The sequence below is a fragment of the Uloborus diversus genome, chromosome 2 (genome assembly GCF_026930045.1).
Source record: "Uloborus diversus isolate 005 chromosome 2, Udiv.v.3.1, whole genome shotgun sequence".
Classification (NCBI taxonomy): Eukaryota; Metazoa; Arthropoda; class Arachnida; order Araneae; family Uloboridae; genus Uloborus; species Uloborus diversus.
Window position 1 is genome coordinate 39,531,690 of NC_072732.1, and position 72,089 is coordinate 39,603,778.

The following is a 72,089-nucleotide window of genomic DNA, read 5'->3' on the forward strand; positions in this document are numbered from 1 at the left end:
CAATTTTAAGTTGAGAGCTTAACCAGTAAACAATCTCTAGGGTTTTTTTTTTTTTTTTTGGCACATTGAAAAAAAAATCAGTGCTGTGCAGGCCTCCGAGGTCCCCAGATCTAACCGCTAGTGATTCTTTTCCTGTGGGATTTTGTTAAAAAACAAGCATTTGTGTCTCGATTTCTCGAAAATAGGGTCTATAAGTCCTGGGGTAACAGACGCAACTCCTTGAAGCAATCAGTAACTGAAGTGCATCAATCTCCAAAAACGCATACTCTATACCGAGTGTGCGAGTGTGGCAGGAACTAGAATACTGCTGTGGGCTGGTAAAGAACAGTAACTGAAAATACTTGTTCTTCTTCTTTTCTTTTGAGCAATCACGATTGCTTAAAGTTTTCATTTGACCGTCCTTGATGTCCGGCTCCTTTTTCAGAATGGACCACGGGCCTCTGCCGTCCACCGGAGGACGGAGCTGCTCCTCTGGTCCTAGCCTCCACTTGCAGCACTGTCCACCGGAATCCCCTCCTCCTACGCGGTGGCGTCCATATCCTGCATACACACACTCCTACATACACACACACACACACAAACACATCCTTACACACATACACACACGTCTACACACAAAAAACGTCCTTACATACACACACGTAACCGCCCAGAAGGAGGGGCAGGCTTAGGAGGACATGAGCCGCTTCTAGAAACAATAGCCCCCAATCAGTAGGGTCCTGTCGCAACTCGTGATTGCGAAAAGCATAATTTGTATTCAAAATGTCAGAATTCAAATTATATATATATATATATATATATATATATATATATATATATATATATATATATATATATATATATATATATATATATATATATATATATATATAAATATATATATATATATATATATATATATATATATATATATATATATATATATATATATATATATATATATATATATATATATATATATATATATATATATATATATATATATATATACAGGTAGTTTTCAAAATAATGGTAACACCTGTGAATAAAAGTGACATTTTTCTTTTTTCTTATTTTTTTTTTTTTAAATTTTTGTCACATATTATATGTTAGTTTTATAGTAAAAGCGTACTTATTTGGCTTCCACTGAAAAACAGCACGAAAAAAATCTATTTCCAGCATTTTCTCCATTGTTAGTATTGAATCCCAAACGCGTTTTTTCAGCTACCTTGAAAACTGCTTTCTGCAGATACTGACGTTTACCTGGTCACGACAGGATACCGCATACATATTTGTCATGTGATCGGTGTGCCGCACATAGAACATCGTGAGAGACTTGAATAACTGTAGTTTCACTGTAAGTTTCATTTATTAGAAAGAAGTAAATACGGTGTTCACATGTGTGCTTTGCTTTTGTTCCCTTCAACATGAAACATCTATTTCTCGCACAGAAATGGGAACCAAAATATTCACGTCAACTAACAAAGATTGCCAAACTTCGAATCATCGGAATCTTTCCGTATGATTTATTACTGAACATAATTTACCAATGTCCACCGCAAAACAGTTTTTTGATAAAATGATCCAAATGCTGTCCCTATAATTAAAATGATGGCATGAAACACTGTTTATGAACTTGATTCTCAACATTGTTTTAATTTGAGTGTTTCAGTTTTTCTCTGGATCATTCACATATAATTGCAATACTATAAAGGAATATTATAGCTTAAGCATTTTCATGCTTGGATAAGTGCTACTTTGCTCTTGTTTGAAACTAAGCAAAAGATTTGTTTAAAATATGATGAAATTCAGCAAATGATGTAGGTATTGTGTGAAACTGCGACACAATGTCAAAGTTTTTAAAAATGGAAAATTCACTCCTACCTTTTTCAAATGGCTTCTCCGTTTTTCAACACCTAAAGTAACTTATTTATGCAAAGCGTTCATAGTAAAGGAAAGGAAGCGGCGTTCTTCATATAGCAGCTTCACAGTAAAAAAATTGTGCAACCTTACTCTATAAAATCGGTGGCAGCTTAGCTGTCTCCACTGATCTAGAGTAACTTAACTGATATAACTGGTGTAAAGTTACACATTGCTTGTGGAAGGTTACACCTTGGTAATGTAACTATAGCGTAACGTCTCACACATTTCTACATAAGGTTACACCAAAATTTCCTGCATGCTTAGAGAAATTGATTTAAGGGTCCATTACCAAAAATTGAGCTTTTATCTGACTTTTTTGAACGATTTTTCCAGTTCATGCTTTTAAACAACCAACATGCACCAACTATTTTAATATATAACATTTATTTATTTTAATATACAAACAAGACATTTTTGTTGCACTAAGATAGGAAATGACCAGAGCCAGGTCCGATCACAAAACCTGAATCTCACAGGACTCGCACAGCAAGCGCTTTTACCTCTCTGCTAACGATTTCGGTTTACGTTCCGCTAATAAGAGTTTACCAGTTCTGCGTCGATTCTGATCTTTGCGCATGCGCTTTGAATTCTACTGAAACCATAGTGCAGCGGTTCTTCCAACAATTTGAGTTTTTAAAAAAAATGATGCTACACACTTCAGAATTCGCGTAACGTTACACCCTAGTAACCTTACACATTTGTTTTACAGTGTTGAAAAAAAATAGTCACAACTCTCAAAAAGGCAACGTTTTCAGAAGACCCTTTTTTAACAGTGTTGCGATTTGTAATTTATTGTTGTTCATTTATAACAATTTCTAATTATTGTCATGACCCTTAAAAAGGGTTAATACTATTATTTGGTTTATTTCATTCAGTTTTTGTGGTAGCCTTTTAGGGTTCCAAGAAATTTTAATCAAATTTAGGTCAAACTAGGTTTTAAACCAAACTTGCCATCTACCGGCAACTTTGTTATCTACGACTTGTGTATTTATTCCATTAAATCTTTTTTTTTAAATATTATCAATTAAAAATATCATTTTCGGTATTTTTTGAGTTGTTTCACTATTCTTTTTAAACGACGGTATGCAGAAAACTTGCAGATTAAGTCACTAGCTCTATGTAGCTGAATGTATTTTTTGTCTGTGAGAAACCAAAAGGAACTTCGATAACTCGGCTGAGGACCTTACACTGAGTTAGTCAAGCCTCAAAGCAGTTAGAAAGTGAAGAGGACTTTCATTCCCACTTTTTTTGTTTTTTCTCCTGGTAAGGATGAGTCTAATGTTTTTTTTAACCACGCTCCCCAGACACCTAAAGAGTTTCTAATGAATCAGGATGAATGACTACTGAAAAACTTTCTGAATTTCTTAGAGCTTGTTACTATTGAAGCTCACCCAAGCGAATAAAATGCATTCTTAAATATAAAAGGCAATTGCACATCACATATCCTCTGGGGCTCCTTGACTTTTGTACGCAAATTTGAATATGCCCAATAGGATTTCCAGTTCATACACTGGTTTCAGCAGTGTCTTGCAATTTTCTATAGCCCGTTGAAAATTGTCATGTGGTTTTTTTTCTGTAGCCCGTTGAAAAACTGTCATGTGGTTTTATATAACCCATTGAAAACTGTCACGGGGTATTCTGTGGTCCGTTAAAAACTGTAATGCGGGTATCTATGGCTCGTTGAAAACTGTCATGCGGTTTTCTATGGCCCGTTGAAAGCTGCATATTGCAGATAATGCAAACATTATTTAGTTACTTCCCTGGAAACCATCGTTGCAATTAAAGAGGAATTAGGAACATCTATCACAGCTAATCTCAAAGTAGGTACTATGTATGCAGCTATCACGTGGATACTGTATTTAAACCTATGGACGGCAACAATTTTCCAAATGAAGATTTTCAAGATTCTCACTACGTTGTTTGATTATATTAAAAACTAATAACTATTTAAAGTCGAGAAAAACTTACGCAATTGATAAGAATGAATTAAAGTTAGGAAGTAAGCTGCACAGTTAAAAAAAAAATGTTTACAACACATTTGTTTGTATCTTTAAGTTTAATTCGAAATCTAGATTTCAACTGAATTACTTCCGCAATTTAAGCATTTTTTGAGGAGTGGTATGAGTTTTTCGATGTCATCTGCAAAGAGGCCAATACCCGATAACCGTTCTAGAGTTGCAGCTTTCTCCTCGTCATCCGATTGGTATCGTCACTTTGAAAGCTCTTCCCTTCATGAGACCAACATACATGAAAGTTCCAAGGTGAAAGGGGGAGAGCCTTAAAAAGAATGATCTCTTACTTCCACTTAAACTTTTTAAGAAATCTGCGCGTTAGGTTTGCTACGTGCTGTCTTATAATCTTACCCCTATTTTATACTTTTTGCCCCATGTGGAAGAAGAACTTACAACACTACGATACTACTGAGATGGCGAAGTGAAAGCTGCAAGGATTACGGAGGTTGTTGTGTTGGAACGAATATTTTGAGTTAAACTTTAAGATGTAAATAAAAAGTTGGTAAAACTTCTGTGATTTATTTTCTGAAAGCAGCAAGTGAAAGTAAAGAAGCAGTGGCATTAACTTTATTGACAGACCCTTGTAAACTAATATAATAAATTTAAAGGTCTAGCATAATTAAACAGATTATAATTATGAACAACAAAAAAGTTGTGACAACTCTTTACTCTCTTCTATAGTGTTGATTTCTTCCAAATAACCATCAAATTAGTCTCAAGCGTTGAATCCTCAAACACTTTTCGGAAACAATAACTCTTATTACCAATTGCAAAACTATATTCGCTCTCCTTTTTTCTATAATAAATACAATAATTTTCTGTTGTTTAACCAATTGTATTTCTTAACAAAAACAATCAGTCACTTCCAGTATGAAACGAAACAATCGTTACAAAACATTACAAATGGCTCAGTCGTTATTCATTACGATGACAAATGGGCTACCTTGGAAATGGAATGCTAGCTATTTACTAATAACACGTCGTTTACAGGATAATATATATTTGAGTTACATGATACATTAACTCGACATTGAACTTACACAAATGAGTCTTTATTACTTGTTAATGGATAGACAAGTTAATAAATCACTGAGTTAAAGCCTAAGAAGATGTGAGAAATTAGTTACTAATAAGGGAAGATACTAGTGTATTTAATAAAATTTGGAATATGTCTTGAATAAACACATTTAGATTTCTTTTCTGAGTAATTTTCATTACCTTTTATATAAATTCTTTCTCGTATACGTACATTCATAACTTTTCTATCCCAGTACTTTCCGAAAGGGTTTGGAAAACTATAAAAATAAGTAAAAGCATAAAATTGTCCTTTACTTCCAGTAAAAGTACCTCTAAAAATTCAAAAATAAATTCAAATATAAAAAAATTAATTAATATTTAAAAACAAAAACTTTGAACATAGTAAATTACATACCTTTGTACGTAAAAGTACAATAAGGAATGTCAACGTTAAATATTACAAATTTCAGATTACTGCAGACATATGTTTCGGCATTACAAGGAACGCCTTTTTCAATGCAAAGGAATTTATGGATGTAAAGACATCCGACATGAGGGAAATACTACAAAGGCTTTTGAAGGATGACTTTTCATCCATAAATTCATTCTTTTGCATTGAAAAAGGCGTTACTTGTTACGCCAAAATACGTGTTTGTAATCTGCAGTTTGTGATATATGACGTTGTTATTTCTTATTTTGCTGCGACGTTAGTATTTCGTGATATGAAAAATGTATACGTCGTTCTGATTGTAATCTCCCCCTTTTCTTGACACAATAGTTTGACTCTCTGTTTTTTTTTTCTTTCAGCAAATTTTACTTTAAAAGAAAAATGCTGTTATAAGACTTTTTTTAATTCGTTCAAAAATGTTTAACATTATTATTAAAGGAATAAATTCAAATGTTTTCTCTAAAAAAGAGATATATATATATATATATATATATATATATATATATATATATATATATATATATTTATATATATATATATATATATATATATATATATATATATATATATATATATATATATATATATATATATATATATATATATATATATATATATATATATCCTTTTACTTAAGAAATCAAATTTTTTTGCCTTAAAAAAATTTGATTTCTTAAGTAAAAGGATATATATATATATATATATATATATATATATATATATATATATATATATATATATATATATATATATATATATATATATATATATATATATATATATATATATATATATATATATATATATATATATATATATATATATATATATATCCTTTTACTTAAGAAATCAAATTTTTTTAAGGCAAAAAAAAATCAAAATCAAAATTTTTTTTTTAAACGTAATCTTAGAAATGTGTTATACAATTTACTTTCAGCTAAGAAAATATTAGCAATGGTTAAAGAGGTTAAAGAAAAGAAAACTTTGCTATTGTTTTTAGCTATTCGTCAAGGTAACACCATTAATTGGAAAATTTTGCTTATGCTATGCATTGTGGTTTTTTTTAAAGTTATATAAATGTAATAGTGTTGAATGGTGACTTAAAAGAGTAATGTTACAATGTAGTAGAGTAGTGTACACCACCTAAAAGCGTAGTGTTACAAAATCTTGTTCAATTCCCTAAAATTGAAGAATGAAAAATCAGCAGAAAATAGATTTGGGTTTACAAAAAAAGTTGTGAACAATAATTTGGAGCATGAGATTCACAGAGCTCAGGGGTAATATTTATTTACCCATTTTTATTTTTACAAAAGAATATATACAACATTATACAGTTAATTTTAAATAACATTAGATACAATTATAATTGCAACAAAGAACTCAGCTAAATGTAACTTTTATAAACTTTTCTTCATTTGAGTGAATGTTGTTGTAATACTTCTATTTTGGAAACACAATAAATTTTTATGATAGTTACCTAACAAAAAAAAAACCAGACTCAGAAAATTGCTTTTTTTTTTCTTTTTTTTTTAAGTCTTTCAATTATCAGAACATTAACAGTATATCCTGGGTGGTGTATAGACTCACACGATGGTGATTTTAGGTCTCTAAATTTTTGTTTCCATGAAACCAAAAAAAAGTATAACACTTTTACACTAAATAGTTATGCAACAACATTAAACGATGGACAAATCTATAAAAGCAGGTGTACTGCAGATCCGCGTTTCGGAGTTAGCTTGGTGAAAGGAAGCCTTTTGCAATGCAATAATGGGTGAATTTATGGAGAGCAGGCTTTAAGCGTGCATAAAAAAGCAAGTTTTGCTTTTTTATGCATGATAGTACCCCTTTAAATATTCTAGTCAGATTTTTCGTTTCACTTTTTTCTGGCATTATTTTAGTTTTTAATCGAATTTCCTTAGATTTCCTGCTTTTTGAAACTAAAGTCCTAAAAAAGCAAATTTAAATTATCTTTGGTAACATCAGAGAGGAGAATGAGCAGGAGAGAATTTCCTCTAGGGAGGGAAAGTTGCCCCTATTTGCCCTCCCCCCCCCTCTGGCTACGCCCATTAGTGTACATAGGTTATAGTAATAATCTTATTGTTTGTTTATTGCATAATTCGTCCCGTGCCTTTTCCTTGATTTTTTTTTTAAATCTGTTTTCTAATTGCTCTTTTCTATTAGAGATTTGACCCACTCCATTTTTACAGATAATTTATTGAAAGCAGTTGGTGTGTCGAACATGCCGCATAATCCGTTTACCCAATTTGCATCGGTGACAAAGCTTGTAGCTCCATAAACATACCACTTGTCTCCCTTCTGACATACAAGTGGTCCTCCGCTATCACCCTATAAGAAGAGCGAAATACATTTAATTTTTAATCTAATTGGCATAATATCAGCACAAAAAAAAAACACTAATGAAGAGAATGTGACACATATGGCACTTTTACGTCTTGTTCAAACTGTACCTCATTTTATTCATTTCTGTCTTGGTATGAACCATGGAACAGAAATAAGTGCAATGAAATGAAATTGCAGAAATTTTAAACAAATATCAACAATAATTGTATTCATAATGTCCTTCCGAAGTCATGTTCTACAGTGTGAGCCGAGAGACGGCTTAACCAACTTATTTATTTGATTCTATAATTTTGTCTTGTTGTTCTTAGGTTTTTTCCTTCCATTTTATGTATCTTACTTGCATATGTTTTTAAACTCTTACACTATTTCGGCATAGAGTTAGGATTATGTCCAAAACGCTGCTGCATTGGAAATAAAACCAATTTCATCGGTAATGGAGTGACGGTATCTGACTTTTTTTAAAGCAGGATTTCTGAAATTGTAAAATCTTTAAGATTAGAAGCCGCGGCCTCCTTGGTAAGGTATCGGACTTGTGACCGGATTATTTTGGGTTCGATCCTAGCCGGTCGAAGATCTACCGTTGCAAGCCTCTGATGTTTTGAAATGCAAAATGTAACATTTTTTTTTACTTTTCATATGGCAGCTTGTGAACAGTTACATTAAAAATATAAAGATCAAAGAACACAGAATGCGACAAAAAGAGTCCATTGATCCAAAATTGTAAAATCTTTAAGATTAGAAGCTGCGGCCTCCTTGGTAAGGTATCGGACTTGTGACCGGATTATTCCGGGTTCGATCCTAGCCGGTCGAAGATCTACCGTTGCAAGCCCCTAATGTTTTGAAATGCAAAATGTAACTTTTTTTTTACTTTTAATATGGCAGCTTGTGAACAGTTACATTAAAAATATAAAGATCAAATAACACAGAATGCGACAAAAAGAGTCCATTGATCCAACGTATCTTATGCCCCCCTGTAATCCTCCACGAGAAAGGCCTTGAGCAGAGCAGGAGAGTGGAGAAGATATGCGGAACCCACCACCTCTCCAGAGCTGCACAGAGTGCATATCGGAAAAGGAACAATTTTAATTCTATAAAGATGCTTTCGTAGGTAGTCATGTTTGGTGGCATTTCACACTGAAAAAATACCCGTACCTACCACTATTTGTGGTTTTACCGTTTGGATGGGACCCTGAAAACATCTCAGTTTTTTTTTTTCTTTTTTTTTTTTTTTTCGCCGAGCAATTCCTGGTACAGCACTTTCAGAGGTATTGTTTCATTTGGTGGACTTTACGACCACGACATATGAAACATGCCCCGGTCACCATTAACAAACACAGAGGATCTTCAACCGACTGGGATCCTTGGTAACGAGTTCGACGCCTTACCGATTTGACCACCACGGCCCATGTCCGGTGGCAAAATAGAATTCAGTATGTAACATTGTAACACGTTTTAAAATGATCAGAGTAACTGTAAAATAGGACTCTCTTAAAAATAGCAGAAAATGTACGATTTAATAGAATAATAGTTTAAAAAACTAAAAAAACACGCGCTTTAGTATAGCAGAATGAGCTAAAAAGTTAAAATACTCTTTGGATGACAAGTATATAAAGTAATTGACCAAACACTTAATTTTACTGCAATAAAAAAAAAGCTTGGGGGGTTGCCTATTTACATTTTTGCATGGATAACAAGAGGAAGAAATTTAAAACAAGTGATAAGAAGCCCCCCACGCTTTTTGTCTATTACAGTTAAATTAAGTGCTTGGTCAATTACTTTATATACTTGTCATCTAAAGATTATATTTAACTTTTTAGTTCATCTTGCTACTAAAGCGTGTTTTTTAGTTTTTTAAACTATTATTTTATTTTTTACTTTTTAGTTCATTTTGTTTATTTCTGAAAAATATTAAATCCTTATTACTGTTTTTTTTTAAATAAGATTTAGATACTAAATATTGCTAACACTTGTAACTCTTAATTGAAATCTTTGTGCGTGTGTTCGATTTTTATAACGGAATGTATCTCTGTATTCTATTGCATTATTTGCAGCAGACATTTTGAATACTTTCTGGTAAATTCATGTCAAACATTGTTACACTCCGCAGCTCTGATTTGTACGTTGTAAGTAATTCTAATAGCCTCTGGCTATTTGTCCAAAGGAAAGTTGGACCCCCAAACATACCCACAAACATAGAAATTAAGCTAATAAAAGCGTGTTAATTAGCATAAACTAATAAGTTATCGTTAATAAATTAAATTGATTATAGAATATTGCATTGTCATCGGGTCTGAGGTTGAATTCCAAATTTCAAAAGAATTCGATCACAAAAAGTGGGCGAAAATTGAGTTGCAAGATTATAAATTTAATTTCGGTGTAGACGGGATTAGAACGTACACCCAATGATTCCCGGAGCGAAGACCCGCGCCTTAAACAGCTCAGCTACGAACGCTCATAAAGTGGTGTACTAACAGTAATAAGTCACTAGCTCTTAGTCCAAAGGAGAGTTACTCACAAACATACAAGTGAAGCTAATAAAAGTGTAACAGGAAATATCCAACGTTGTTTAGCACAAATAAACAGATCTGAAATCTGTTTATTTGTGCTAAACAACGTTGGATATTTCCTGTTATTCCTCGGCACAAAGGTATTTATTTATTGCTTAATAAAAGTGTGTTAAAAATTTAAGATAAGCATATGGTACTTACATGGCATACGCCGGATCTATCCCTCGACGGTCCCGCACAAATCATCGAGGTGTTGAAAAATTCCTGAAATATATTATCGCATGCACGTGCAGTTTGAATTGGATGCAGCGATTGCTTTAAAACATCTGTACTACCGGAGCCTAGAAAATAGTATTTGTGTGGAGCATTAGAATTGTTGAGCACACTCGGAAGCCATCGCAAGAAAAATTCAATTAATCCGACGTTCGATAAGTATACTTACAATCTTTTTTCCCCCTCATTAAAATGCATCTTATTTATTACTAGTGGTACCTACTTCTGCTTTGCCCGTAGTAGAAAATTAAAAGGTCATTCGGCTCGCCTGCATATTTACAATAAATGAATCATGAATTTCTCACCAATATGCTACGTTTATTTGCTCGTCCATGTTATGGTAATTCGCTCGGTGCAAAGGAATTAAATCCACCAACGGTGGTAAAACTAAAATCATAGAAAAAGAACAAAATCGAATTTTTGGAAAATCTCTTCGAGGTGCTCCCCCTTGTGCCACGAACTAATTTTGTGCCAAATTTCATGAAAATCAGCCGAGCGGTTTAGGCTCACATAACAGAAATCCATACATCCAGAGGTCCAGAGAAACAGACTTGCAGCTTTTTAGTAAAGATAAAGATTTCTCTACCATTTTTATCTGTCGGTTATCTAGATGTTCGTTATTCTTTTATCATATTTCGTGATTTACCCCTAATTTTAAAGCTTATCGTGCTAGCTGATGATGAAAAATAGACTAACAGTCTAAAAATGTACCATTTCTCTTAAATTTGAGATTTAAAATCACATAAGAGGTCTTTTAATATTTGAGTCCATTAAAGGATTGCAAATTTCCACTTAGATTGTTAGAAGAGGGAGCCGGGTAGCTCATTCGGTAGAGCATTCAGCTTTTAACGGAATGGTCCTGGGGTTGAGCCTCTGTTCAAGTGGTCTGCTGTCATAGCATTTTTAAAGTATGCATTTTGCCTCTAAGATTTAAGTTGTTAAAATGAATGCAGCAGGAATGCTCTTTGCTTTTTTTACTTCTTGATGCGGCCTTCATTAAGCATACTGCAGTATGATAGATTATGCATTTATAAGTCATTGTCGTAATATAGTTCGTGAGTTATTGAGCCCGTTAATTGTTTACCTAGCGAATATATGGAATTTTACAAAGGGTGTTTTTGCATGATATTTTTACAACGTTGCTATACACTTCTAGCGCGAATGCTTTGCACAGGTAGGCAGTATGTTGTTTCTCCCAAGGGGCTTTTTTATGACAGCGTCATAACTCCTTCAATATTTGCTCATACTTCATAAGTAAAGCATCAGTTTAAAGATTTCTTCCGCCGCTTTCGGCGAAAAATAAACAAAAAACTCACTTTGCTGTCGTTTTTCAAAAAATCGGTTTATGCTGGGTTTTTCTGAAGAATTTCTTTGATGTACTACGCCCGATGAGGCCGTGTGACTCAGGTGATTCGTGCGCTTTGTCGTTTTGAATGATTTTTTTTTTTTGCTTCTAGTTGACATTGATCCAAACTTCCGAGAATATATAATCTGAACTCACTGCAGGATTTCAAACGACAGTCGTATTGTTGCATTAACATCAGAACTGAAAATGTTTATTTTAGCATGGTAAATCGCAGTATCTTTAATAATGTTTCATAAAAGGCTATTTTTTCGCTTTTTTTTTCTTTTTTCTTTGTGCTTCTCTTCATAAAACTTCAGAAGTCATCATGCGATTCTATTTTTCACCGCCATCGATGAAAATACACAAACAATTCCTATTGTACATGAAATACACCGCCAGCTCAGTCAATTCCAGCCGAGGACTGTAGTTTCGTGCTTATTAGCACTCATCAGCCCGGCATAGGAAAGTGACTGAGCTAGAGATGGAAAACCTCTTAAGGAAGCCAAGAATGCCAAACAAACTGGTAGCTAATGTAAAATTAGCGCAAACCAGACGAATGACCGAAGCATGGTTCGGTTCAACTGGAGGATTGGAGGCAAGGCATGGTATATTCAGTAAATTACCGGCCCGATAGCCAAGGGCTAATGCTTCGGTCACTCGTCTGGTCTGCGCCAATTCTACATTAGCTACCAGTTTGTTTGGCACTCTTGGCTTCCTTAAGAGGTTTTCCATCTCCAGCTCAGTGACTTTCCTATGCCGGAATCACGAGTGCTAATAAGCACGAAACTGCAGTCCTCGGCTGGAATTGACTGAGCTGGCCATGTATTTCTGCTTTAGCCCTTGCTATTGGGCGGTCATTTACTGAATATATCATTCCTATTGTGACTGTTTTTAGAAATTTTACCATTGGGGGATTTTTTTTTTTTTTTTTGAATTACCGCTGTCAAATGCCAATGCTTCGCATGGGTGAGCGCTGAGCGGATACTCTTTTATTTTTACTGGTTGCCTAGAAAAACTAAAAAAAAAAATATAACGATTTTTAAAATTAAGAATAAAAATAATGTAATGACTTCATTAAATAATCATGAGAATCAAAAAAATGATTGCACTATTTATTTATTTTTTTAATGATTTTTTTTTTTAAATTGACCCTTGTTAATTTTAAGTCTGAGATGAACTTTACTATGCATTTTTTCATCAATGCCAAATAATAATAATAATAATAATAATAAATACATCAATAAATTTAGGATACAAATTTAAAAATGCACTGCAATTATGATTCATATCAAAAATAAACTCATTGAAAGTCTCATACGAAATGATTATCGATTACCTTCGTTATCGATTAGTCTATGGAAAACTTGAGTTAAATTTGTATTCATAACTTTTGTTTCCTTTAAAAAAAAAACTCACACACACTAATAACATTTTTGCTTCAGTAAAAAAAAGCTTCATTTTACTGAATTTTCATACAAAAACGTTTTGCATTTCTTTGAAAGGCGCAAATGTTAAATAGTTATAAATGTTTCAAAAGATACCGTAAAAATAATTAAATCGAAAAATCTGCTATTGTTACATTTGCACGAAAAAAAGCCCTTTCCGATTTTGTTCATTCAAAGCAAACTCGTTTGTTAAATCAAGATTTATTTAGGAACCGAATTTCCCACATCACTTTAGGCAAAGCTCAGCTATTCGAAAATGAAGAAAAAGAATATTCCAATTAGAAAATGAAACATTCTAACAAGGTGCCTTTGCCAAGAGCTCTCGAAGAAAAAGTGTTGTACTTCAGTCAAATTATTCCCTCAAACGTTATTGGAGAGAGATGGATGAACGCACAAACCAGCAAACATATATTTCGCCATCTTAAAATTCTACTTTCAAATGATTTGAGCGCAAGTGTTGCATTAATATTGTTCCAATATTAATGTAGTTTTTAGTGATGTTTTAACAAAACGTTATGCCTCCTTTCTCGCATTTTCCAATACTTTTAATAATTTGTTTATCTATATATTTTTATCTCTCTTCATTTGCTTCTATAAATTTTAATTTTAACTGATTTGCATTTGATTTTTCGAATTTGCTTATTAATTGATTTAATTACATTTTTATTGATTTATTTTCGTAAAGAAGGTAGACTAAAAATTAAGTCATTCAGTAGGTGACTGTAAAAATTAAGTTTACTTTCAACGGAATTTTTTCAGTGAGATTTACTACCGACTTACAAACTGAAATAATGTCATAAACGATAGAGGTCACTTGGACATAGATTGCAATGTTTTCAACCAAGGTGAGCCATCAAATTTGAAGTCAGTTTGGCGGAATTAGTGATTTTTAGCAATATTCCCATAGAACATACGCTATAATTGTCGATATTTGCAAAATGAGTCTATTAACCCCTTCAGTCGGAATTATGAAATACTTGACCAAAAATGTTAATGGTAAAGGGTATCTTATAGACAAATTTTCATGCTTGTAGGATAAAAATTAAAAGAGTTATGGCACGTCCAATATTCCAGATCGGTATTTTTGAAATTAATATTTCATATAAAAAAACGGTAAAATACCAAACAAACTTCATTACAAAATCTTCTTCAAACAATAAAAAAACATAATATAAGCGTTTGAAACGATTAATTAAAGGTTATATATTTTTAAAAAATCAGGAATAAAACCTCACTTTTCAGACGAGAAACCATGGTTGGAAAAATTGAGCCACTCTCTATCTTCTAATTCTTACATGTCAGTGTTGACAATCCCAAAACGAAAAAAAATTTCACATATTTTATAAGCAGAATGTAAAGAGTCAACTACAAAAAAAAAATCAAGTATTTTAATCAATTATTAAATAATTAGCAGCTGTTTAAAGTGTAAGGCCGGTATACCGGACACCAGGTCTGAAGGGATTACAGACTTTTCTGTATGGGAATAATTTCTGAAAATGCTAAGTTTCTCTCTATAACGCCCTACTATATCGTATTTGTGTTCATTATACACGCTCCACATAGTTTTTGTTCATTCAGTTCCGGATCTCAGACGCTACGGGAGAAATTTTTTTTTTCTGTAAGCTAAAAGAAGTACATTACCCCTAGTGATGCCCCATCCAGTTGCATAACATTTTTGTCCCACCTTCAACTCTTCGTTCAGCTCCGGTAAGCAGGCTGGCTTAACATGTGGACTGATGACTACAGGCGCGTTCAATTTGATCAAAACTAAGTCGTGGACGATATCAAAGATCCCATCCTTTACAAACTGGAAAATAGGTTAAAATGAATTTTGGAAAATGGATACTGTTCAGCTCCTACAAGTTGAGCTATGGCCTTGAACAAATCCATTTCTTTCAAAGGAGAGCAATCAGTAAGAAGAGGCGTTGTTAGGCGTGGTTGGGCTACCATTGTAAACCCTTTCATTGGTGAGAAAATCCTGAACCGCTTGCTATTAGTTAGGTATAGTAATATTGTTCGCCAAATGGGCAATACACTGCCAACTAAATCCTTAAGTTCTTAAGTCCTTTTTTTTTCACTTCTATTTCAAGTAATGGAATCGTTCAATCGGTCGGGGCTCAACTTGCCAGAGCTGGACAATACTTATAACGTTTCTAATTAGAATCATGAACAGATGATTTTCTAAAATCAAAGAGGAATTAGCATTGAAAATATTAGTGAAAAATAGTAAAAGCAGGTTATAGTACTATGTAATAGAAATGGCACACAAAAACTGTTGTCACGAAACATTTATTTTGTTCTTTATCTACCTACCTAATCGATATCGACAGGGTAAGATATAGAATAAGTGCTCCAGTAGTCCGCCACAAGGACATAAAACTGCTTATAAATAGAATATGTACAGCTTAAAATCGGATATGATGCATTCCCACATTCCTTTACCGATCCCTAATTATCATCCGATAACAGTGAAGTTGTAAGTACTTTTTATAAAGTAGTAATGAGTTATTTTATTTCAAATGGTGTGCCCATCATCCTATTTTGCAATCCTGCTTTTTCTTTTTCTTTTTGTTAAGACACGTCATCCTTAAATGTTAAGTACCCTTCTTTTTTTCCCTTCTACTGTAAATTTGCTTTTACTTATGTTTTAATGGATTGTATGACATAACGTATCAATTAAAAAAAAAAAATCTCCTCCTCTGACTAGACTATTTTTAGAGGGGTGGCCGCCCATTGGGTACTGAATTCGTATGCACTTCCAATAGTCGGCCTTGGCAGATTAACAACTATTCTATACTGTTTGGTTGATGCACCCAGTAGTCGACTACGTACTTAATATGGATTTTCTGATTTTTATCAAATAGTAATTGAAATAAAGTATTGATACTGCGGCAATTTAGCTGTTTTGAGTGAAATTTCTATTTCTAACAATATTTCATCAAAAGAAAATGCTTAAATTTTGTACCTTATCTTTTTTTTTTTTTTGACAAAAAGAGTCGTTTCATTATTTTAGTTTCTAATGCTGATTTTAGCTTAGAATTCTCAAAAACAGGGTTGAAAACAGTTCGTAAATTCAGTCCGTCGTTGCGTTTAGAATAAAAGTTTTAATACTCAACTTGTCATTACCAAATGATAATTTATCAGGGGGGTTTTTTTCCAATCAAATCATGATGCGTTGATGAAATTGATAAAACAAATGATCTTAATGCAATTAGTATTTAAGTAGCAATAAATAAACAATCCCATTGTAAGAAATTGAGATGTAATACTTCATTAATTACGTTAGCTCAAATTATTTCAATGAGTGTCAAACCTCTGATTATTTTTTCTGTTTCTCATTTTTCTAAACTATGTGCTTCACCAAAGGTTCAAAAAACCTATATTCTATTCAAAATAATTATTCCAAATGTTGGTACCACTTCTTCTGATATTTTTATTACTGTTTCTAACCAAGTATTTAATTCATAAGGTTTTCTTTACTAGGAAATCAAAATTTACTTTTTGTTTAAAAGTATGCTTGATTTCTTTTGAAATAGCATGGTTTCAAAGTTGTATTACGTTGGTACCCACTCCATTTTAGTTTATTTATTGTTTACTAATCTTCTTGTTTAAAGCTTTATGATTACTGACATCAATTTCTCAATCTCCATTTACCCACATACAGTCACGTCATTTGAGCAACAAGGGGGGGGGGGGGGGCAATTGATCCTCTGTATTTTCAAAACTATTTAAATATGCATTTTTGCTTGTATTTTGATGCTTTTTTTCCAACAAGATTCATTGAATTCATACCCTTTGCCCCCCCCCCCCCCTCCAGAGAAACTTTGAAAATACGGACTTGCCAACATAATTCGTCTTACTTCAGTTCGTTCACAACAAAAGTACCTTTTTTTATAATACATTTTGTTGTATTATGTGTCTACGATTGCCAATCTTTTAAGTTCCTTTCAAACAGATTTTTACTTGTTTTGTTTTGAGGTGAAATTTTTTCAAAACTACAATTTTAATTTGATGTTTCATATGTTGAGGCTTCGTTCTAAGGAACATGGACCAGTCAAGTGTCAATCAGATCGATCATTAATTCAATCTCTAAATTCTATCAACTCTTTTATTAAGTCTGTATCTTAGCATACACAGTTAATAAAGGAACGTTTTCCGCCAGGGGGGGGGGAATCTACTTTCTCATGTCTCAAAAACCCCGGTCTTTTCCATTCTTTAACTTCTATTTTCGCTGTATGTGATACTACTTTAGTAAGTGATGTGGATGATAAATAATAAAAAATGTATTGTGTGTGATACTTACCCAAACTGGTTGCAAATTGAAAAAAAATATAAACATAGATGTTACGAAGACATCAAGAACGTAAATTCTTTCGTAATTATTGGAATAATTAATTTTGTAAGTATAATGCTTTTCTGCAAGTTTTGCATTGAATTTTGTTTAAATTTTTTCACTCATACCCCATAAGAGTAATGAAAATGAAACGGCCGACTACTGGACTCATACATGGCCGAGCACTGGATTTCTATGGCCGACTATTGGAGCATTTTCTCGTGTTAACAATAGGTTAGTTTTTAAAATAAAATTGTTTTAATTTCTTAAACAATTTAGTGAATCATTATCAGAAAGGTACAGTCTAAAGTCTTACAATGTTTTTGTTGTTGTGTTGGTTGCTTAAATTTATAGGTTAACAAAAAACAGCAATCGCTCTCTTAAGTGACCGTCTACTGGAGCTTTTACCCTATGTTAGCATTCTTTTCGCTATACCATAAAGGGTAAGTGCACCAATAGCCGGCCACAACGATATAAAAAAATCCTATAATTCATATTATCTAGTTTAAAATCAAATATGACGCATTTCCGCGTTTACGTACCTATCCCCAGATACCAACCAACAGCAGTAAGTTGTGGATAAATTTTCTTGAATTAGTACTAAATTATTTTACTTTATACGGCGTGTTCGTCCTTCTCCTTTGCAATTCAACTTAATTTTCAGCAAACTAGAAATGGCTTTTGATTTGAAGAAGTGTATAAGCTTATGTTTCAATGAAAAAAATGAATATCTTTTTGTACTTAAATGGGTTTAAAGTGTAGGGCTGACCACTGGATAACGGTTTCTTCTGCATTTCTAATAGTTGGCCATGGTAGGCTAATTTTTGATACTGTGCTGTTTGAAATGTTTGGTTGATTATACCTAGTCAGACACGTTCAAATTAATACGTAGTCAGCCACCAAAATCGCAGTCAGCAACGTTCTTAAAATAGCTTTTCTAATGTTCATCAAATAATAAGTAAACTAGGGGACTATGTTCGCTGTTGGCTTTGCTAGTTTACCCGATTTTTACATCATGTCAAAGTACTTAAAAAGTTGCACAAGATGAAATTGATCCAAAGTGCGAGGGATAATTAGAACACCTCGCAATTTGTCAGTTTAAGTTATTCTAAACCTGGCTTATCTTGATTTTTAAAGACTTATATTCACAGTTTACGTCAACTCTCGCACAAATTTGGCAGGGAGGTATATTTTTGCACCCGGGAATGGTTGTAGGGTGGTTTTCAAATGCCAAAAAAGTACTAAACCGTTCAAATCTTAATTTTAGGACCCGGAAATGGTATTAAATGGTTCATTCTACACGAAATAATTACTCAATCGGTTCAATTTTAGACTCATTTGAAAGTTCACGATAAATACACTTTTAAAAGATTTCCTCCTTCAGATTTGAAACAAACAAGGCCCTAAAAATTACCAAGAGAAAAGTTATAAGCGTTTTTAAGTAAGATAAAATCAGTTTTAAATTCGAAATTTATCGTCTGCATTGGGCTCAGTTTTAACTGCAGTGAATATTTATGGAGAAGAAAAATCTGTTGCCATTTTTTTCTTGAGTTTGAACGAATAAAATCGTTGCTTTTGCTTTGAGGCTTTTCTTGTAATCGGGAGATTTAAACTTCGTTCCTCTTTTGTTATTTTTCCACGATTTACTAAGTTTTTTGTACTCCCGGCAGAAGAAAATCAAATATTTCAGTAGTATTAATGGAGAATTCTACTACTCACGTTTTAATGTAATCGCGAATTTTAGATTTTCGGTTAACGTTGTTTAAGAATGTTTGATACTGGTACGGATTTGGAGAGACTGATGTCATTATTCTAATTGAGGCTTTTGGAGAACTTTTTTAAGGCTATGGTTCCAATTCTGATGGGGAATAAAAGAGAGAATGTTGATATTATATTGAAATTTCTTTCTCATTCAGACAGGGGGTTTTAGTACTATTTTCCTTATCTAGTTATATTTATAGGATTGTTGACGATTTATTTGAAAATTCTTACCCGTATTCTTTCAGGGATATTTAGAAACAGATGCCTTTAGAAATTTAAGTATTTTTTTTTTCTAATGGAGAGTTTAATGGACCAAATGGAGATTTTTAGGGGATGTGATCCTTATTCTGATAGGAATCTTTAAAGACTATTGTCATCGCTCAATAAAGGTTTTTAAGGGACTAATGTAGAGATTGTAACGGGAATTTTTGGGACTGTTGTCCTATTTTTAATGAAGATTTAAAGTGTCTGTTGACACTATTATGGTTCTGTTGCCTTATTCAAATGTTTTTATTAAAGTTTATCCTTATTCATTCGGGTATTTTGAATATTAGGGGAGGATAAACTTATCTACAAAGCTTCCTCATTCGAATGGAAAATTTAAGGACTAAGGTCCCAACTTTTACGGAACTTTTAAGAACTGTCATCATTGTTCCGATGGGAAATTTTTCACTTTGCTTTTTTCTCTTATTCAATACCTGATTGTTGAACACACGTCCCTTGACATAACTTTTATTTCCGAATAGGGCGTGCAACGCCGGGCAACACAGATAGTTGAATATAAAAAAAATATGCCTCTTCAATTCAATTTCAGTGTTCTATACTTTGCTTTATAAGTTGAAATAGTCAATGTATCTGTAAAGACACATTAAATTCAAATACTATTTTACACTCTCGCCACAATTGATGCTAATGCCGCCATATCCCTCATTTCTCTAAATACCTAACAGTATGGCAAAAAAATAAAACTCATTCAATTTCTGTGCTCATTTTTTCAAGTTTCCCTACAACTTACTTTACGACTTATCACAAACGTCGCTGTAGGTTATAAACGGCCCTGTACTTATGTATTCATCTACTTCAGTACTGATGGGCAGGTTTTAATTAATGTCAGTTAAAAGACGGAAACTCATTATTCATGCAGCGTAATTTATAAAAAGATCTAATTAATCTCACAAGTTTTGCCATTCAGTTTTTATGTTATTTGTCTTGAAAATATTTGAAGTAATTTCAAATATGTAATCCCAAATAATAAATCTAAATGATGGAAAAGCGATCATTCTTTTAATGGAACGATGCTTTTTGCGACAAAGAAGTGTCATTTTTCTTATAGGAAATGACATTTTCATATTTTTTTTCTATAATTAAATATGTTGATGAAATCAAATTTTCCTTTTAGGTCTTTAGTTGTTTTTTTTTTCTTTTTGTGTTGGTTTCGTTTATTCTAGTTCTCTTCGTTTAAAAATAATAAAACGGTAAAATAATTTTCATCCCATCCTGATCGTTATAATTTATCGCATACAAGAGGGAGCATAGCTTAAATATTTGTTTTAGAATCATAACTTAAATATTTATTCAAGAACATAACTTAAATAATTTATTCTTTGATCACGATTTTCTGTTTAAATACAGCTTTATCAAACAAGTTCGGTGGTTTAAGTTTTGTCACGTATACAGTTTTTTTTTTTTTTTTTTTTCAAGTAGAAGCAACGCAAGACCCAAAAGTAACCCATGCTGCAAGAAACTAGAAAATATTGGAATTAAATCCTTATATTGTAGAGGCTACTGCAATCGACAAAATATGTAAAACCATTTGATAATTCCGGATTCCTCAGTTCTTCGGCATGCCCAAATTTGGAATTTTCCGAATTTCAGAACATTATGTTTTACATATTACATTCTCTTTTCAATTTATACGAAATAAAATAAAAACTATTGTTTACATATGGGTATGACTTGCAGATGGAGTTTGATATCCTATTTTACTCATGAAATAAATGTGTTAAATAATGAGATGATTAAAACGCAAGGAAAAATACATTGGAATCATTAAAAGAGGAAAAACTTTTATTAAGTCGACGAATTATAAGCATACCGATATTTTATTTTTTCCCGTACGTCTAGAAAGCAGTAAAAAACTAGCGCAAATTTATTTGTTTTCCTCCTTTCTCAACTTTCATTGTCTGGCTTTCCATACGTAAGCTCACTTCTTTTGCATTGAAAAGGGACCTTTTAAAACCAAAGCACGAAAAAGTAATTTCCTGCAAATTTGGGTCCTTTTCCGTTGTTTTATTTTCTTTAACCACTCGCAGATTAAACTAGTTCATCTTCTATAAAGGTTAAGTTTCAATAATGTTTGTGGGGTTTACGCACGTATCAGAATTACAAGGGAATTGTTTTATTGATCAGTGATATAGAACTGTATGATGAACATAGCTATGCAAGGACTGAACACAACTGTCCTCAAAACACTAAGTATTGAAGCTTCTTTTTATTTATTTCTCACTTGTTAACAAGGCTGTGAAAGTTTTTTCTGAATGTACTGACTGATTAAACAGTTGTTGAATAAGTTATGAAGGTTTCTCTTACTTGCTCTGTGTCGACTCCAAAAATGTAATATTCTTTACCATATCGAACTTGTTCATAGGGGTCCTTTTCGTACTTGTGATGGTTTCCGAGATGTACTCTCATTTCGTAAGGCTTTCGGACGCTGCGAAATAACAAAACAAATTGGTAAAGGAACAATTTAAATTTCAGTAAAAATTACACAACATATAGAAAACTAATAAAGGAAATGCATTTTTTTTAAAAAACAATTGTTTTCAACATCTGAAAAAGAGATACTGATTACCATATTGGTGATTAATCTAAGGGTTAGTTTGGAAACAAGGAACTGTCACATCGGTGGCACCATAAGTGCTCGGAAAAGGAAAACTTTGACGTCACCTTGTTCTTTGACGTCACTTACCAGAGTTCGGAAATGCTTGCGGTCCCTCTGTGGCAATCGAACACACACACACAAGGTTGCAAGCCTATCCAAGAATTATAGAAAGTTGGCTCATTACATCGCTGATAACTTTTTAAATTTTAAAAATATTAGGTGGATTTTTTTATGAGTTGCAGGATCTACCTGAGCTTTGGATTATGAAAGTTACAAATTACTATCTTTCGCGTATGTACAGTGAAAAATTAATTGCTTAGATCGTTCATATTTCATTGATTTTCAATATTTTAACTTCAACTTTTTTATTATATTTTTCTGATATGCTGTCAAATAAACCCTGAAAAACCCTGAAAGTTAGTAACGTTTGACGAAAAACTCTGCGTGATATAAGCCGAAAACCTTCAAAACAAATTTGTATTTTTAAAAGAAATGCTTATATCTCCATGGGTGTAAGAGATACTTTCACGAAAATATACAAATAAATTCTAGATAGCTTTGAAACTTATTTGTGAAATTTATAGATTATTCCTCGCTATTTACAATGAAAAATGATCAAAACCTTTTTTTTCCTTCAATTTGTTGCTGGTCCTCTAAATGAATAGTGGACTTAATTTTTATTGGAAAATGACAGCTGAAGTTTACATTTATGTGAAAAAAATTACAGAGCAATTGATCTTTTATTTCTCTAGAAATCCGTAAAAATGTGAGTTTTTTGAAGTGTCCAAATACTTCTAGTTCATATAGTGTACACTGGTGTGCAAATATTAGGGACGAGACGGTTTTTTCAATACAACTTTTTACAAAAGCTTTCCAAATCAACACATTTAATACCGTAAGATCTCCAATATGTAAGGACATGTGTAATGTAAGCAACACTTACTAAAAGAGAAATCAGAGGGAGTAAAAGAAGCTTTATTGAAAAAGTAGCATGGAGCGCGAAGGCCGAAACATCCCTGTGATGGGTGTCCAGCAAGAAACATCCGGTCTTTAGTAGGGGATATGATCTGCCCTGACTGCTAGGCAGGTTTCACAGCGTCTGCCTATGTTGAGAATGAGGGTGTCAATGAGTTGTTGAGGCATTGCTGCCCATTCGTCTTGCAGCGCCACTCGAAGCTCCCGAATCGTTACTAGTGGTAAGGTACGAGCTGCCAAGCGTCTGCCTAGAAAATCCCATACATGCTCGATGGGATTGAGATCCGGAGATCGTGCCGGCCAATCCATACGTTCAATATCCGAACTCAGATAGAGGAATTGAAGTCGTGAACATTTCTATATTATGTTAGAAAGTCTGAAATGTGATCAAATGCCTTAAATGACAAGTTTTAATCCAAAATGAATTCAATGTGAAAAAAGTACCAAGACTTTGTCTATCATAAACCCAAACAATAAATAGAACCCAATATATTCAAAAACGCACACAATACGGAGGATGGGGAAGAGGATCTACTGTAGAAATCAGTGAGGATGCCATTTTTCTCTCCGATTGTTCATTCTTTTCACCCCTGCTGCCTGTCTTTTAAAAGGTGCCCAATTTTCGCCCTAGTAAGAGGTGCCATTTCGGCTCCGCATTGGGTGTCGCTGGTGAACAAGCGTTTCACCCCTGAAAGGTGCCAAACGCAACCTGTAGTTTTAACAGTGTATACATTGCAATAAAACAGTTATTTACAAAAAACAGCTGAGGAAATTAAATCTTTCTGAATTTGTGGCATTTTCTATGATACGGCTAATGTTAAATTAAGGGTCATTGAGCACCGTCTTAAAATTTGAGTAAGAAACTAGAACGCTTACAGCATAATATTATTAGTAAATGTAAATAAAATAGGGGGTTGTCCTGGACTCTAACTGAAAAAGAAATTTTTTGAACCACCCTATTGTGCACCTTCCCTTTTGGTTGCATTTGAATGTTCTTAAGGGATCTTTTGTACTTTTTGGGGGGAAATCAATGTTAATATCAATGAAAACTCAAGTGGTGTTATAATTTGGCAAACACTTGCCAACTATCGCCGAGGTTTTGGTCACCGACAAATTTGGCGGGATTTTTTTTTTTAATTTGTTTCTGTTTTGCCACTATTGGCTATATTTAGAGAATTTACCATTGAATCACATTAAAATGTCCAATGTTTGAAAAATTAATCTGTATAAAACGGTTTTTTTTTTCTTTTGCTTCAGTTCGCAACAAACTTGGGGCAAAAATATTTAAAGTGTTTCTTTGCTTCCTCCAAGGTACTACCATTATTTTTTAAAGTATATTTATCATGGTTTGACGAGAAGTTTAAAGCCAGAGGACATATTTTAAAGTTTTTTTTTTTAATTTTCTTAAATATATGCAGTACAATGCGTTCTTCAATCTTATCAGATGACATTTTATACCTAGTTTTAGAAAGTTGCTTTAATGCATAAGTGCACTCAAATAAAGTTAAATAAAATATCTCATTTCGATGGAAAATATCCGTGTAAGATTTTATTCCTTGAGTTATTTCCACCGTGATAGTAATTTGACAAGTTTATCAGAGTATGTTCAATTATGAAGATTATCTTCACAACCGATATTAAAATAACTTCTCCTGTTTCCTTTGCCAATCAAGAGATTAAAGATTCTTGCCTCAAGTCATTTCCTGTTTAAAACTTTGAAAAATATTGAATAAATAATCTTGGGGAAATGATTTTTGGTTCACAAGGGTTTTCTCAAACAAGAACGAATTAACTTGTTTGAATTAGCTACAAATGTTTAGTTCAAACCAGATATTGAACTTTCCTCAAATTTTAAACTATGAAATCCCGAAAGAATGCATTGAATGGGGTTTTTTACGGCTTAAACATTGGAAGCTATCTTCAAAAACGACCAGCGTTTTTGTTATTAAACTTTTTTAAAAAAGTAAAATGTTTCTGTGACTGGAACATCTGCCTTTCGGTTATGAAGGAATTTCGAAGTTAAAAGATGGTTTTTTTGAGTGCCATAGAATAGATGTGTCCAAAAAAAGTTAAAAGCACACTTCTGTTTTGTAACTCAAGTTGTCCTTTCCGAAAAGACTGTATGGAATTTGTCTAGCAATTGTATGGAATTTGTCTAGCAATTGTATGGAATTTTTATCTCAAAGTTCTGGCTTGCGATCAGAGGCGGACTGTGAGGTCTGGGGGGTGGAGATGCGCTGGAGAGGGCGCCAACCTTGGGGGGAAAATGTGCAAAAAGGGAAAAAAAGGTGCAAAAGGGGGGGGGGGAGTGCAAAAAGGAAAAAAAATAGGTGCAAAAAAATGGAGAAATTCAACAACTAAAAACAGGTGTCAATCTTGAGGGCGCATCGGCCCGCGAGCCGGAGGGCCAGTCCAGCCCTGCTTGCAATGATTCTTTTGTAGCACTCAGTGCTTACCTTGGCATGCAGTGAGCAGCTGAAAGCACCCATTCCGTGTTCAGGAGAGTCCCGCCACAAAAGTGACCATTTGGCAACAGATAGTCTGTCTGGAGATCGGCCTGCCACGGCCAGCTGCCTCTGATGACTTCTCGACCTCCAACTATTCTGTCGAAAAGTCCGCTCGAATTGGCTGGCTGAATGTCGGGAGTTCCACATGTCACGGGAACAACTGGTGGCAAACCTACCCACAAGTTGGGAATGAAATATTAAATGCGCGTTTACTTTTGACTTCATATTCCTTTTGGCGAGATGAAAGTAAAATTTCAACAATTAAACGATAATGTGCTTTGGATGTTACCTGGTGACGCTATAAATTGGGGACCAACTGGCAAGTTTGTTGCCGAAATTTGGTCGTGAGATATTTTGTTGAAATGGTGATATTGGCGACAATTAACGGGATTCCCGCACTTCTACGTTAATGTCGAGATATCAACAATCTTCATAAAACATTTTTCTACGTCATTTAACAGCTACACAAATACCTCACTCTAGACGCATTTCACTAATCCCAAAAGTTTTTTTTTATTTTAGTTAAAAATATAATAATTATGGTCAAAGCTACATGACAAAACTAGAACCCCTGAAAGAAGACTTGACAAACGTATTCCACCCTTTTCTGCTTCTAAAGGAATGGATGAGTAAAGGAATCATGTAACATTTCACACAATATCCAAGGTATTCTTTGAAAACCTTTCAAAAATTATACCTTGAATATTTTGCGAAATTTGTAGTCAGCAACCACAGCATTACTTAGTTGCTGAGAACAATAAACCATTTTCTACTTCTTTTCGTGAGTGAATTACTAACAGAATTTAGATACTAATTTAAAGTTTAGAATTATAAGAAGATACCAAGCATGGAAACTTTTTTTAGCAGTTACCTCACCGGTTGTGTCCAACTTTTACCACTGAACTGTAAAATCTGCTGGAGTGCTGAAGCATCGAACGGTTTTATCAGACAGAGTAGCAAACAAAATATTTTTTTTAATAATAACGAAAGAATGACAGTAGAAAAAGTCTATCGACCCACAGTGAATGAAATATGGAGTTCGAAATGGAGACCTAAGAGCAAAACTGTCTGAAATTTAAAATACGAGTGTTTTAATAATATAAGATCACATTATAACGCATTCCAATGTTGAATAACATTTATTCCCAACTGATAGTATAAGACAGATCTTTGCGATACTGAAATTCTAAAAGTATTTACTTTTTCTCTCTGGCAATAAAAAGAAAATTGACTAGCGCCTTGTGGGAAAATTTCATTTAAAATATATGTTCAAAAGACATTTCCTAACCCGCGATGAATAATCTTTACACTTTTTTCTCATGCTCCCAGTATCCGTCTAAATTAAATTACGGATAAAATTGATAGTGTATTTTCATTGTATGACGCATTTTCGTCAGCGCAGATGATGGCGTTATCTAATAATAGTACATTTCGATACTAAATCAGACGCATTCGCAATTAAAAAAGCACATTTAAGTAAATCTTTGCCCCTCGTGGCTAATGATGAAACAAAATAAAGCCGAAAAGTGGCATCATAAAGAGAGCATTTTTACAACGGCACAGGCAAGAAACCATTTTAACACTAGAACGACTGACATTTTCTGTATACCTAGAAAGACTGAAGGGGCCAGTGTGGCCCCTACCCATTTTTGGAGTGAATTCTTTTAAAAATTCTTCCTGGGGGAGTCCACATGCCTGATACATCTTCTTTCATGACTAAATAAAAACTTAGTACTTAATTATTTTTAATTTTTCTCTCTACTGGGCAAAAGGTTGAACTAGTTTTCCTTTCTAAGAGCAATGGTCACCGTTAGGATGTTAAGCAGTCGGTACTGTTTATAGCATTTGGATATCCAACCGGCTGCATAAAGAGGAAGTTACAGGTTAAACTAGAGTGAATGGCATTTTTTTTTATGCTACAACAATTAGGAGAAAGGAAAAAAATAAATTTTTTCATTGTCAAAATGCTTAGGGGCCACTGTGGCCCCTCCCGTCTTTCTAGGTACAAAGATCAATATTAACAGTACTATGGGCGAATGATTAAATGATTAAAAAAGCATTCAAATAGTGTCATATAATGAAAAGTCAGAAAATTCCATTAAGTTCCGTTTGATATTATCCGAGTTATTAAACAACAAACTACGCGAGGGGCCACACAGGCCCCTCCGTCTTTCTAGTGTTAATAGAAGTTAACAACACGCTAAAACCCTGGGTCTTAGCAACAGCTGACGTTCTAAGCTGTAAGTTAAGTACCTTTACGTCTCATTTTTCGGACAGATAGTTTCTTTGTTCAAACAAATCACAATTTTTTACGCCAGTTGCAGCTTGATGGTCACAAAAATCAGTAAAAAGTAGATCAATGTTTTGTGCATTGCAATATGTTTATAAGCGAAAACTTACCACAATTTTCTTCATCGGTTCCGTCTCCACACTCGTCATCCCCATTGCAAAGGGAGTCCCTATTTGAAAGGCACTTACGGTTTCGGCATTCAAACTGCCCTGGAAGACAGAGATCTGGAATAAAAGAGAATATATCTGTAACGTCTGAAATTAAGAGAAATTGTTCCCGATTCAGCTATGAAAAATAAAGGTAGAAAAGCTATAACTGACACTATTCTTAATTAAACACCAACTTTTCTTCCTACTTTCGCCAGATATGCACAAATATTTTTTAAGTTCATATTAATCCTATATTATATAGCAAGCTCAAAGCGCGTAGGCATTTGTATGCCTCCGCATTGTGTGCAAGCTGCGAACTATGCGTATGTCGCCCCAACACAATCGAGTTTCAATCAGTCATAGCGAAGCAAAAGTGAAGTGGCATGGCGTAACCAGGCTTTAAATAAGAAAAATGTTACATATCTAAAAAAAACTGAAGGTATGTAACTTGTGATTAGTCGAAGACCAGTTTATTTTTTTAATATCAATAATATTACACTATTCTTACACCATCCACCTACAAACCACGATAGCCATTTCGTTTGTTAAGGTTATAATTATTGAAATAAAAAACGCGCCTTCGGTCAATGCGGGTAGGGCAAAGCTGTTATAAGATTTAATCATATATTTATATATAATTTCTCGACACATGTGCTGAATTAGATTTTCAATTTCAATAGGATAAGTATAGCTTTACAAAAGTTATTCTTTAGGATGGCAATTGGTTAGTCAATTAATTTAATCAGTTATTTCTTTATGTTTTATAAACAAATGTTCAGACTTGGATTTTCAATTTAAATTGGATAAATACAACGCTTTTATTTCTTTTTTTTAAAGTATAATTGCAGTCAGCAAGTCAATTAATTTAATTATTTATAGCTTTATATTTGAATGGCAAATGTACGAAATCACAATTAGTTAAGTTTAACCGCTTTACTAGAACGTCTTACCCGCATTAGGCTCCCTGGTCGTTCAAAGCGGGTTTTTCAAGTGTTTGAAATGTTTGATAATAAATAAGTATTGGTTTTGAACTAATGCAAAAATCACTTTTTATTTCGAAGTTCAAAAACCCTGCTAGGAAATAAAACCAAAATTCTTGTGCTACAAATTCAAAAACTACAAATTTCGAGTGTTCTTCGTTAATTTACCCGCTTTGGGCTACCCTCCCCTATTTCCAGCCTTTTTATTGATTATATATTTTCAAGCTCTAATTCCCAAGAGGCAATCAAACTTGAATCCAGACTGGAGCACCATTCCAGAGAGCAAACAAATTAAATGTTTTATTTTAAAACTTAACAGTAAAAATTTATTCTAAAATAAGTACGTGCAATATAATAGACAGCCCGGTTATCACATCATGAGACTGCAGTTTTGTTCTTATTCGAACTCCTCAGTCAGGAATAGTGAATAACCGAGCTGGAATCAGATGTCATCTCAACAGTTTAATTAGTCCTCAGTCAAGAATAGTGAATAACCGAGCTGGAGGCAGATGTCATCTCACTGAAGACTTGGGACTGGTATATTGCATGTAGTTCTTCCTTAGCCTCGGCTTAGGGGCAGTAACTTACTACTAATATCAGTGTTCATTAATATCTACTCTCTGGAGTTGGTCATGATCGGCCGTTATACGGGAAATTAATATTGTGACGTGCTACGTAAAAAGAAAATCTGAACTACTGTTGGTTAAAAAGCTCAAGCAGAAAAAATGCAAAATTTACAATTCTAGAATCCTTTCAGTGAAAGGAAAGAAAAGGGTCGACAAAGATAAACAGGTAAACCGCAAAAGAGCTACGGGCTCTAGGTTGGACTAGACTGCTTTATACTGTGCTATTAAACTGTTGACTAATGGATCTTAGAATTGTATTGACTGTACAATACCGGAAGTAGTTTCTGGTTTTGAAGGAGGAGAGGGAGAGGGGAAGAAGAAAGAGGAGGAAGTCAAAGTGCAATATTCGAGCGCAAGTAGAGGGCGAATCGTTTCAAATATCAATCTCCACGCAGTTTTATGCTATATTATAAATCGCTTAAGGGGTCATAACTCCCATTTGGATCCAACATCTGAGCCTGTGACTGGATGACCTCTGTATATACCCTTAAGGTATTTTAAGTCAAAAAGGAACAATTCACCAGTGATGTCATGGTATAACTGTAAATGCAGTCAACTCTCGATGATTTGAAACCCAAAGGAATCGCTAAAACCCTCGAGTTATTAGTTGTTCAAGCTATGGAAGCTTCCACAGTCTGTTCAAGAATTTTAGGCCCAATAAAATTTTCGAGCAAAAGTATATTTAAGTTATAAAGCTTCGAATTATCACAAGTAGACTGTAAATGGCTAACAATTGTACACAAAATAAATAACGACTAAAATAAGCGAATATTATTGCTATGTAAGTTATCAATTGTTTTTATATTTCTCTTGCTTTATGCTAAGAGTCTACGTAAGAGCTCTGTCCGTATGTAGTCTAGGGAAAATGTTTTGATTGGAATTGTTCTCAAATATGCTAAAGGAGTAACGATAGATCGCAGTCAGATGACTCTTTTTAGGAGCGTTAATGAAATTTGGACCCATTTTTCGGTTTATATAAAAGTCATACAAAACAAACTTTTCTAGCTATTTTCTAGTCTGTAGTAGTTACAATATTTTTCCACGTTTTTACGATTGCGCACTGAAAAAGCGATTACTTTGCAAACGTATCCCCCACTATATCGAGTTTAGGGTGCCATGATTCATCATCGACCGTCGTAAAGAATTTCATGGTTCACAGAACAAGTTAATTAAAGGAATAATCTTGTTTAAAAACCTTGTAGAGAGCTAACTAGAATTTTAAATCAGCGAAAACTTTTTAGAATAAAGCAGTAAACAAAATATGGGCTCAATTTGACCTCAGGACTTAGTAACTTAACAGTTCGATATTCATTATTCTTAATGATATTGATATATAATAACGAAGGGAAGTCGCGAGGTTGAGTTTTGGGAATCCACCCCACAGAACTCTTGGTTTCAATGTTCACTCCAAATCCTAATGCTGTAGGATAGTTATATGTAGTAATTATTAGAACCTGCCCCCCTCCACTGAAAGTAACTGCTGCCTGCGATAGTGTGCACGCTTTAACATGCACCCTTTTTGCTTTTCAAAAAATGGAAAACTCTGACGTAAAATTTTACGTTCACGGAATGCTAAGAGGACATTTTAAAAAGTATTTGGGGTTTATAGAGCCTATTGTCTGTGCATTTTCATTCTCGTTCTAATCTCAAACATCAGTTGAGGCAGTGAGAAGCAGTGGGATGTAAGACCCAACATTTAAAATTTGGAGATAACCGGTACAAATGGAAGGTGAACCTCTCCTCTGTTTTGGGGCAAGATCAAGTAGGTGCTGTTACATAGCACCTACCACGAAATGTTTTCCAAATCATTGAAAAATATATCCAATGTCCCCTTACATCCCTTTGCTTCTCAGTGCCTCAATTAGCATTGAACAAAACAGTGTATGCGCTATGTTTGTGCGCGCACAACATATGTACATGTAAATTATATACTTCTTGTATAGGCTGTTTAAAAAGACACGTTTAATCTTTGAGAAATATGTTCTATATCTAAATTCTTTGCAGATAATCTGAAACGTTGATACCAGCAGAGGTAAGGCTTGCTTGTGAATGTATACGCGAATTAACATTTGAAATGGTGCATGAAAATTTCGCTCGCAAAATTCAAAAAACAAAACCATAATAGAGTGGCTATAAAATATTTGGTAATCAAATTCAAGTGAACTGGTGTTGTTCAAGCAGATGAACTTCCTGGGAGATCTTCGATAACACCACAGGATGAGCAACGCGTGCAAGACACGGTTAATCATTTTCCCAAACCATCTGCACGAAGACTCAACGGTTAACTTGCACTCACGCATATACTAGTTATCTTACGTTCGACGAGCACGACCGGTAGCGACCGGTTGGTTAATCACCTGACAGCAATGACGTCAGCGGTTACTACCGATTGTTCACGAACCAATGTTTCATCGAACGCTTTCGGTTCATCACTGGTTACTTGCGCAGACATGACGCAGACGAATAACACGCAGGTGAAAAATACATATAATTGGTCAAAAATGTCTTGTGATTCCATCAACCAATCAACCAGCTCGAGTTGCGCTCGACCGGTAGATCAACCGGTGAGGCTCATAAAACGACATCGGAAGCAACCAGTTACCCGGTAGCTCTCAAGAACGCTGCAGTTAGTAACCGGTTACTCACCGGTAGACCGGTGAGGTTCGTCGAACGCAAGCTTAGACAAGACTTCCAATCGGTTGTGGCCTAAACGATAAGAAGGTCAGGGTTAAAATAGGAAAGTGGAGTTTCCAATAACGATTGTTGGTGCTGTACCAATCTAAGAGAGTTTCTAATTTTTCATCCTAAACCAAAATGAAATTTTCCGAAGGCAGATATTTTTTTACCAGAGTATGAGTATACAGAAATTTGAAAAACTACGTTGTTGTTAAAACAAAGATACTTATTACATCCAAACTGTTCAGAAGTTAGACGAGAAATACTGTATCGCTCGTATTAGTCACGGCTCTCTAAGTCTTTGAGTTCCGAACAGAGTTGTGCACCGATCCATCGTAGGCTTATCGTGCTAGCCACCGTAGGCAGCGAGGTCAAGGCCGGCGCCGCAGGCCGCTAATTTAGCGATTAAAACTTGTTTGAGCAAGAACGTATGAAGGCTTTATAAAACACTCTATGTTTCGTTGAACCTTAAGATACACAACTCTGTACCTCAGAGCCAGAGGAACGTAAGTCACAAAATGATAATTTTACAGTAAAGAGGAAAAACTTTTTTCTATCTCAGGCAAAGGATGGGATACGCGCTCTTTTAACCCTGGTACAAAATTGAAAAGGATTTTTTTTTAAGAATTACGTTTACATGGCTCGATGTGGAGTAGGCCTCTACATACACTAATAAACAGAAAATCGCAATTTTTAGACTTACGTCCTTCTGGCTCTGAGGTACAAATTTGTTAACAGCCTATATTAATTTGCTGTGTACTTTCGAGGTGCAGAACTTTGTTTACTTCCATATCATTTCACCTCCTCACATTATGTAGTAGGTTCTAGGTATTCTTTAATCAGAGACTCCGTCTTTCTGTTTGACTAAAAATTCTTATGTTCATGTAAAACAGTAAACAAGAATGCGTCTGCTAATTAAGATACTATGCGATTCACTTCCTCCAATTTCAAAGAATTGAGTGAAATTGCGCAATTAGCTCTGAAAGGTCTGTGAAACTCTAAAGTCGATGATTTGAATTGAAACTTAATGCCAGAGCAAGCAGTGAACATTTGTTGTCGGTTAAAATGGCGATTGAATAGAATGTAATTTTCAGTCGTTTCCCTGCAATGGCAACTAAGGCAACTCCTTTTTTTATGCTGAGATATTTTAAAACTCTTTACAAATATATTATCCTCATTTAAAGAGCTGCAAAGGACATTATGTTGGGGACATTTATGAATAACCTTTTTAAAGTACTTGAAAAGTATTTGGCAAGCTAATTTAAATTTAGAAATGCTGTTTCACGACTAGTCCTTGAATTAACTAAAATGATGAATAAGCATAAACAGCGGCATTTTCAAAATACATACATAAAATCAAAAGAATTACATTAACTTTAAATGATTTAACTTTTGTGATTGTAAAGATAGCATGTGTGCAAAAAAACTATTTACTTAACAAAACTATTTCTGATTCATTAATAACATAAATTATAAGTATTAGGCGAGGGGGGGGGGTGGAAGTCAAACCTTACCGGAACTCTTAGTTTAAAACTATAATGCAAAGACTAGTATGGTAAACTGTATACATGCAAGGTCTATTATGACTCCCTCCCTAAGTAAAGTAAATAAACTTCATAAGTGGTAACTACTAAAAAACTTAACTTTTTTCTAAAAAATAGGCTTTTGTAACAAAGGATTGCAATTTTTAGCATTGTTTATTGATTTGTTTATCTTTGGAAACATTATTTTTCTCTTTTCAAATTCTATGTTCTATTGTTGTTTACTCCACTCTTCTAAAAGTTCTAAAGTTGCATAAATTTTCAGTTACACGCTCTTCATCGCGTCGTCGCAAAAAATGCTGGGTTCTATTGTGATTTTTTTAAGTGCACTAATAATCATATTAAACAAGTAAAAATAAATTATCTATGCAGCAAGAAATAATATATTAAACGAAATAAAAAAAAATCAAAAATGTTTTAACACGCTTAACGTTTTCAATTTTCAGTTACACGCTCTTCATCGCGTCATCGCAAAAAAATGCTGGGTTGTATTGTGATTTTTTTGAGTGCACTAATAATCATATGAAACAAGCAAAAATAAATTATCTATGCAGCAAGAAATGATATATTAAACGAAATAAACAAATCAAAAATGTTTTTAACACGCTTAACTTTTTCAATTTTCAGTTACACGCTCTTCATCGCGTCATCGCAAAAAATGCTGGATTGTATTGCGATTTTTAATTCTTGGAAAAAACAGAAGATCAATTACGGTGTAAGAAAAGGTATCGTAAACGCGGGCTACTTTGGCTCAGATTTTTTACTTTTCTCATTCTTTTCTTAATAATTTTGTAAATATTCATATTTCTAACTGTGGAAACTTGTTTTACACACCTAGAGGTCTCTTAATTTAATTTTTGGATAGTGATCAGTTTATTTCCAAGTATTTTTACTCTTTATTGGTGTTTTTTATTTGGGCCAATGTTACCCTTGCGTTTGGGTTACTTTGTCCCAAAATGGTTTTCTCTATTTAAAATCGCTGTAGAACTAACTAGAGCCACAGAAATACGTGTGTTCATACGAAAAACTATTTATTTGAATGAAAAATACATTTAAAAGAACTTTGAGTCACACATATTTGTTTTAGGAAAATTATTATTATTCTTCTTTTTTCTTAATATGTGTGTGCGTACCTATTTAATGTCTCAAAAATTACCGACGGAAAACTGTCATCTTTTCATCAGTTTTGGAAGTTGAATAATTTTAGTAAGACAACATTATTCGTAAAACAAAGGATCCAAAATTTTCGGTTACTTCCAAATTTTTTGGTGCATTCCATGCTCTCAACATTCGCACCTTCTTCTCTCGCATCAACAGCTATCTTTGAAAACCTGAGCTCATTCCATTCTTCAATAATAAAATTCCATAAATTTCCCATAAATTTAGCAATATTTGTAATATGTAGATGCAACTACACCTTTCCTAAATTTCCTGCAACTTGTAATTCCTCTTCACGTTCCTTAATGAAAGCCATGTAACTGAGCCCTGATGAATAGAGTCTGCAATCTCTCCATTTATCCGCTGCCGAGAATTCCAGGTTTTTTCTTGTGTTTTTCCTGTTAAGAGTCTTATTTTTAGTTATTCTTTACTTTTCCAAATCTCTCTGCCGGATTTTTTTCAAGTTTTACACTGGGCCAAAATAGGTCGTAATTTTTAGGTAAAGACATATGTTGCCATTGTCATTTTTTTTTTTTTTTTTTTTGAAAAAACCGAAACAGAAATGAGAGGAAGACAAGTATACTACGGCATAGAATATTAAATAGTGCTCTCGTAAATAGGTACTTAAAAAACTCTTAGCTGATGTAGAACTGCTTCTACATGGAGAAGTTTGAGAGGTTATGAAGGCACATGTTAGCACAGGGATGTTGAACCACTAATGTTGTAAATGCTCTCTAGTGGAATCTGTCAAAATATGTTGAAAAAATTTGCGTCCTGAAGGTTGACAAAGGACGTTGTATCTTTATATCCATTTAGGCCAAAGAAGAACCCTAAGGCCAAAGTAGCTCGCGTTTACAGTATCATAAGATAATAATTTGAACAATTCGAAAAATATAACCCCCCCCCCCAAAAATGTAATGAAAGAAACACAATTTTAACATCCAGTAAAAGCAGATGATAATATTTAATAATAGAAGTGGAATTTTTTTTTTTTTTTTTTTTTTATGATTTAATTTTCATGAACTTAAACAGTAATGCATAGTAAAAATCGCCTGCGCCACCCTAACCAATTCCTTCTGAAAATAAAAGACGCGGTAAATGTTTTTCTCTTTTTTGCTGACGTTAATACCTCCACTAATTGAGGTTATATAGAGATTAGACGCCAATAATTAGTTGTTGATTTGCTACAAGCGGTACCCGCACGGCTTTGCCCGTAGTATAAAATGAAAAGGTCATTTTGTTCGCCTGTACATTTACAAATAATGGATGATGAATTTCTCGGAAATATGCTATGTTCGTTTGATCGTCCACGTTATGATAATTTGCTCGTCCATGTGAGAATAATTCGTTTGGTGCCGAGGATTTAAATTAAAAATAAAATCATAGAAAAGGAACTAAATCGAATTTTCGAAAAATCGCTTCGATGTGCACACTCCCATTCTACAAACTAATTTTGTGCCAAATTTCATGAAAATCGGCCGAACGGTCTACACATGTCCAACATCTAGACATCTAGACGTCCAGGGATCCAGACTTTCGGCTTTATTATTCGTAATGATAAAGAATACAGAGGCGGAATGGCAACAGTTGAAATAAAAAAAATTTATGAAAAAAAGCTATTTGGCTATTTTACTTCAAGAAAATGCGCAGATTTCGAACTAAAACTCTCGTAACTCCAATTTATAAGGAACTAGATGACGAAAATTTCCCTTGACCCAAGCAAAGACAGGCAATTTAGATATACAACTGAAACAGGAATAAAACAGACATCTCAAATTACAAAGCACTTTGCATTATGAAATAAGCTTTACATGAAAAATGTCTATCACGTTAACAAGTCTGTTTTTTTCTGTAACTAGAAAATCGCCCCATCAAGGTATGACGGGTGAAAATTGCTTCTGGGTCATTTTCCCTAAACAGCGCAATTTGGACAGGGCAAGGAATGGCATTCACTGTGCCAGGGGAATGACACTTAGAGGAAATAATGCGTTTTACTGACGATATTGTAATTTATGTGGGAAAAGGAAACACTACTTTTATGAAATTGAAAAAGATCCAATGTCGTGGTGTCCAAAAAGTAGTTATTGTGGTTATTTGTTTCCTTTACATTTTACAGGGGAAGGACGACAGGGGAATGACAAAAATTAAAGTTAACTTATATATTGTCATAACTGCAAACAACAAATATCAATGTCACTTAAAGTAAGGGGGGGGAACTCTATACAAACAAGAGTCAATCATTCATTGAGCGATTATTACAAAATTAAATGAATTATCAAAGACAGGGTAATGACAGTCATTAAAAATACTTATCAAGATTTAACTTGATATCACCCGAATAATACTCGACACCGTATATTTATTCAAAAAGAACTAATTAAGATTACTTCTATGACGAGACCAGAATTCAAAGATTAAATTATGAGTTAATACAACTATTACCAGGTGTGAGAAACATTCATTCCATTCCTCGACAGGGGAATGACAAAAAATCAAAGGACATTTTTTACTATTTTTTTTTTTTTAAATAATGCAAACCTTGAAGAATTTTTTTTTTCTATTTTACAACATTGCATAACACTTCTTAAGAGGTTAAACAACATTTTCTGTACAAATATGCATGGCTTCCTGAAACTTTAGAGCTGATTTTGCTTTAAGGTGGAGGTAGGGACACACAGGGGAATGACATTTATCATGTCAAAAAATTATTTAAATGTATAATAATAATAGAGTGTTTCTTTTAACTTATTTTACAAACATAAAAGCATGTTGTTAAAGCATTCTAGCGTCAGTTTTATTTCTATACTAGTTAGTTTGTTATTTTTGGTGCAAGGACAAGAATTTAGCAGTTTAGAGAAAATGACCCTTCTGCATTTGAACAAAGCACTTGTCTGTTTGGTGATATTTTGGTACTTGAAATTTTAATCCTAACTCCAGTGGATTAACCCGAAACTCAGGTAGATAGCGTTTATTGTTGACTTTTTTCGTTTCTTCATCCTCCTAAAATGTAGCTTACCCGTAAAACAGTTAAGGTACCAGATCCAGTTCAGACTCGTCAAAATAAAGCCTTTCCCTGCATGTCAAACATTATCAAAAAAATATTATCAAATTATCATGCCGAGGAGCGAGTTTCATTGTTGATGACGTCATGAGCGTTACTCGATTATTCGCTATTATATATAGTATATGAGGATGCCAAGAACTTTTTCTTACCTTTGCTTGAGACAACGGTGTAAGTTATGTTGAATCCTCTTCCTGATCCGAATAATCCGCTGCGGAATCTCACCTGAGCTTGATGAGTCTCCGTGATTAAATCTGGAACTGTAACTTTGTCACAATACGTTCCAGCTGTGGTTAGATAGCTTTCATTAGTAGAATTCATATTCACAATTTGTAAATAATCCTCTCGACATAACATGTTGCGTTGAATGTCAATTAGATTGAATTTCAACCGTATGTTCTGTAAGAAAATTTCAGGTATTTGAGTTCCAAATAATACAGCATTGTGACAATTCATTGAGAAATGTCTTTTTTTTTTTTTTTTTTTTTTGAGCATTTTTCAACCCCACCTCCCTCTGGAGCACCGCCGTCGACTGGCCTCACGATGCTGCTCCTCTAGCGAAAACCCTCTCCAGGTTGCGTCCATATCCTACACACATGCGCATACACACACATACACACACCTACACACGCACAAATACACACATACGCATATACACACACATACGCACATACACACACATACGCACATACACACACATACGCACATACACACACATACGCACATACACACACATACGCACATACACACGCGCGCACACGCACACGCATACACAGAAACACGCACACACACACACATGCTCACACACTCATGCCTGCACACAGACACAAACACACACGTGATTGCGAAAAACATAATTTGAATTCCAGATGTCAAAATTCAAATTAATTTTTATTATTTTTTTTTATTTTATTTTTTTTTTTATTTATTTATTTTTTTTTTTTTTTTTGGTTTATCACGCGTAAGTTTACGAAGAAGCATTCCAAATTAGCTCAGATCTCAAATGGCACTTATTATCAAAGTATTAGGTGCTCCTATGTACCTGGTAAGTAGCAGGTCTTTAAATCCCTTCGCTCGGTGCCCGGTAGTAAGCATTCCGTAATATTAGTTTCTTGCTTGTTGCGGGGGTTATCATTAGCTTCATGGCAAGGGCGGATCCAGAAATTGCTCAAGGAGAGGGCGGTTGATTTTTTAACTTACCTTTTATTACGTATCTGGTGTACACATACATGAGGGGCAGGAGGTACCAATTTTTTTTTTACATAAAGCAACTAAAATATAGAGATTTATCCATGCAGATACCCGAACCTATTCTTTTCCTTTTCCGTAGAAAAGGGTGTTCTAAAATTGTGTCTTAGAACTTCAATTTTGTAGTTATTCCGGAGAATGTTTCTCATCCCTTACGCCTAATATGTTCGAAGGTCGTCTAAAATTGTGCATCTTTGAAACTTTAATTTCCAAAATTGCCGAAGAAAAATAAACGAACCCATTCCTTCCCGTAATAACAATACCTAAGATATCTACCCCCAATCGCTTCTTTAAGACCTAAATCTTTCAAATGCCCTGTGAAAGGCTTCCAAACTCCTTCTCCTAACATCACCAAAGAGTATCTGAGATCGCATTTTCGATTGCGCTTAGAGAACACTTATAAGGCGTTTGAGGAAGTAGGTAAAATATGTGGAGTAAGTACAGTAAGTGACTGGTGGATATATAAGCAGTTTCAGAAAGCAGAAAATGCTAGAACCAACCCTGTTAGAAAATGCAACCAAAAACGATCAATTTCGGTCCGTGGCGACAAAAGTTTGCATTGACTGAGTGTTATGAAAACTAGAATAACCAGTTTTTATTGGTCCAGGTCGGTGGCGGCAGCTAGTATCGATACTGCACCTTCAATAGTGCGATACAGACATTTAGAAAGCGGGGGGAGAGGAGGCTGACCGTATTTCAGCTTCTCACGTCTCGTTTGAAGACAAAAAACTTAGGATGGACATGGAAATACAAAACATGGACTGAAAAAATATTTTTTGATAAAACAGATTTTGTGGTTCACTGATTAAAATCCAAGTACGTGAGAAGGGGCAAAAGGGAACCTCTTAAACATTACCCAAGTATCCACCCAAAAAGATGTTTTGGGGTTGTTTCCATGTTTGGGAGACAACATCTTTTATTCCCGTGGAAAGAATGATAAACAATGCCAGATACGGAGTCACACTCACCCGAAAGTGCCTCTAACCCTGTCTTAACCAACGGAAATTGCGTTTTCCCAACAAAAAAGAGCGCGATACCATTTCAAAGCGAATTAAAAATGTCTGCTCAGAAAACAAACCTACTGGACTGGATTGGTCGGGGAACTCCCAGGTCTTGAATCCGAAAACCAATTTGTCAAAAAACAACTGTTAGGCAAGTTAGGCTGAACAGCAATGGACAAGCTAATTTTGGCCATTATTGACATATGGTTGAGATGTTGAAATCAAAACTATATACGCCAGTCTAGTACATTCTATGCCAAAACACGTCTGTTATGTTATAACGTAGCTTGAAAGTCACAGCAATTATTAGTTTTGAATGTATTCATAGAAAATTTGAATAAAACTGAATTTTATGGAAAAAAATCCATTTCTCATATAATTGCCACAATACTGTATGTTATGTAGAGTCGTGCATTCTGCAAAAAACGTACTTCTGACATTTTAAATTGGCTGTAAAAGAATAACAATAAAAGTTTGATTGTGGCTTCGTAAGTGTTATTCGTTAATAGTGCACAAGACAATTGTAAAAAGTAACAAATAAGTAAATACAATAAAATAATACAACGCTATGAAATGGGCAAACGTCCATTTACTGTATGAGGGACAAAAGTACAGTTTTGATGCTTGTGTTTCTTTCATGTCAGTGTAACAGTGGTTAATTTAAAGGCTAACACACACCTACAAAAACTGACTTCCCTGAAATAAAACATATGTGTCCATTTCCGCCTGTAAAATGGAAATTAGCCTTTCCATCTCATCGGTGGCCAGACAGTGTATGAACATTAAAATTTTGCCACATTTTTAATGTACCATATAATCTTGGTTCTTTTACATAAATCATTGTATAACAGAGATAGTTTATAAGTTAACCAGTGTGGTATGTGAGGCAACTAGAAAACCCCTTGAATTTATTAAAATACGGCTTTCATACGAAAGAAGTGGATAAAATAATCAACGTAATGTCAATGTTCAGTTGTACTGAACTCTGAAATATAAGAACAACTTTAAAAGCGCGGGAGAAAAAACAGAAAATAACAAATTCAAAATCTTTCCGAACTAAAACATCACTTTTAAACATTATGTTTAAAATGAATGCTCTGAATTAAAACCTTTTTATAAAAATTTGCAGGAAAGAAATGGCATTAATAGTACGATTGATGTTATTTGTTCAATATCATAGACTGTATTGGCATATTTATGCAAGGAAAAAAAGGTTCCGTGAGAGAAAAAAAATTCACAATGGGGTCGTTTCCGAAAGTTTAAAAGAATTTTTTTTCTGAAAAAGCATGCTTGAAAACATAGGATTTGACCATTTTTTTAAATAGTTTGACAAAGTTCAGCATTTTTTGACTATTATTTTAATCGGTGCGCAAATCCAATTTCATTTTTTACGCTTTTGCACATGACATCACAAGTGATTAAATGCCATTCACTGACGCCATTAGCGCAATATTTTATTCACTTCTTTACTCCTGGTGTAGTGGCAACGATATGTTTGATAGCAAGCGTAGAGCGCCATATTTAATTTGCTTATGAATTATCATAACCTGGAAACCTGGTAGAGAGCAAGCGTCAACATTCAGTGCGCCAGTGGAATACGCGGCAAAATGCATCACTTGTGACGTCATAAAGACCACGCCTTGTTTGAAAAATCGGACATTTAAAAAATTAATTAAAAATTAAGTGATTGGAAAATGAAAGTATTTTCTGCGTCCATGTTATCTTTGTTTTGCTCATTCTATCAACTTCAGTGACTAAAAGTACTACTTTTGACTGAAGGAAACAACCCCATTGTGGTTCTCTACATATTTACTTTTCCTGGCGCTGCATTAATCTGGAAGCCGCATTGTGTGTCATCAGGGTACGGTTCTCCATTTTTGATTCCGGGACTGTACAAGTTGCCTTTTGGATACTGGATTGCATCCACAGCCAGCATTTGGTTTGGTTCACACACGATTTCGTGTACATTTTGACCTGCAAACAAATAAAAAAGTCATATGAAGAAAAATTGAATCAGATGTAAGACATGAATATCTCAAAGTTATTCATTTCTAGATAGGTGAAAAATTTATAACATTAGTTAGAAAGATAAGTAAATGATCTGTTATATATACATAAAGCTAGACAAAACAACGCAGAAAACTACTCTAAATAGTGACTGCGTTTGGTGTAAATGCTTTTAGTTTTTAAATGTGCGCTTCAAAAGATCGATTGCTTCAAAATATGAAAGGACATTCTCAACGATGCAAATTATGTAAGATGTTTTCCGTGTTGTTAACTGTGGGTATGTTCGAATAGAATAACCAATTGGCCCGGTTGGTTGACTTGATGACGTCACGGTGAATGTCCATAGGATGTTTTCATTACTTTTCATTAACCGGTAGGGTAACGGCACCAGTAACATGACTCTCAGGTTAACTTAATTTTCTGATCCTTTTAATGTGTTTAGACTTTCAAAACTATTTTCCTCTCATGCAACTACATCTCATCCAACGTTTGACTGCTTCTGGATCTTCTGAAATAGTTAATTCTATTTTTATTTCCTCAATTTCGAAAATAGGTTCGAACCCAGTAACAGGCACCGATAATTCTGATGATACCCAGTAACAGATAGAATGAAGAAAGGATGAGTAATGGACAGAGAAATTCCCCTTTTCTCTTCAAAATGTGCAAAAGTTCTTTATTTTTAGATCTAAAATCTTAGTAAATTCAAATGAACATGACACAACGACGTATCTCGTGGTGGCTGTACATAACTTTCCACCAATGCCTTATAAATACGAATTGGCTCATAAAATGCATTCTGATAACACGAGATGGTTGCACAGTATTCATGGGTCGCAGCAACATCAGTTTTACCCGCCTAAAATTCTTATTATTTAAATCCGAACTTACGACTGTCTCTTACTGGACCCTTGTCTGTTACTGGTGCCGTTACCCTAGCTCTAATTAGAACGAGTGAGTTAGTCACCGGTTAACCGGTTACTCTGTTTGAACATACCCTGTATATTCAGTAAGTTGGGCCGTGGTAGCCCGATCGGTAGAGTGTCGGATTCGGGGCCGGAGGGTCCCGAGTTCGAACCTCGATGGTCGAAGACCCACCGTCGTCATTAAAGGGGACTGGGCGACGTTAAATATGCTCGTGGTCTCAATGTCCTCCAAGTGAAACGATACCTCTGGGGGTGCTAGCACCAGGTAGCTATTAGCTCCTGGACTAGTTCTAAATTCTCATTAACTGTTCGATCCGGTGATGGTGCTGCCATCTATCGGTATATAAAATAATGGAGGCAAGGCACTCAGTATGCAGTCCTCGACATAAATACAGTTGTAGTCAGTTGTGACTCTGAATAGGAATAGGAATATTCAGTAAGTTACCGCCCTATAGCCAGGGCTAAGGCAGAAATACATGAAACACACCGCCAGCTCAGTCAGTTCTAGCCGAGGACCTGTCCTCGGCTGGAACTGACTGAGCTGGCGGTGTGTTTCATGTATACCCTGTATGGTGGCATTTTTGATCTTATTTTATGAACATTCTTTTCCGATTTTCTATGTTATCGCATTAGAATAAGTAGTTATTTAATGGTCACTTGCTGTAAAATTTTGTTTTTAAAAATTCCTACCCATTAAATGTTATCTTTGTACCCTCTTACTTTTATGAAATTATCTTGAGAATTTAAAAAGACAGGTTTAATGAACATTTAACCCAATGCGCAAGAAAACACTGTTCTTTCTGGCGTCTTTCAGCATTCTTGATAAACCTAATCACAAAATCAAATCTGACATTTTGTTGGAAATGATAGGAAACATCTGATTAGGATGTTGTGAACTCCTTTGAAAGTTTCATTGTTCAAGACTCTCAAAAAAAAAAAAAAAAAAACTTATTGTTAATAAATGCCTTATCAACAATTCCTTCTTTCCATCTTTGGTGACTTAATCGATCAACTTTAGAACTTTGAAGGTAGAACTTGGGTTTAGAACTTAGAACTTAGGTTTAGAACTTGAAGGCATTTAGATTATAGGACAAGACCTCTAAAATTAATGTTGAACGAATACTTCCACTTTATCTCATTGATTGTCTTTGACATCATCATTGAACAACGATTTTATAATTTGTGTAAAAATTAAATCGTGGTTAACACTAAACTTTATGGCAAAAGAGTGAGCATTTAAGAATTATTTACTTATGCAAGATAAGGAAAAAAGGAGCTCTGAACGGGTAATTGATAGATAATCATTGCACCGATGGCAAAATAAAAATTGCTCTTTCTAAAACATGAAAGAAACTCTCCGCAAAATACTTGGCCACCTTTAGGTCTACATCAGGTCTGGTTTTTAAAATTCAAATGTATTGCGTGAAAACTTGTCTTTCTCCAATACTGTGTTTTATTTATTTAGTTTTAATGTTTATTTATCTATTTTTATTTACACATTTTTTTATTTATTTATTTCAATATTTTATTTATTTATTTTATTAAATTAAATTATTATTTATGTATTTTGTTTATTTATTTATATTAATACAAGAAAATCGCCCGTCAAGGTATGACGGGTGAAAATTACTTCTACATTTGAATTGCCTGTTGGGTGATATTTGAAATTTGAACCCTAACTCCAGTGGATTAACCCTAAACTCCAGTAGATAGCGTTCATTGTTGACCATTTTTTCGTTTCTTTATTCCGCTGAAATGACATTCTTACCAGTAAAACAATTAAGTTACCGGATCGAGTTCATCCTCGTCAAAATAAAGCCTTTCCTTGCATGTCAAACATCACCGAAACATGTTATTAAATTGTCATGCTGTGGCGCGAGTTTATTGTCATGACAGTGACTTTATACATAGAATTTCACAATGAGTACATAGATCAACAGAGCAAAAAGTAAATCTTTGTTAAAACCATGCAGCCATCGGTTCACTTAAATTTCTTCATTCATAACGTCACCCTTTCATACGTTTGAATGCCATACAGCGGTGGTAAAAAAAAAAAATGCATCACCCGCGCCACAAAAGATAGGAATATCATTCCGACTGCATTCAACACACAGTCAAGCATCCCGTATCCCAGATGATTTGGGTATGTAGTATTTCTGATCAAGGAGTTGGTGGGCTTCACTTTGTGCAAGGAACAGTAAACCCTCAGGTGTATATTGGCATTTTAGAGGAGAAATTACTTCCTTCTATCCGGAATCACTTTACTTCAGTTCCAAACGTCATTTTCCAGGATGATTCTGCTCCGTGCCATAGGGCAAAATGGGTAAGTAACAATTTAAAAACCGTTATCCTGCCATTTGACTTAAATTGACATGAGGTTAAGTAATTTTTTTTCTCTAAACTCACACGCAGGTTCAGAAATGGAAAAATGAGCATGGGGTCAGCAATTTGCCTTGGCCTGGAAACAGCCCCGATCTACGTAAACAATTATCGGATTCCTGCTGTTAAATGTTTATTTCATAAGTTTTGCAGAATTTCACATACATTCATCGTTAATCCGTCGACCAAAACTTCTCACATAATCCCATTGTTGTGAAAGGGCGAGGGTGATGCAATTTCTTTTACCAACACTGTAATCTACACTCAAACGCAAATTTAAGAAATAGCGACACTTTGAATAATATATTGTGTTGATCTTCAAAATTAGATACTTATTGCTTTTGACCATTAATAATATTTAATGAAACAGACTCCATTTCAATAAACTTTTTATCCAATTATTCTCACTCGCCGAGAAAACTCTTGACGTTAGTTTCCTAAACTAATCAGGTATTTATTTTGACAGTACGAATTGGATATACTTCAGACATAAATAATGCGGCGATAAAAGCTTTTCTGAGATTTTAATGGAGTTAATTTCAAACTTTTAGTCCAAATCAAAAAGTCTTAGCATATACTTTGATGATATTATGAAATAATTAGGAATTTTAAATCGGATGAATCGCTTCACAAAACAGTTTGTAAGAAGCAAAACTAAGTTTAACGAAATGATTTAAACTTCTCGAAAATGAGCTTTATATTTTTCGTAAAAGCATTATGCATTTGCTCTTTAAATAAATAAATTTCAATTATGTGTTGTTTACGACTAACTTTTTAAAAACATGTTTATCGAATGAAATTCCTTTAGTTACCATAATTACAACTATATCTAATAAAGTATTACCTTTATCTTTTTATTCCAGTCAAAGCACTGAGTTAGTTTTTTGTTTCGACTATTGTTAATCTTTACTAATAATAAAGCTGAAAGTCTCTCTGTCCGGATCTCTTTCTCTCTCTGTCTATTAGGATCTCTGTCTGTCTGTTAGGACCTCTCTCTGTCTGGATCTCTGTCTGTCTGTTAGGACCTCTCTCTGTCTGGATCTCTGTCTGTCAGGATCTCTGTGACGCGCACAGCGCCTAGACCATTCGGCCGATTTTCATGAAATTTGGCACAGAGTTAGTTTGTAGCATGGGGGTGTGCACCTCGAAGCGATTTTTCGAAAATTCGATGTGGTTCTTTTTATATTCCAATTTTAAGAACAAAATGATAGACGAGTAAATTACGAAATCATCATAACGTGGAACCGTAACATGGACACAAGCCAATTGGCGAGAAATTCACCATACATTATTTGTAAATATACAAGCGAACCAAAAGATCTTTTAATTTTTCTACTACGGGCAAAGCCGTGCGGGTACCACTAGTCTCTCATATTAGCTAAGTTACGAAGTTCTCCGGGATTTTGATGTAGTCATTATTGAATGAAAACATTATTTTAATTTTAATGTATTTTTACTAACTCTACTAAAAGGTATTGGTGTTAGGTATGGCAATGGTATTATATTTATCTTGTTTTCAACTAAGTGCAAGATTCAAAAACATTCTTTTCATCATTTTTCTATTTAAGTTCGGCTTATGAATAAATAAATGCTGGGATGTTTACGACAAGTAAATATATACTCTATATCAATAAATAGAAAAATAAATGTTTTTTTTTTTCGTTTAGAGAATGACTTAGAATGCCATGCGAGCATCCATAATCATCGCCGATTGCGAATACTTGCGTCTAAGTAATGGGGTCGTTTCCAAAATTTTTAAAGTATTTTTTTCTGAAAGAGCATGCTTAAAAACATAGGATCTGACCATTTTTTAAATAATTTGTTTTTGTTTAATATTTTTAAAAAATTACTTAAATCGGAGCGCTTTCACTGTTTACGGCTTCTGCCTATGACATCACAAATGATGAAATGCCATTCCATGTTGCCATTCACAGTGCAAAATATTTAATTCGCATCTTTACTCACGTATATTGGCAACGATATGGTTGACAGCAAGCGTAGAGTGCAATATTTAATTCGCTTCTTGATTATCATAACGTGGAAACGTGTTAAAAGATGTGGCAAAGGGCATCACTGTGACATCATCAAGACCACGCCTTGTTTGAAAAAACGGACATTTTAAAAAATTAATTTAAAAATTAACTGTTAAGAAAATGAAAGTATTTTTTGGGTCCATGTTATTTTTTTAGCTCATTCTATCCATTTCAGTGACTAAAAGTACTTCTTTTGACTGAATGAAACCACCCCATTGGACACAGCTAAGCTTAGAATTTCTTTTGTCTCAGATTTTATCATCCAACATTAATGTACTAATTTTTTTCTCTGAAGGTTCAATAAGTACGGTATTTTATGTTCAATAATCCTTATAATGAATAGTATCCTTTTTCAGTGTACTTCATTTTTTCAATCAGAGGGAAATGTAAAGCATTTTCGCGTACACCAAAAAACTATAAACATTGTAATTGTAATTCGTAACACTACTACAGAAATTTCTACTGTCTCTCAGAAAATATATATTTCTACTTTAGTAAACGGCTGGTGACTTGGGTGTGATGAAAACTGTATTATACTAGGGTGGGTCAATTTTTTTTTCGAAATGTTAAGGGACAGGGTATTAAAAAGGTGCTAAATGGTCTCAAACTAACATGTGTGAAATTTTATTCCATTCTGACAAGTCTTTTTGCCTCCAGATTGAGTTCAAAGTTTGGATTTCTTTACCCAAAAAGGATACGTTCCATGTAAGATTGCAATAATAATAAATGTTACTTCGTTTACAGAAACAAATGATGAAACTTTCAATTTGAACCTGGTTTAAATTCACACTTGCCATTTTAGGTGGTAGAATTGGATGAAACGTGTGAATTAGGTCAAACTCTGCCTGCCTACCGTGCAACGTAATAGAGTAAGAAATGCTAAAAATCTACCTCTTGAAATGCAGCAGCAATCTTTTGAAATACTATCCGAAATAATTAAAAAACGAGCTGATGTGTGCATCACATGACTTCCTTTTATTCCAATTTGATGTCATTTTCTCGTTATTGGTAGTTTTAATGTAAATTCAATAGTTTACTCTCTAAATATCACCAACATTGGCCAAATTGTAACCAGATTTTAAAATAAAAAAAATTTAAAAAATCGCCAAATTTGTTGCCAAGTTGGCGAAAAAACTTGGCGACCACAAGACTGGCGATATATCGCCAAGTGTCCGGCAAATTATAGCACCACTTGAGTTTACATCGAAATTAACAATGATTTCCCCAGTAAAAGGGGCAAAAGACCCCCTTTGGAGCATCCGAATGCAACCAAAAAGGAAAGTGCACAACTAGATCCCACTAGGAGTCTACGTACCAAATTTCAACTTTCTAGGATATTCCGTTCTTGAGTTATGCGAGACATACATGCACACATACGCACATACATATGTACATACAGACGTCACGAGAAAACTCGTTGTAATTAACTCGGGGTAGTCAAAATGGATATTTCGGGTGCCTGTACGTTCCTAGGCATATATCCACGTGTGATCGAGTTGAAAAAAAAAACTCAACATTCATTCGGGGCTGAGCAAAATGGAAATGAAGGCCAATTTCTTGGTGAAAAATTTTTCGCGAATACAATACTTTCTTTTTTGTAAAAGGAAGTAATAATCAGAATCATTTTACCAAGCTAGTAAATTGCTATTTGATGCTGCATCTTCCAAATGCAAAGATATTAACGACTACATTTATCTGAAGAAAAAAAACATGAGAGAGGGAGAGAAATTGCAGCTTCAGCCTCAAGAAGAAAGTGAAGACAGTTTTAGTATCATTACTTCAACGAATCTCTTCTATCGGATACGGACAGTGAGGATGAATTCAAGAGACCTTTACAAGCTTCAAACTACAAACGCTTATACCGATAAATTTACTACTGTAAGCAATACAGTGGACTTTAATTTGTTTTCACGGACATGTGATAGATACGAAGTATCCGACAGGGCTGGAGTAGCTATTGCTTCAGCAGTACTTTACCCCACCAAGGAAAACATACTTCGTCAGAAGTGCAAAATAGCACAAAAATCTGCCCTGGTGAGAGCCAAAGCCTAGCAAAATGTGTCATGTTCTATGGCTAACTCGTGCTAATCGAATTCTACGTTTGTGTGTTTGAGTGGATTCTCCTTCTGAACATTTAATAATTCTTGCAATATAAGTCGTCAACGTTTATGCTCTAATCTGATTTGCAATCAAAAGTTACTCTTTATGTGCAGATAGGCTCAGCAGTTGTTCAAAATCACTGCAACTAGATATTTATCCACTGAGTTGAAGTGCAAAATAGATCCCACAATCCATAGAAACTGTTTTTGTATGTCCTAAAAATTAATTTATTACAATACTGGCAGACTTGGAACAGCACATCCGTGAATTTGGCAGCCTGTTGGATTTTAGAAGCTCGTAGTGTTCAGCAAAATAATCTCAATGACTGGAAACATGTGTCTGATCCACCAATACTGAAATCAATCTCTGAATAAGGTATTCAACTGTTTGTTTCAGGCAAAAAAGAACTGTTCACTATGCCTGCCATGCCATACACACAGGCTATTGAAAGGCAGGGATGCCCACCAGGGGGGTTCAAGACGCAGACTGCGGCATTAAAATTTTTAACCGGATTGATTTTACAGAGTTTTGACCTTTTTTTGGGGAGGGGGTTCTCCTCTGGGAGATACTTCCCAGCATGGTTGGGGGTGCCATCACCCTACGGGCATGGGCACCCCTGTGGAAGGGCAGTTAAAATTGTTGTAAGTTTCAACTATATTGTGCAGAAAGAGAAGATTTAATAAAGAACCAACTGGAGTCCCGGAAACTTACGCCAAAACTAGATAGTAAAGACTTTCAAGCTATTTTAAGATGAATATTTTTAGTTTTGAAAAACATGATTATCATAAATGTTTTTGTAAATGAATGATTAATACTTGGACAACCTTAAGTTGTTATATATTTATATTTGTAATTCTCTTTTTCAGTTTTTTTATGAAAATAGACTTTTCTTCTTAAATACGGGTATTTCAAACTCAATCCGGAGGAAATAAAATAACTTCTAATTTAATGAAATTTTATATATAACCTGAAAACGTCATTTGGCACCTTTTTCTTCCCCTGCCCGATGGAAATTGCAAACTTTTTTTTTTTTTTACCATAGGACGATGACCCACTAGGTGGTCACAAAAAATCGATTTTCGAATTTCTTCCGCGGCACCCTCCTAAAATATGCCAATGGACTAGAAAACATGATTTGCAAAGTTTCAGCTCAATCCGATAATATTAAAACGTGCCGCAAAGAGGCTAAAGTTACGAAAAACAGTGATTTTTAGAAAAAAATCGTAGTTTTTCTTCTTTAAAACAAAAACTGTTCATTCTAGAAACTTCGTTCTGGTCTCATTTTATAGGAAATTTTATTCTCGTGATGAGTTATCTGATCGATTTTTTAAACAAAATTTATAGAATGGTACTGGGCGTTTTTCAGGTCAGGTCATGGAAGATACCATCAATAAGGAATTTTCATGCAATGATCTAAAAGCATTACAATATTCAATTACATTTATTTGCTCTTTGTTGATTTTAATTTATCCATTAAAAAGGCTTCATTTGGAGGTACTTTAAAAATTAAATGCAACAAAATTGTTGATTTAAAATAAAATAACTAAGCAGTTCAGAAGAGAAAGCAGGGTTAAAAAATTACAAAAAAGAAAAAAAAATGTAAGGCATTTTATTGCTTACACTGTTAAATTATACATCTTTATGTAATTACTTTGCATTGAGAAGTTAAAGTGGTAATGGCTTCGATATGACAGATTTTGATGAATGTGGAAAAATGTGCCTGCATTCGGACATGACTTGTAATAGGAACTGTCGTTGGTTAGAAATTAGTTTTACATCTGTTTCAGCTGTGCCATTGACAACCCTTAAACTTTTTACTATCTTTTTAGCTTTAATATGATATTGGTTTTCACATTAATCATCAAGATCAATATTTGAAAACTTTGTATAGATTTCGATTCTCTGTAAAAAATTGTATTTCTTATAAAGTTTGAGGAGAAATGAAAAAGTCTACTTCTTTGTCCAGTAAACTAAGCTTCTTTCAGATTGAGCTGTGCTTTTGTATCCCTATCATCACAATCATTTTCATTATCTCCTACTTCGGATTTTAATTTTGCAGTCTTCTTTGTTTTGGTCTTTTTTTTCTTCCTAAAGTCATCAAAAAAAGGGAAATGCAACCTTCTCTGAGTTCAGAGACCACAAATGATTAATTATTTTAGGTAGTTCTGTGCCTACATCATCTTCATAAATACTCTTGTATTGAATGAAAGATTTTACTAACTGCAGATCTTGGTTGGGGGCCAAAGCTGGATCGCAGACAATAAACCATACTTTTCCATAAATATTGTTGATAAACATCCAAATATCTTCAACACCTTTTATCTTCAAATCAATTAAGGAAAGCTGATCCCTGAGAAGATATATTCTTGAAGAGTATATGAGGCAGTGGGAAGCAAAGGAATGTAATTGACAAAATTAAAATTTTCGAGATAATCATTACAAATAATAGGGGAACGTCTCCTCTGCTTAGGGGCAAGATATGGTACTAGTAGCTCTGGTAGGAGCTGTTATATAGCATGATTTAGAAAAAAAGTTCAACGAAAGCATACCTAGGATCTGCCCTTCAAACGCATTTTATGAGGAACTTTTAAAAGTCCACTTACATCCCTTTGCTTCTCACTACGTCATATGAGGTAGTAAGAAGCAAAGGGATGCAAGTGGCAAAATTAAAAATTTGGAGATAACCAGTGCAAATGGTAGGTGAACCTCTCCTCTGTCTTGGGGCAAGAGATGGTACTAATAGCCCTGATAGGTGCTGCTGTACAGCATGATTAAGAAGAAAAAAAATTTAATGAAAGCCTACCTAGGATCTGATCTTTAAAAGCATTTTACTCGAAACTTAAAATAGTCCACCTGCATCCCTTTGCTTCTCACTGCCTCATATGGCCTTTGCCATCCATCTTGTGTGATGAATAGCGCCAGATACTCGAAAAGTAACATTGTTTGGAGAAAGACTCCCTAAATAAGTTAAGCAAAGTGGAATGAACTTTTTATAGGCATCCCTAAGCTGCTGCTGTTTTTATTTCTCGAAAAGAAAGCTTGAAATTTCACCTGGATTGCTTATTTTGTTTTTAATCTTCTGTACTTGCTTTGAATTGCCTCTTATCTATACCATTCATCCTGAAATTCTTTAAAAATATCTGGTTGAAGACTAGTGGACGTACTTATTTTGCAAATCAAAACTGCTTTCAAACCAACTTCTAAGATGTGGTAGCGACATGCTAAATACAAAAACTTTTTCTGTAACAGCTGTACTCACAAAACGTAGGTTTGTACTGCAGAAAGGAGCCATGAAATGACTGACATTTTAACGAAAGCACTAACAAGTCCTCGTCTAAGAACACAGGCCACTTTCCTGGGAATCGTAGTTTTTCCTTTCTCTGGGGGGTCGAAAACCCTTACAAGACTGGGATTTTTAAGCTAGTTTTTAGCGCTGACCACCGAGGAGAAAAGCAACGTTCCGTATTTATGGCGTCTACGGCTAATTTCATAAGTTTTAAAAGCAGTTGTTTGTTTTAGCTTTGAGGTTTAGAGACCACCATGACGAACGACGACAATAGAAAACCATGTTCGATGTATGGCACGAGGGAGACTTCCAAGAGCAGCCTTTTATTACAGAACAAGGGGCAAACGAGACCGTGGTAGGCCCAGGCAGCGGTGGGACGACCAAGAAGCCGGAACAGGCTTTATGCCTAATCCTTGAAGAAGAAGAAGGTTTAGAGACATAACTATATTACAGTGAAATTCTGTTACAAAAAACTTCAAATTATCAGAAATTTTCTTCGTTGTAAGAAGGTTTTTGTAGCAATGAAATTTAAGCAACGTAATGGAAATCAAATCGGAGCTGAAAATTTCTTTCGTTGAAACAGATATTTCGTTGTATCGGTATTCGTTGTAACAGGATTTCACTGCATATATTTCTGATAATATTGCTGCTTTTGCTCTGATAGCTAAACATTGTAAGGGGGTTACAACCATTAACTAAAAGAAGCAATACAATTTATATTATAATGATTCGTTCTTTTTACGCGATTTTAAGGATATGAGCTACGACCTGACTTAAAAAATCCTGAATAATGTTCAATCAATTTTTACAAGAATTTAGATGAAATTAGACTTAAAGAGAATAAAATTCCCTATAAAATGAGACCAGAACGAAGTTTCTAGAATGAATGGTTTTGGTTTTATAGATGAAAAACGACGTTTTTTTGCTGAAAATTGCCATTTTTCATAACTTTAGCCTCTTTGCGGCACGTGTTAATATCATCGAAATGAATTGAAACTTTCCGAATCACATTTTCTAGTCTATTGGCACATTTTAGGGGGGTGCCGCAAAAGATTAGTTGAAAAAAGTTTTTCCCCATGTACCTTGTGACCACCCTAATGACCCACCCTACTGTATACAGGGGCGGATCTAGAGGGGGGCCATGGGGGCCATGGCCCCTCCCAAACCCTTGTGATTGTAGGAATTTTTTTAAGGAAAAAAAGGAGAGAAAAAAAATATTATGAGAAGATAACAAAATTTAACAGATGTATTTTACTGAAAAAAAAGTATAGGCCCTAATTGGGAGATAAATTATATCCCAATCCTCAAAACAAAAGTTTTATTTCCAAATATTTTCTCCATCTTTTACATCATTTCTTGATTCCAACTACAGACACTTGGACGATCTCTAAATGCTGTGGTTCTCAGAGTATACCTATTGTTCACAAGACCAAAGAGAGCCTAAATTTTCGTTTTTATGGCTTTAATTTCGAAACTAAGAGAACCCCCTTTTCCCATGCCCTTTCACAAATGCCTTGATATGTAGCAAAAAATTGCATTTTAAGTCTTTTATTTGGAAAAAATGTCAACGGAACCTTGCTTATCCAGCCCTTATCACTTAACTTGCTTAAAAGCAACTTAAATGAATTTTTTGGGACTTCAATTACAAACGAGTTTTGATAGGACCCCCTTCCTCCCCAGTTTATATTGTGATGATAGCTTTAAAAGGAGGTTTTTTTGGAGGAGCTCACGAATCTTCCATCCCTTTTTAAAATATGTATAAATATAGTTAAAAATCGAATTTTTAGAGCCTCAAAGGCAAAATATTTCCAGGAAAGAAAGATTCTAAGCACCTCCACACTTCCTTTAATGTAAGCAAACATTACCTAAAGGTGCATTTTTAGTCTGGACAGCTGAAGAGCACCCCTCCTCTTATAACTTCTCAATGTATAATTACAGAATATTTTGGTTTCAAAGCTTTATTTTCAAAAAGTATTTTGGAACCAGCGCCCGAAACCTGAACTTTCTCCGTACATCATCAAAAATAGACAAAATGCGTTTTTAGTTTCCTAATTTTCAAAAATTACTCAGAAATTTAAATTTTGAAACATTCTCGAGGGAGATACCTAAATCCACCCCCTCACCTAATTTCCCGATACCCCGAAAATTGAGTTTTTAAAACTTCATTTTAATAAAATTTCTGGGGAGTTATCAGGGCCCAATTTCCCAATAGGCACAGTAAGCAGCTGCCTAGGACGGCAAACTTTTCAGGGGCGGCAAATTTGCTATTATAATACACATTTTTTGAACTAAATCGTGATTCTTGAAAGTAAAATATTAGCATTCTTTCATTTTCCACAGAGACAATTTTTTCTTGTAATTTAATAATGATTACTTTCACACATCTTATGAAAGTCAAATGTTTTTCAACCATGGTATTTGCCGAATCGGCAGCAAAGTTTGCCGAATAAAAATTTTTTTGGGAGATCACTGTGATCATTTCATCGGGGCGCCTTAGAATGTGAAACGCCATCATTTCTTCATAAGTTTGACAGTATGAATCTGGGGAACACTTTTTTTTAGTTAAGGATATTTTGCTTCTTTTAGGGGGGGGAGGGCGGAAGATTTCAAATTTGCCTAGAGGCGGCATGGAGCTAAATTCGGCCCTAGGGAGTCTGTTCAAAAATTTCGGATGGCCCCTCCCAAAACAATCAGCTGGATCCGCCACTGACTGTATACACAAGTTGTTGCCATATGAGCACTGAAAAGTAACAAAAATAAGCACCTGAAACACAAAATAAGCATAACACATCAAGCAGTAAACCCCTATTGTGTGAATTAATTTTGCAAACAAAATTTCCAAAACTAAAAGAATGTCATTTACTTCGTTTAAAGCCATATACAAATTTTATTTACAATAAATACAATATATTGGTTTTCAAAATGGTTTAGTATCAACCCTATTTCTTGATACATGTGTTTCGAAATTCCATAGTCAAAAAATTCAAAAAAATAATTCTTACCTTCTGAAAAAGTCAAAGTACAAAATATGTAAATCACTGCGTAATGCAAGTAATATTTTACCTTAGTAGCCATGACGAACGATATTGCATTACTTAAAGCTAAACAAACAACTTTTCGATGGTTGATATACTTAAATATCTTACTCAGAGAGAGATAACTGTTTCTTTAAACATTAACCTTATTTTTCTTCATGAATGGATGAATGTTTAGATAAATAGAAATCGACGAATTTCGATTTTCAACACAATGGAGTTGATAGTGATTTATACAAACTTTTCAAGTGGCAACAAAAGAAATGTTGATCCTGCTTGAAGCTGGAAAGATAAATGGAATTTTGCATCTTGAAAGTATCTTTTTGTATGTACAACTCGAATTTGAATTTTTTACAATATTTATTTATTTGTTTTTTTTAACCAATACATTACATTATTTTACTGCCGATATTGTCTCTAATACGCATTTCAGCTCATTGTTTTTTAATTTAAAAAAAATCATATGTGAATGTATTTATAATTTATGTAATGCATATTGATTCTAAATAATGCAGGGTTTTTTTTAAGCAATCACATTGCTTATTGTTCTCATGTGACTGTTTTGATGTTCCTATGATTTTATTTTCCCTCCGCCTCCCTCTGCAGCACCACCGTTGACCGGCCCCTGCCGACGCTGCTCCTCTAGAGAAAATCGTCTCCAGGTTGCGTCCATATCCTACACACACACACACACACACACATACACGCCTGCACACACACACACACACATACACGCCTGCACGCACACATACACGCCTGCACACACACCTACACACACATGCACACACACCTACACACACATGCACACACACCTACACACATACACATACCCACACACACATGCCTGCACACAGACACAATGACGATGCTGCTCCTCTAGAGAAAATCGTCTCCAGGTTGCGTCCATATCCTACACACACACACACACACACACACACATACACGCCTGCACACACACACACACACATACACGCCTGCACGCACACATACACGCCTGCACACACACCTACACACACATGCACACACACCTACACACACATGCACACACACCTACACACATACACATACCCACACACACATGCCTGCACACAGACACAATGACGATGCTGCTCCTCTAGAGAAAATCGTCTCCAGGTTGCGTCCATATCCTACACACACACACACACACACACATACACGCCTGCACACACACACACACATACACGCCTGCACGCACACATACACGCCTGCACACACACCTACACACACATGCACACACACCTACACACACATGCACACACACCTACACACATACACATACCCACACACACATGCCTGCACACAGACACAATGACGATGCTGCTCCTCTAGAGAAAATCGTCTCCAGGTTGCGTCCATATCCTACACACACACACACACACACACATACACGCCTGCACACACACACACACACATACACGCCTGCACGCACACATACACGCCTGCACACACACCTACACACACATGCACACACACCTACACACACATGCACACACACCTACACACATACACATACCCACACACACATGCCTGCACACAGACACAATGACGATGCTGCTCCTCTAGAGAAAATCGTCTCCAGGTTGCGTCCATATCCTACACACACACACACACACACACATACACGCCTGCACACACACACACACACATACACGCCTGCACGCACACATACACGCCTGCACACACACCTACACACACATGCACACACACCTACACACACATGCACACACACCTACACACATACACATACCCACACACACATGCCTGCACACAGACACAAACACACAAACCTACATACACATACAAGCACGTGATTGAGAAAAACATAATTTGAATTCCAGATGTCAAAATTCAATTTTTTTTTTTTTTTGCTTTTTCCAAAAAAAAAAAAACCTCTTAATAATTTTTAAAAAAAATGCCGTTCATTCTCTGTTCATATAATGAATAACTAAAAATAGTTGTGCGAAATAAGCTTTCTAATGCTGTCTTCTGCCGATTTCGCTAAAATTTTCACAGTATCTTTCTTTTAGCACCGGAAAAGTTTACAGACCGGTTCGAAAAAGATTCGATGAGTAGTTCTTTTTTATTCTAATTTAGGACCCCAGCATCACCCTCGACCGGCCGCCTCACGATGCTGCTCCTCTAGCGAAAACCGTCTCCAGGTTGCGTCAATATCCTACACTTACACGCATACATATACGCACCTACACAGACACACACACACACATATACATATATACACCTACACAGACACACACACACACATATACATATATACACCTACACACACAAACACATACACATACATACACCTACACACATACACAAACACACACACACACACCTACACACTCACATACACACAACCACTCCAAAGAGTGTCTGTTTGTTTGAACGCACAAAACTCGAGAACTACCCCGTCGATTTCGCTAAAATTTTCACAGTATCTTTCTTTTAGCACCGGAAAAGTTTACAGATCGGTTCGAAAAAGATTCGATGAGTAGTTCTTTTTTATTCTAATTTAGGACCCCAGCATCACCCTCGACCGGCCGCCTCACGATGCTGCTCCTCTAGCGAAAACCGTCTCCAGGTTGCGTCAATATCCTACACTTACACGCATACATATACGCACCTACACAGACACACACACACACACACACATATACATATATACACCTACACAGACACACACACACACATATACATATATACACCTACACACACAAACACATACACATACATACACCTACACACATACACAAACACACACACACACACCTACACACTCACATACACACAACCACTCCAAAGAGTGTCTGTTTGTTTGAACGCACAAAACTCGAGAACTACTCCGTCGATTTCGCTAAAATTTTCACAGTATCTTTCTTTTAGCACCGGAAAAGTTTACAGATCGGTTCGAAAAAGATTCGATGAGTAGTTCTTTTTTATTCTAATTTAGGACCCCAGCATCACCCTCGACCGGCCGCCTCACGATGCTGCTCCTCTAGCGAAAACCGTCTCCAGGTTGCGTCAATATCCTACACTTACACGCATACATATACGCACCTACACAGACACACACACACACATATACATATATACACCTACACACACAAACACATACACATACATACACCTACACACATACACAAACACACACACACACACACCTACACACTCACATACACACAACCACTCCAAAGAGTGTCTGTTTGTTTGAACGCACAAAACTCGAGAACTACTCCGTCGATTTCGCTAAAATTTTCACAGTATCTTTCTTTTAGCACCGGAAAAGTTTACAGATCGGTTCGAAAAAGATTCGATGAGTAGTTCTTTTTTATTCTAATTTAGGACCCCAGCATCACCCTCGACCGGCCGCCTCACGATGCTGCTCCTCTAGCGAAAACCGTCTCCAGGTTGCGTCAATATCCTACACTTACACGCATACATATACGCACCTACACAGACACACACACACACATATACATATATACACCTACACACACAAACACATACACATACATACACCTACACACATACACAAACACACACACACACACCTACACACTCACATACACACAACCACTCCAAAGAGTGTCTGTTTGTTTGAACGCACAAAACTCGAGAACTACTCCGTCGATTTCGCTAAAATTTTCACAGTATCTTTCTTTTAGCACCGGAAAAGTTTACAGACCGGTTCGAAAAAGATTCGATGAGTAGTTCTTTTTTATTCTAATTTAGGACCCCAGCATCACCCTCGACCGGCCGCCTCACGATGCTGCTCCTCTAGCGAAAACCGTCTCCAGGTTGCGTCAATATCCTACACTTACACGCATACATATACGCACCTACACAGACACACACACACACATATACATATATACACCTACACACACAAACACATACACATACATACACCTACACACATACACAAACACACACACACACACACCTACACACTCACATACACACAACCACTCCAAAGAGTGTCTGTTTGTTTGAACGCACAAAACTCGAGAACTACTCCGTCGATTTCGCTAAAATTTTCACAGTATCTTTCTTTTAGCACCGGAAAAGTTTACAGATCGGTTCGAAAAAGATTCGATGAGTAGTTCTTTTTTATTCTAATTTAGGACCCCAGCATCACCCTCGACCGGCCGCCTCACGATGCTGCTCCTCTAGCGAAAACCGTCTCCAGGTTGCGTCAATATCCTACACTTACACGCATACATATACGCACCTACACAGACACACACACACACATATACATATATACACCTACACACACAAACACATACACATACATACACCTACACACATACACAAACACACACACACACACACCTACACACTCACATACACACAACCACTCCAAAGAGTGTCTGTTTGTTTGAACGCACAAAACTCGAGAACTACTCCGTCGATTTCGCTAAAATTTTCACAGTATCTTTCTTTTAGCACCGGAAAAGTTTACAGATCGGTTCGAAAAAGATTCGATGAGTAGTTCTTTTTTATTCTAATTTAGGACCCCAGCATCACCCTCGACCGGCCGCCTCACGATGCTGCTCCTCTAGCGAAAACCGTCTCCAGGTTGCGTCAATATCCTACACTTACACGCATACATATACGCACCTACACAGACACACACACACACATATACATATATACACCTACACACACAAACACATTCACATACATACACCTACACACATACACAAACACACACACACACACACCTACACACTCACATACACACAACCACTCCAAAGAGTGTCTGTTTGTTTGAACGCACAAAACTCGAGAACTACCCCGTCGATTTCGCTAAAATTTTCACAGTATCTTTCTTTTAGCACCGGAAAAGTTTACAGACCGGTTCGAAAAAGATTCGATGAGTAGTTCTTTTTTATTCTAATTTAGGACCCCAGCATCACCCTCGACCGGCCGCCTCACGATGCTGCTCCTCTAGCGAAAACCGTCTCCAGGTTGCGTCAATATCCTACACTTACACGCATACATATACGCACCTACACAGACACACACACACACATATACATATATGCACCTACACACACAAACACATACACATACATACACCTACACACATACACAAACACACACACACACACACCTACACACTCACATACACACAACCACTCCAAAGAGTGTCTGTTTGTTTGAACGCACAAAACTCGAGAACTACCCCGTCGATTTCGCTAAAATTTTCACAGTATCTTTCTTTTAGCACCGGAAAAGTTTACAGATCGGTTCGAAAAAGATTCGATGAGTAGTTCTTTTTTATTCTAATTTAGGACCCCAGCATCACCCTCGACCGGCCGCCTCACGATGCTGCTCCTCTAGCGAAAACCGTCTCCAGGTTGCGTCAATATCCTACACTTACACGCATACATATACGCACCTACACAGACACACACACACACATATACATATATACACCTACACACACAAACACATACACATACATACACCTACACACATACACAAACACACACACACACACACCTACACACTCACATACACACAACCACTCCAAAGAGTGTCTGTTTGTTTGAACGCACAAAACTCGAGAACTACCCCGTCGATTTCGCTAAAATTTTCACAGTATCTTTCTTTTAGCACCGGAAAAGTTTACAGACCGGTTCGAAAAAGATTCGATGAGTAGTTCTTTTTTATTCTAATTTAGGACCCCAGCATCACCCTCGACCGGCCGCCTCACGATGCTGCTCCTCTAGCGAAAACCGTCTCCAGGTTGCGTCAATATCCTACACTTACACGCATACATATACGCACCTACACAGACACACACACACACATATACATATATACACCTACACAGACACACACACACACATATACATATATACACCTACACACACAAACACATACACATACATACACCTACACACATACACAAACACACACACACACACCTACACACTCACATACACACAACCACTCCAAAGAGTGTCTGTTTGTTTGAACGCACAAAACTCGAGAACTACCCCGTCGATTTCGCTAAAATTTTCACAGTATCTTTCTTTTAGCACCGGAAAAGTTTACAGATCGGTTCGAAAAAGATTCGATGAGTAGTTCTTTTTTATTCTAATTTAGGACCCCAGCATTACCCTCGACCGGCCGCCTCACGATGCTGCTCCTCTAGCGAAAACCGTCTCCAGGTTGCGTCAATATCCTACACTTACACGCATACATATACGCACCTACACAGACACACACACACACATATACATATATACACCTACACACACAAACACATACACATACATACACCTACACACATACACAAACACACACACACACACACCTACACACTCACATACACACAACCACTCCAAAGAGTGTCTGTTTGTTTGAACGCACAAAACTCGAGAACTACCCCGTCGATTTCGCTAAAATTTTCACAGTATCTTTCTTTTAGCACCGGAAAAGTTTACAGATCGGTTCGAAAAAGATTCGATGAGTAGTTCTTTTTTATTCTAATTTAGGACCCCAGCATCACCCTCGACCGGCCGCCTCACGATGCTGCTCCTCTAGCGAAAACCGTCTCCAGGTTGCGTCAATATCCTACACTTACACGCATACATATACGCACCTACACAGACACACACACACACATATACATATATACACCTACACACACAAACACATACACATACATACACCTACACACATACACAAACACACACACACACACACCTACACACTCACATACACACAACCACTCCAAAGAGTGTCTGTTTGTTTGAACGCACAAAACTCGAGAACTACCCCGTCGATTTCGCTAAAATTTTCACAGTATCTTTCTTTTAGCACCGGAAAAGTTTACAGACCGGTTCGAAAAAGATTCGATGAGTAGTTCTTTTTTATTCTAATTTAGGACCCCAGCATCACCCTCGACCGGCCGCCTCACGATGCTGCTCCTCTAGCGAAAACCGTCTCCAGGTTGCGTCAATATCCTACACTTACACGCATACATATACGCACCTACACAGACACACACACACACATATACATATATACACCTACACAGACACACACACACACATATACATATATACACCTACACACACAAACACATACACATACATACACCTACACACATACACAAACACACACACACACACCTACACACTCACATACACACAACCACTCCAAAGAGTGTCTGTTTGTTTGAACGCACAAAACTCGAGAACTACCCCGTAGATTTCGCTAAAATTTTCACAGTATCTTTCTTTTAGCACCGGAAAAGTTTACAGATCGGTTCGAAAAAGATTCGATGAGTAGTTCTTTTTTATTCTAATTTAGGACCCCAGCATCACCCTCGACCGGCCGCCTCACGATGCTGCTCCTCTAGCGAAAACCGTCTCCAGGTTGCGTCAATATCCTACACTTACACGCATACATATACGCACCTACACAGACACACACACACACATATACATATATACACCTACACACACAAACACATACACATACATACACCTACACACATACACAAACACACACACACACACACCTACACACTCACATACACACAACCACTCCAAAGAGTGTCTGTTTGTTTGAACGCACAAAACTCGAGAACTACCCCGTCGATTTCGCTAAAATTTTCACAGTATCTTTCTTTTAGCACCGGAAAAGTTTACAGATCGGTTCGAAAAAGATTCGATGAGTAGTTCTTTTTTATTCTAATTTAGGACCCCAGCATCACCCTCGACCGGCCGCCTCACGATGCTGCTCCTCTAGCGAAAACCGTCTCCAGGTTGCGTCAATATCCTACACTTACACGCATACATATACGCACCTACACAGACACACACACACACATATACATATATACACCTACACACACAAACACATACACATACATACACCTACACACATACACAAACACACACACACACACACACCTACACACTCACATACACACAACCACTCCAAAGAGTGTCTGTTTGTTTGAACGCACAAAACTCGAGAACTACCCCGTCGATTTCGCTAAAATTTTCACAGTATCTTTCTTTTAGCACCGGAAAAGTTTACAGACCGGTTCGAAAAAGATTCGATGAGTAGTTCTTTTTTATTCTAATTTAGGACCCCAGCATCACCCTCGACCGGCCGCCTCACGATGCTGCTCCTCTAGCGAAAACCGTCTCTAGGTTGCGTCAATATCCTACACTTACACGCATACATATACGCACCTACACAGACACACACACACACATATACATATATACACCTACACAGACACACACACACACATATACATATATACACCTACACACACAAACACATACACATACATACACCTACACACATACACAAACACACACACACACACCTACACACTCACATACACACAACCACTCCAAAGAGTGTCTGTTTGTTTGAACGCACAAAACTCGAGAACTACCCCGTCGATTTCGCTAAAATTTTCACAGTATCTTTCTTTTAGCACCGGAAAAGTTTACAGATCGGTTCGAAAAAGATTCGATGAGTAGTTCTTTTTTATTCTAATTTAGGACCCCAGCATCACCCTCGACCGGCCGCCTCACGATGCTGCTCCTCTAGCGAAAACCGTCTCCAGGTTGCGTCAATATCCTACACTTACACGCATACATATACGCACCTACACAGACACACACACACACATATACATATATACACCTACACACACAAACACATACACATACATACACCTACACACATACACAAACACACACACACACACCTACACACTCACATACACACAACCACTCCAAAGAGTGTCTGTTTGTTTGAACGCACAAAACTCGAGAACTACCCCGTCGATTTCGCTAAAATTTTCACAGTATCTTTCTTTTAGCACCGGAAAAGTTTACAGATCGGTTCGAAAAAGATTCGATGAGTAGTTCTTTTTTATTCTAATTTAGGACCCCAGCATCACCCTCGACCGGCCGCCTCACGATGCTGCTCCTCTAGCGAAAACCGTCTCCAGGTTGCGTCAATATCCTACACTTACACGCATACATATACGCACCTACACAGACACACACACACACATATACATATATACACCTACACACACAAACACATACACATACATACACCTACACACATACACAAACACACACACACACACACCTACACACTCACATACACACAACCACTCCAAAGAGTGTCTGTTTGTTTGAACGCACAAAACTCGAGAACTACCCCGTCGATTTCGCTAAAATTTTCACAGTATCTTTCTTTTAGCACCGGAAAAGTTTACAGACCGGTTCGAAAAAGATTCGATGAGTAGTTCTTTTTTATTCTAATTTAGGACCCCAGCATCACCCTCGACCGGCCGCCTCACGATGCTGCTCCTCTAGCGAAAACCGTCTCCAGGTTGCGTCAATATCCTACACTTACACGCATACATATACGCACCTACACAGACACACACACACACATATACATATATACACCTACACAGACACACACACACACATATACATATATACACCTACACAGACACACACACACACATATACATATATACACCTACACACACAAACACATACACATACATACATCTACACACATACACAAACACACACACACACACCTACACACTCACATACACACAACCACTCCAAAGAGTGTCTGTTTGTTTGAACGCACAAAACTCGAGAACTACCCCGTCGATTTCGCTAAAATTTTCACAGTATCTTTCTTTTAGCACCGGAAAAGTTTACAGACCGGTTCGAAAAAGATTCGATGAGTAGTTCTTTTTTATTCTAATTTAGGACCCCAGCATCACCCTCGACCGGCCGCCTCACGATGCTGCTCCTCTAGCGAAAACCGTCTCCAGGTTGCGTCAATATCCTACACTTACACGCATACATATACGCACCTACACAGACACACACACACACATATACATATATACACCTACACAGACACACACACACACACATATACATATATACACCTACACACACAAACACATACACATACATACACCTACACACATACACAAACACACACACACACACCTACACACTCACATACACACAACCACTCCAAAGAGTGTCTGTTTGTTTGAACGCACAAAACTCGAGAACTACCCCGTCGATTTCGCTAAAATTTTCACAGTATCTTTCTTTTAGCACCGGAAAAGTTTACAGATCGGTTCGAAAAAGATTCGATGAGTAGTTCTTTTTTATTCTAATTTAGGACCCCAGCATCACCCTCGACCGGCCGCCTCACGATGCTGCTCCTCTAGCGAAAACCGTCTCCAGGTTGCGTCAATATCCTACACTTACACGCATACATATACGCACCTACACAGACACACACACACACATATACATATATACACCTACACAGACACACACACACACATATACATATATACACCTACACACACAAACACATACACATACATACACCTACACACATACACAAACACACACACACACACCTACACACTCACATACACACAACCACTCCAAAGAGTGTCTGTTTGTTTGAACGCACAAAACTCGAGAACTACCCCGTCGATTTCGCTAAAATTTTCACAGTATCTTTCTTTTAGCACCGGAAAAGTTTACAGATCGGTTCGAAAAAGATTCGATGAGTAGTTCTTTTTTATTCTAATTTAGGACCCCAGCATCACCCTCGACCGGCCGCCTCACGATGCTGCTCCTCTAGCGAAAACCGTCTCCAGGTTGCGTCAATATCCTACACTTACACGCATACATATACGCACCTACACAGACACACACACACACATATACATATATACACCTACACACACAAACACATACACATACATACACCTACACACATACACAAACACACACACACACACACACCTACACACTCACATACACACAACCACTCCAAAGAGTGTCTGTTTGTTTGAACGCACAAAACTCGAGAACTACTCCGTCGATTTCGCTAAAATTTTCACAGTATCTTTCTTTTAGCACCGGAAAAGTTTACAGACCGGTTCGAAAAAGATTCGATGAGTAGTTCTTTTTTTATTCTAATTTAGGACCAATTTTCACATAAATTCCCAAATATGGGTGTGGAAAATTATTTGCATATATTAATATGACATATCGTTGGAAAGAGTAGAATTTTCCGCGTTCTACGCAAATACTCTAACTCAATTACGACGGGAGTTATTTGCGTTTTTAGCTCGAATTCGTTTAGGCTACTTTTTTCATTATATCTATCAAAAAGTGAAGAAATTGTCCCACAGTTTTATTTTTGACACCATCGGAAAAAGCAATATTTTTTACTCCTGATCCATCTCGACCCATGGTTGAAAAACTAAGCTCCTATCTCGAAAAGAAAAAAAAACGTTACAGGCCTTTTTAAAGCAAGTGCAAAAAATCTCATTTCCATTCAAATTGTTAACCATTTTCTTTCGAATTTGAATTCCTTAAACTTATTTTAGTTTGAGTTTCCATGGTTACTCGATTTAATTTCTTAAAAGTATTTTAATATATATCGTCATTGTTTTGGAGGGAAATGTTGCATGATGTTTTTATTTGTTTATTTAAGGTTGATTGTTGAATATACGTCACTTAATAGAATTTTTATTTTCAAGGTGAACCGGGCAACGCAGCTATAATATACATATCCAGGGTCAATCACAGGGAAAAAATGAAAGTACCCAAAGACATTTTCCTTTTTGAATTCGTCATTTACATTGATTCGGCTTTGTTCAACAACTAACACTTTTTTTATATATACTATTAAACCACAGTGAACCACACATTTTTTGAGCAATCACGATTGCTTATTGCTGTCGTTTGACAGTTTTGATGTCCTATCATTTTATTTTCCCGCCAGCACCCTCTGCAGCATCACCCTCGACCGGCCGCCTCACGATGCTACTCCTCTAGCGAAAACCGTCTCCAGGTTGCGTCAATATCCTACACTTACACGAATACATACACGCACGTGCACACACACACAAACACATACCTACACACACATACACAAACACACACACGCATACATACAGACACCTACACATACACACACACCTACACACAACTACCCACACACTCACGCCTGCACACAGACACAAACACATATGCCTACACACACATACACAAACACATATGCCAACACACACACACATTCCCCCCACACACAAACACTCATACTAGTGATAGGCATAATCGAGATCTCGGGAATCGAGTACTTCTGATAATCGAGTGATTGATAATCGAGATCTTTTTAAGTCGATCACTCGAGTGATTGATAATCGAGATCTTTTGAAATCGAGAACTCGAGCGATTAACTTCTCGAGATCTTTCGAATCGAGTACTCGAGCGATTGACTTCTCGAGATCTTCCGAATCAAGTACTCGAGCGATTGACTTCTCGAGATCTTTGAAATAGAGTACTCGAGCGATTGACTTCCCGAGATCTTTTGAATCGAGTACTCGAGCGATTGACTTCTCGAGATCTTTTGAATCGAGATCTCGAGATGTTTCAAATCGAGATCTCGAGACGTTTGAATCGAGTACTCGAGCGATTGACATCTCGAGATCTTTTGAATCGAGATCTCGAGATGTTTTAAATCGAGATCTCGAGACGTTTGAATCGAGTACTCGAGTAGTTCATTTTCTGAGCTTTTCCAAAATTGAGTTGACTGCTACGGGGGTGCCCACTAAAAGGTGGTGGGGCATGGCGCAGCCTGTGCAACTAAAATTTTTAGAGCCGGTTTTTTGAGAGGGTTTTTTTAATCTCATTTTCGAAAGGGGGGAGGGGGTCCATGGCGCAGCCTGCGAAACCGAAATTTTTAGAAGCGGTTTCTTTAGAGTTTTTTTTTTTTAACCTCATTTCGGGAGGGGGGGGGGAGCTCTTTCTAGACGGATGCTCCGTAACATTTGAGATGGTGCGCCATCGCCCTGCGAAAGGGGGGAGGTGGACTCCCTTGACTTCAGTTGAATTCCCGAGTTGTTCTGGCAGGGGTGCGCTCGAGATAGGAATGTGACATTTAGCCTACCATTTAGGGATATAATAAGGGGTGAACCCTCCTGGCTTTTAGAAGTTTTAGGTTTAGTTGGGGGGGGTATTGATACCCCCCTTTTAGAAGGGGAATCAATACCACTCCCCCCAAATTCCATGAAAAATTCTAGTTTTTACATTTAAGTGGGTTCTAGTTTTTTGTTGTTTTCCGATGAAATTAGCAGATACACCTTTTGTCCCCTTACCCTCCGGTAAAGTTCGAAATGCAAGCTTGTTTTAGGGGGTTGATTCGACAGATTTTAGTCTTCATTTTGGGGTCGCAATCCTTGGGGGATGCAGGTTCGACTAGATTCCCTGTTAGCTTGTCAGAAACTAGGAGCTCGGCCATTTGGGCGACTGAGTGATTTATTCGAACGGTTATGCATTTAAACTATTGGTTTTCAGTTATCACGTGATTATTTCGAATGGTTTCGGACTCTCAAACACGAAGTTAATAATGTAAACAAGTAGGGGAATAGTTGCTCTGCGCAAAAGTACTCATTCTTTCCTGTTTATAGCTTCGCTTTTTTTTTTTTTTTTTGATGTTCTTGTTGAGAGTAGTTGAGTATATTTATCTGATTAATGCATGAGGAGGGAGGGTAAAATATTTCTAATTGCGTTTTCCAGAGGATTGGGATTCTCGGCGCATTGAAAAGTGTACAAGTGTGGCTTGAAGTGCATTGAAGTTCATGATTATTTTTTTTCTTTCTTGATCCGCTCTTTTTTATTTTTCTTTTTCATTCGTCGACTTTAGGAATATGCAATAACAGTAAAAGTGTTGGGAGTGAAGTTGAAATGTTTCTGAGTGCATTAAAAAGAAATATTGAAGTTTGTCGTGTGGGATTAATTTTAGCTTCCACTCTTCGGCCCAATTTTTAAATAAAAATTACATTTTATACAGATTGTTTTTTTTTTTTGTTTTTTTTGAAATTCCATACGCAAGATATTTGTGACTTCTTGGGTGCGTAGCATTTATTTTCGCGTGGGTAGTTAAATTTAAGTATTTTGCTTGTTTTACTCGCTTCTGTTTATGTCATATTCCTTATAGTTTCGTAAATGTTGATTAGTATATTATTTACTCAACTTAAAAAATTTCAGTCAATTAATGTGCTGATTTTATGTTTTTTTTTTTTTTTTTTTTTGTAAAGTTGAGGCAAAACTGCTGAAAATGCTTAAGCTCGCAACGGTCCATTTCGGAACTTAAGGTTACGTAGCTACGTTTCATTTTCCGTGCGCTGGTCCTCAAATAGGTTAAAATTGATTGTCAAGTTTCTTTAAAAAGCAAATTACGTATTCGGTTTTCAAATCATCCGAGATGCTCGATAACCGAGCATTCCACAACAAACAATATATTATACAAGAGAGAGCGCGGGGGAGAGGGGTAAATGGCGCAGACCGCGCCATTGAAGTTTTGAAGAGGAGAGGGTAACTTAAGCGGGCTTTAATTTATTTTAGGGGGTTCAACGTCGCATTTGAGGGATGAGTGTCATCGTCATGGGGGGGGGGGGCACCACTGAATTATAAACACCTTGCGTTTAAACATTTCATAAACGTTTTAACATGGCTGTCACAGCGTTAACAATCGCTTTAAAACGTTTACTCAACGAAGTGTGCTCTCTGAGTAACCCCATTAGAAAAAAAAGCATAAGCAAATATTTGATTCAATAACTTTATAGAATGACAGGGGTGACACATTTGAGAAGCAATTATTTGATTCTAAAACCTTATAGAATGACAGGGGTGTCCGTCCGTCCCCTGTGCGAGCTTTTTATGACAATCCCCCCCTCCCCAAGAAACGATAATCCGAAAAAGGGCTAAGACTACATTAAATTTTCAATTACACGGTTTGTACCATACCGGTCAAGGGCGCCCATATGCAAAATTTTAAGGGGGCGGGGCTCAGATATTTTCCCCATGGTTTAATAGGATATTTTCCCCATAGAAACCGATTTCAGTACAGATTAGAGTTATTAAAATTTGACATTTTTAATAACTTATTGATTAATTGCTGGAGAAGAAATGATTTTACATTTTTGCAAAAAAAAAAAAAAAGTACTAAAAGCAAGGATGTCCTAATTTCAAAGAAGGGGGAGGGGCTTGATCCCCCAATTTGCCCCCCTCCCTCCTATATGGAAGCCCTTGATACCGGTTTAATATATTTTTAAGTTTAACAACTCTCAAGTTTAAACCTGCTAGTGTCGCCCAACGACTTGCCCATATTATCATTATCCCTCACTTTTTAATAAAAATTGTACATACGTATGTATTTAATCTTAATAACTGTCAAGTTCAAAACAGTATGGAAAGCGTTTCTCTATCCTTTGCTTCAAGATTTCACCACCGGATCACACCAGGGGCGGATACAGAAAACCATTTGAAGGGGGGTGGGGGTCATGCTGAAGAAAGCCCTCCCCCATGAACGAAATTCCCATTTTAAGTACGAAAAAATTCTGAAACTTTTTTGGAGGTCAATAAAAAGCCCCAAATCGGTCAGGAATAAGGCACATAATTGGGGATAAACGTTGCAAATTAATTTCATAAGCAATAAAACAAAGTAGTAGTTCAAATATTTTCTTTGAAAAGATAAGATACTGTCATCATTTGCATTTTATGCATAAATTATTTGAACACAATGTGTACGGATACTATTCTAGAGAGTTCAGGGGGGGGTTAGGACCCCCACGACCCTCCATTGTATCCGCCACTCACACAACACATGCCCCTCCATAAATCTGCTCATATGATAATTAACAATTTTCGTTCTAAAAATATCGTTCGAT

General features: G+C 35.8%; 1 protein-coding gene across 1 annotated transcript; it reads right to left on the reverse strand.

Moving 5' to 3' along the window:
• Positions 1-7,190: 7,190 nt before the first annotated feature.
• LOC129216984 (chymotrypsin B-like) lies at positions 7,191-56,314 on the reverse strand. Its single transcript, XM_054851208.1, has 9 exons — positions 56,228-56,314; positions 42,311-42,471; positions 38,401-38,647; positions 28,168-28,281; positions 25,717-25,939; positions 21,994-22,114; positions 14,952-15,117; positions 10,449-10,588; positions 7,191-7,725 (listed from the first exon to the last, which is right to left on the reverse strand). The coding sequence occupies exons 1-9, from the start codon at positions 56,298-56,300 to the stop codon at positions 7,540-7,542; spliced, it is 1,431 nt and encodes a 476-aa protein (XP_054707183.1). The 5' UTR covers positions 56,301-56,314; the 3' UTR covers positions 7,191-7,539.
• Between the last annotated feature and the right edge of the window lie 15,775 nt (positions 56,315-72,089).

Coding starts and splice junctions, on each gene's coding strand:
- LOC129216984 (XM_054851208.1), bottom strand. CDS start 56,300: ATGGCTACTAAGGTAAAATATTACTTGCATTACGCAGTGATTTACATA. Junction 28,282..38,400: donor CACCGTTGTCTCAAGCAAAG/GTAAGAAAAAGT, acceptor CTTTTATTCCAG/ATCTCTGTCTTCCAGGGCAG. Junction 22,115..25,716: donor GCTGCTCACTGCATGCCAAG/GTAAGCACTGAG, acceptor GTTATTTCGCAG/CGTCCGAAAGCCTTACGAAA.